The sequence below is a fragment of the Elaeis guineensis genome, chromosome 2, assembly GCF_000442705.2.
Source record: "Elaeis guineensis isolate ETL-2024a chromosome 2, EG11, whole genome shotgun sequence".
Taxonomy (NCBI): domain Eukaryota; kingdom Viridiplantae; phylum Streptophyta; class Magnoliopsida; order Arecales; family Arecaceae; genus Elaeis; species Elaeis guineensis.
Window position 1 is genome coordinate 111337703 of NC_025994.2, and position 69540 is coordinate 111407242.

Here is a 69540-nt window from a genome sequence, read left to right on the forward strand (position 1 = left end):
GTGAAGACTGGCGTAGGACCTCTATTTTCCATACCTTCATAAAATTTGACGATAAAATTTGTAAGGTGATCATTGATAGCGGTAGCTGTATCAACGCCATCTCCACCGACACGGTTAAGCGATTAGGATTAACTCCTGTAGATCATCCTAGTCCATACCGTGTGTCTTGGATTGATTCCTCCTCTATTCCTATCAAATTTAGATGCCGTGTGCCCATCCAGCTTCATTCCTATCAGGATCATATGTGGTGTGATGTCTTACCCATGGAAGTCGGAAGTATCATATTAGGTCGGCCTTGGCTATTCGACGATGATGTTACGATTTATGGCCGTACCAACTCCTGTAGCTTTACTCATCAGGGTAAGAAGATCACGATTAATCCTTCCCCACCTAAGGCTACTAATAGAAAGATAGGCGATGGACCAAAAGAAAATCTTAAGAAGAAAAGCCTCAATCTGATAGGTGCTAAAGAATTAGAGACGACCATGAGTGAAGGATCACCAGTTTGGATGCTTGTTGCTAGAGAAGTTCGTGAGGATTCTAAGGTGGATTATCCTAAGAAAGTAGCTAGCCTTCTTACTGAGCTTCATGGTGTCTTTCCTGAGGATCTTCCAGATTACTTACCGCCTATGAGAAATATTCAACATGCTATTGATTTAGTTCCTGAATCTACCCTACCCAACTTGCCCCACTATAGGTTGAACCCTAATGAGCATGCCGAGCTACAAAGACAAGTTGGAGAGCTGATAAAAAAAAAGATTTGTGAGGGAGAGTTTGAGTCCTTTTGAAGTAGTTCATGGATATCAACCTAGAAAACCAATAGACCTCATCCCACTACCCATGCATGCTAGGATTTTCGAATCTGCAGAGTCATTTGCACAGCATGTCAAGAGTCTGCATAAAGAGATCAGTAAAAAAATTAGTATGAGTAATAAAGTTTATAAACAGAATGTAGATTCTCATCGACGTGTTCAAGAGTTTGCAGAGGGAGACTATGTGATGGTTCGATTGAGGCTTGAACGGTTTTTCCTCGAAACCGTGAAGAAGTTACATGCCCGAGGAGCAGGTCCATTTAAGATCATAAAGAAAATCGGATCAAATACGTATGTTGTGGACCTACCTTCTGATTTTGGAATTAGCTCTACTTTTAACATTACAGCTCATGTTGCCTATAAAAAAAAACTAACTCGGATACCTAGTGAGCCATTTGAGCCTGAACCAACCTTTGAGAGCGAACCTATCCCTGAGTGTCCACCAGCCAAAATGTCAGCAAAACACGATCAGATTGAGAAAATTTTGGATGAGCAGATCCTTTCCATCCGGAGTCGAGGCTATCAGCGGTATCTGGTCAGATAGCGAGGTCGATCGGAGTCTGAAGATACTTGGATCACTCGAGAAGAGCTGCAATGCATTGATCCCGATCTACTTGAGCGTCACCAGAGCGGAATCGACCCACACTCGACAGGGTCGAGTTTTTCCCACCCCGAGAGAATTGGTGCGGACACCAGAGCCATCAAAAATCGGCAACATGATTTAAGTTCGATTTAGATTGAAGAAGCCTCATTAAATTGATTCTACTTCAGTTATTTATTTTCAGTCAATAAATTTTAATGCATTTGGCTTTGGGTCCATAGGGCCATACTTGGATTTGTCCACATCACCTTTGGAGCCACCACTCTCCACATGCCAAGAGAAGAAATATGCATGCCAGCATGTGTCGTGCTCATGCCAAGTTGTGTCAAGCATCAAGCACCCACATGGAGTTTCATTTCTTCCTTAGAATTCCTTAAGAGTTCTTGGCTACTTACTTATTTTGTTGAAGGCTGATTTCTTTCCTATGGTAGATTATAATGCTTTACTTTTTTGTGGAGGGTTGATTTCTTCCTTGTAAAGATAAGAGATTTCTAAACAAACAGGACCCTTAGAGTCCTATATAAATCCTTGTATCTTTCATGAAAAAGACAATGAATGATTTTACAAACTCCACAAATACTTGTGTCAATCGCTTCGAGAGGGAGAGGGTGTGAGACCCAAAATCGCCCCACAAGGGGAGGGTGTGAGGCCCACTTTCTATCCTATTCCTTCTACTTAAGATTCAGTATTCCTACGACTTTGATCGACTCCACCATCTACCCACGCAAGCCTATTCCGTCAAGAGAAGATCTGTCTCCTCCAGAATTTTCATCTGTCGTGCTGAGAGAAGGAGTGATTTCTTATTCTACAGATCATATGCTGTCAAAGACCTTCGTTCCTTAACAGTTGATCTTTGATTTTTTTTTAATCCGATGTTGGTAAAGACCTAGTTCTTTATCGATGGATCTGTTTGGTTAAAAGATTAAGAGTCCTAATCAGAGTAGTTTCTTAACTACCACGATCCGAATTCTTATCATCTTCTTAGATTTTCTCACGGATTTAATGTTTTATTTTCTCTCGTTCCATTCTTATTTCTTTTTTTGTATTTACTCATGAGCATGTTTAATTTCTGCTATCTGTTTATGAAATTTTCTATTGTTAATTGTTTACTGATCTCTCGAATGGCATTCATCTGTATCATTTAGATTGATCTCACTTTAGTCTCGTATCAATCAATCATGCCTCTTGAGCAGAGTATAGGCAACTATACTGTCTGTCCTGGGAATAATGAGCTCCTGGCCGGACGTGATTTGTTATTGATGAACAGAAGAGAGCTTGATTATTAGGATTGATTTTCTTTTTAGGATTGTCCCGCATCAAAGGATGATTGACATACTAGTCCGACATATTATTGAGAAAGATTTCGGTGTTAAAGTTGAAGCTATTGTGGCAACCGTTAATGATCAATTTCAATATACAGTGTCATACAGGAAAACATGGTGTGGAAAGCAGAAGGCATTGGTTGATATTTATGGAGAATGTGAGCCATCTTATGCTAAATTATCTTATTATATGGCTGCACTTCAACATGCAAATCTTGGTATAGTTGTTTCATGAAATTTTTTTCAAACTGTAAATTCTAATATTCGAATTTTAAATTATATTGTTTGGACTTTCAAACCATCCATCCAGGGTTTTAGGCACTGCCATCCTGTAATCAGCATTGATGGCACGCACTTGTATAGAAAGTTTAAAGGTAAAATATTAATTACAATAAAAATTGATGCAGAGAATGGGATATTTTCATTAGCATATGCAATTGTAGATGAGGAGACGACTGCAAGTTGGAGTTGGTTTCTTTTCCAGCTCAGAACACATATCGTTAAAGATAGAAATAGAATATGCTTAATTTCTGACAGACATCCAGGTATATTAAATGCCATCGTAGATGAGTCTATTGGATGGAGTCCGTCACGTGGCTATCATCGATACTGCTTAAGATATATCTGCAGTAATTTCAATACTCATTTTAAAAATATACAACTGAAAAGAACAGTATGGCAAGCAGGAAGCATTCATCAAGTTCGCAAGTTCAACTTTATCATGGGTAGGATCAGAATAGTGAATGAAGAGGCTTGAAGCTGATTGTCTGAGTCAGAAAAGGAGAAGTGAACGTTGGCACATGATGATGGCCTGCGCTATGGTGTCGTAACTACAAATTTGTCGGAGATTTTTAATAGTATTTTACGAGGAGCTAGAAATGTGCCAATTTCAGCTTGTGTTCAAGTGACATTTTACCGTCTTGTGAAATACTTTAATACGAGGCTTGCCCAAGCTTTAAGATATGTACAGAAGAATCCAAATAATCTTTTTACTCCTCATATTGCAATTAAGATTGCTGAAAATCAAGTTAAAGCTAACCAGCATCGAGTAACAACATTTAACCTTCAAAGAGGCATATATGAAGTGCTTATGAGGAGAGCAAGCGCAGGGTTATAAGATGGAGAAAATTTTCATACTGTTACTTTAACTGAAAAAAATATTCTTGTGAAAAGTGAAGCATGTGCAAATATCCATGTTCACACGTTTTAGCTGTATGCCAAGAAATTACTGTATATTTTAGTGGTTTTGTGGATGATGCATATACAATTACAGCATATATGAATGCTTGGAGTGGCGAGTTTAATCCATTACCACATGAAGATTATTGGATGCATACACATATGTTCAAATGTATTACTGATCATTATCGTTTGAGATCCAAGCAGAAAGGCAGACCAAAGTCAACAAGACTGCGAAATGAAATGAATGATATGCAAACAAGAAGTAAGAATCACTGTGGCATTTGTAAGGAACAGGGTCATGATCGTCGCCGCTGTCCTAGGATACTTCAACACACTTCAACTTCAAGCAGTGGAAGAAATTAAAGACTCCGAAGATGTATTTTCAATATTATTTTATATATTTATGTGGGATATTTTATGTATTTATGTGGGATTGTAATTTTAATATTGCTTTCTATCCGAAGATGAACTGTATTGTGTGTTTAAGTTGTATTATATGACAATATCATGTTTAAAATATATTTTTCATAAAATAAATGGCTATCATATTTTTTAAGCTCTAACACACTTGGGATATCATTACTTTAAATTTATTAGTGTGCTATGGCTTACGATCTGCGGTATCCAGGCCCTCGAAATATGAGTATTTTTACATTGCAGGAGCACCATCGGTCACAGACTATTTTAGATGACGGCATAAGCATTCCAATCCTACTCTTATTATTAATATTTTTTTAAAATCATATGCATCATCTAATTATTATATCTTATTGTAGGAGCCCAGATACCTTAGACTACGACGATCCGATACTGACTTTTGGAGGACAGAGCATATCCCACTTAGAGTGGTGGATTATTTGCGATATCTTGGATTCTATGGAGTGTATCGGATTGGTCGCATACAGATGGATGTTGGTCTTATTAATGTCTTGCTTGAGAGATGGCGTCCAGAGACACATACGTTTCATCTTCCATTCGGTGAGGCGACCATCACATTACAGGATTTCAGCATTCTTATCGGACTATCGGTTGATGGCGATCCAATTACCGGAGTTGATCCCACGCTTACCATTCCAGAGTGGCAGGCTTTATGCTTATGATTATTAGGGTTTGAGCCCGACATCTAGTTTTTCGATCATTCACGACTCAAGATAGAGTGTTTGGATGATCGTTATCAATATTTTCACATTGGGGATGACGCACCAGAGGAGATGGTGTAGCAGTATGTCAGGGGTCAGGTGCTGCAGTTGCTTGGTGGTGTTCTATTACCTGATACTTCATCGAATAAAATGAAGTTGATATTTTTGTCATTATTGGAGGATTTAGAGTTCGTTCGTAGGCTCAGTTGGGGCAGTGCAGTACTAGCTTGCCTGTACAGGATTATGTGTCGGGGTTCTTATACTAACCAGAGCGAGATTGATGGTTATCTTGTATTACTACAGATATGTGAATTAAAAATTTATATTTTTAATATTTTTAAAATTTAATATTGTAGCTTTGATTTGATATATCAAGTATGATTTTTTTTGAAATTTGCAGATTTGGACATGGGAGAGAATGCCGACTATTAGTCCATTACGGCAATAGTTGCTCGAGATGTCACTAGAATAGCATGATCCTGATATTTCATTCAGACTAGACGGACTATTGGGATATATGTATAAAAATATTACTTCGTTTACTTAAAATTTGGTACTGCTTTAAATCTAAAAAAAATTATTTAATATGAGTAGACTGTCAAGCAGATGGAACGTTGTATTCAACGTTCATCATGTATCGACGAGAGTGGCACGGGTTTATAGGTGCCAGCTGGATACATTAGTTGATACATATAGATGGATAAATTTTATTTATTTATAAATATTATTTTACAGTATTCATAATCTATTAAAATTTTAGCTTACTAATTTTTTTTATTTTAACTCTGTTAGTTTTTGTGGGAGCCATATACATATGAGATATTAGCTATATTACCGCAAATATGTATAGTTGGACATAACATATGGACTGCTAGGATGCCACTTATTTATTTTGATATGGTAGAGTGGCATCTTTCCGATCGTGTCCTGCAGCAGTTTGGTCAGATCAGGGCATCCCAGTGCAGTTTAATACTAGCTAGAGACTTCATCGTATTGATCGATGAGGGAGAGCTCGTATTGACTGACATATTAGACATGCAGAGTACATCGATATTTGGAATGCACGTCGAGATCACATTGTTCATGGTGATCCCATTTTGAGAGGTCGTTCATATATCGAGGACTACATGGCTTGATTTCTTAGCATTACAGTGCGAGTCATTGGACAGCCTCGGTATGCAGTTTTCAGATACGAGGGCGAGAGTTCTGCTGTACGTCTTTTGATAAGACTACGAAAATTATATTTTATATCAATATTTTTACTTCTAATAATTAAAATTAAAAAATAGTTTATGTTATTTATGTTATATTTTTATTTTATATTTTACAGTATATTACTAATTTTATTTTTATTATGTAGAGTGATTTTATGTCGGGTCTTGTGTTGGACGCTCGTCGTGCTTTATCTACGATTGATGAGGACGAACGGATTCGGATACTGTGTGAGATAGAGAGAACAAGTTTCGAAATATTGGTAGTGATTGGTGTTGACCTATATAGCTGTGCGCCTTGGTATAGAGCAGTCGATGCGCCAGATATGAGATATACACCATCACCATATGTTTCACATATGCCATCACCACATATTCCACAGATGTCATCACTAGATGCTGTACAGATGCCACCACATTTTGATCCACAGATGGCAGCGCCTTCTTCTTCCTACATCCCCCAGATGACATCATCGGATACCAGTTAGCCACACGAGTATGACACTTTCTTTTCAGGTCCATCTGTGTATCTAGATGAGAGGGTTGAGGGAGTCGCTCAGTCTATAGATGATCCGACAGCATCAGTTATTCCTGAGCAGCATGACCAGTAGACCTCCATTGATATAGGGGAGGAGCCATCACAGCAAATACAGGAGCAGGAGCAGCCGTTGAGGATCTTCCTTAGAAGGTCCAAGCGATCACGGGCACCACGACGTCCTTGTGGGACTTAGTATTTTTTAGATTTATACTTAGTATTTTTAAAATTTTTATTGTACCATTTTTTGTATACTTGATATTTTTATTCTTTTTTTATATTATTAATTATTAATTTTATTTTATATTATTTAATTTTAAGTGATCGGATATTATGCTTTATGGAGATGGATACACATACTCTCATGTGTCTCAGAACATTAGGAGAGAAAAAGTTACGCTAAAAGAGCTATAGAAATTATAACACAGATAATAATAATATGTCGGATAATTTAATTATATTTCTTAAAATATCTAAAAATAAGCTAAATCAGACAAGTCAGTGGGGAACCAACAAAGTTCAAGCCGATTTTTTGATAAATGAGATGAATCAGACCGCACTGGTACATCTCGATCTGGTACGGGCACGAACAGTTACGTACAGTGCGGTATGGACCGATATAGGTCGGTAAGGTTCTGGTACATTATGGTGCTTTTACCAACCGCTCTATGCAATGCGGTTTGGACTGCTATAAGTCGGTACGGAGATGATGCGGATTGATTTTTTATTTTTTTAAAATTTATTTGAATTAAAATTAAAATTAAAATTTTTATTTTTTATTTTTTAATTAAAATTTATTTTAATTAAATTTAAAATTTTTATTTTTTTAAAATTTAAAATTATAATTTTTATATTTTTATATTTTTTATTTTTAAAATTTAAAATTTATATTTTTTTTATTTTTTTGATATTTAAATTTATTTTTGAAAATATCATTTCAAGTGATCGGATATTATGTTTTGTGGACATGGATACATAGTGTCTCATGTGTCTCATCTGTCTCAGAATTATTTTTTTTAAATTTAAAATTATAATTAAAATTATAATTTTTTTCAATTTTTTATTTTTTTATTTTTTATAATTTTTTTTAATTTTTTTGAGGTACTTTTTTTGAGATATTTTGTTAACAAAATTAATTTGAAATAAGGAAAGTAATTTGAAACAGCGATTTTTTTTTAATTCAAATAAAAATTATAATTTTTTATAATTTAAAATTATAATTATAATTTTTTTATTTTATACTTTTTTTTATTTTTATGTTATTTTTTTATTTTTTATATATTTTTTCTTTTTTTGAGATATTTTTTAAAAAAATTAATTTGAAATAGAGAAAGTAATTTAAAATGATATTTTTTATTTGAATTAAAATTAAAATTTTTATTTTTTAAAAAATTTAAAAATATAATAATTATTTTTTTCTAATTTTTTTAATATTATTTTTTACTTTTTTAATTTTTTTGAGGTATTTTTTTTATTTTAGATTTTTTTTAAAAAAAATAATTTGAAATTGGAATACTAATTTGAAATGGTGATTTTTATTTGAATTAAAATTAAAATTTTTATTTTTTAAAAAAATTAAAATTAAAATTTTATTTTTTTCCAATTTTTCTCTTTTTTTATGATAATTTTTAATTTTTTATATTTTTTTAACTTATTTTTTTATATATTTTTTTAAAATTAATTTGAAATGGGGATACTAATTTGAAATGGTAATTTTTATTTAATTTTTTTTTTATTTTTTTAAAATTTAAAATTATAATTTCTATTTTTTATTTTTTAGACTCATTTTTTTAGATATTTTTTAAAAAAATTAATTTAAAATAGAGAAAGTAATTTGAAATGATGATTTTTATTTGAATCAAAATTAAAATTTTTATTTTTTTTATAAATTTAAAATTATAATTTTTAGTTTTTTTATTTATTTTTAGTTTTTTCTTTTTTTTGGAAGTAAATAATTTTTTTAAAAAATTATTTAGGTAATGGACTTGAAAAAAATATATCTAGTTTCAATGATGGTGCAAGTTTCATTATGTGGGACTATAATTGGCATATCATTGCAGCAAGGAAACACACATTTATTATTCTAATAATCAAGTTGAGAGCCGCATGAGAAAAAATGATATATGCTATTATAAATCTCAAATTAATGTGCATTCAGTTGGAAATTGATTCGCAAACCAGATATTTGGATTAATAGGTGGCCTTGGCTATGCCTTGGTATCCTTTCTTTTCTTTTAGATATTTGGTGTATTTCACTTTAGTTGGATCTATTCCAAGCCACCCTTTTTTTTTTAGGGGGAAATAGTTTGGCAGATTGGATTGTTTCATGTGTAACCTATTGCAGCCTTTCTCGATGGATAGTTGGTAGTTGGCTTGGAGCCGACTAGGAGCCGCGTCTGTTGGGAGATAGCGAAAATGCCAAAAGATGGTATGCCGTCATCGAACAAAATATACATAGTCAAGATCGAGACTGAGGATGGTGAGATTGATCGAAGAAAGATGGTGTTGGGCTTCGTTCGGTGTCAGAACGAAAAGGGCTGCAAAATAAGTTTCGTCGGAGATGGTTCCAATGAAAACCCTCTGACATTCAAATTAGTGAGGTGACTTGATAGAAGAGAGCGACAGAGTCTTTGAATTGCAAACAGTGTATGCATACCTAGAGGGGTCACCACTTATTTTTGTTTATAGAGGAAGCAAAATGAATAATAAGAGGACAGGTAATCATATCGATCATGTCTTATCGTACAGTGCCGCATGATATCGCATGGGCATCTTTAGATGTTGATGGCGAACATGCCTTCTATTCGACGCGCACAAGACGACAGACGCTATCATACATGGGGCATAATAAATGATCCTATGGGCATATTTAATAAATTCGTAGCATCCTATTATAGTACACAATTAGCCAGCCAAAATATAGCGTCTGAGTGATATGACCCTGATGTGGTCTATCGAGATGGCGTGATGGCTTTGTTTGGTGCTCAACTAGTCGATAGAGGCCCGTGTTATTGGAGTTGGCAAGATGAGACTGTCAAGAGATGGTATCCCATCGTTGATTGGTATAGTCAGCCGTATGCCGAATAGAAAGTGGATTACAGGTTGAGCGCTGTTAAGTGTAAGTGGTCGTGGATGGCACATTAACTTTAGTCGGCTTGATGTCGATTAGGAGTGAATTATTTTTAATTAGTTGGGTGTCATTGATAGAGACCATCGGGCGGATCGACTAGAACTCATCGATCTGAATTGAAAGAAGCCATGATGATTTAGTCGGTGCGGCTTCTTAAATCTAGTTGGTGCCTTTAGTCGGTCAGTCGACGAAGATCTACTTCAACATAACCCATTGCAGTGGTTGCCGTTTTTTGAATTCAATTGTTACTTGTACTATAAAGTTAGAGAGAGAGAGAGAGGTTGCATTTATGATATTTTCACACTTGAAGCATTTAAGTTACAATCACCATCTAGTTTATCCCTATCAAAAAAAAAGAAAGATTTCTTTTTGGCTTTGTAAGATGGACGTACATATCGATAGTATGCCGCAGAAAACTTCATTCCGTTGTTTTGTAACTGTTCCTTTTATGAATATATTGTCAGGTTACCCTGTTACAAAAAAAAAAAAAAAAAGTTTTTTTTTTCAAATTTTTATACTCATTAGAAATTATCTTTCATGTGTTTCAATAGGATTGCTAAAAAATGATGACATCTCTACCATTTTTCTAAGTATCACATATTTTTATGAAGCCCAATGACACTATATATTGGATGACAATATATGTGGCTAATCACATCGAATCTATTCTTTGATAGATATTTTTATTAAATTTTTTAATATTTTATTTTTTGATTTCTATCATGTATTTATTGTAGGTCGGTTTAATGAATCCAATTCACACACACATGCAAAAAATAAAAAATAAAAAATAAAAAATCAAGGTGACAATAAGTCTTTTTTTTAGGAATGGTTCAGAAATAGCTATATGTGAATGAGTCTTGAATTCGATTTCTTTGATGGAATCTTTAGAATGTATCAGAAGAAATCTCAGCTTTGATGATTAATAGTATCAGGACAGGATTGACCTAAAACAAAATCTCACATGGACAAGCCAATTGGCTATCTTGGATGTTCTACTACCGGTATTAGGGGTTGGCTACTATTGGAATATTAGATGCTCTCATTTTGGTTATATTATAGTTTAGCGGTCCAATGAAGTGTCCAACTCAGAGAAATTTTTTGTGCACCACCTTTCGATGCAGAAAATATGCACCATCCAATCACATTGGACCGTGTAGTGCATTTAATAATGCGATAGATATTTAATGTCGCTTAATTTTTTTTTTCAAAATTTTTTTGATAAAAATATATTTTTTCCCTATAGAATAAAGAAAGATCGATATATATTCATTTCTAATATCTTATATGATTTTCTATAAATATATATGACATCTTAAATAATATATATGATTTCTTGTGTCTTTATATGGTACCATATTGGTTATTATGATTTCATGATACCTTATATGGCTTTCTATGAATATATATGGCATCTTGAACAATATATATGACTCTTGTGAATATATATGATATTCTGAATAATATATATGGCTTTCTGGTGCCTTATATGATTTTTGGTAAATATATATAAAATTCTGAATAATATATATAACTTTCTACAAATATATATGACATCATAAACAATATATATAGCTTCCTAATACCTTATATGACTTTTTATTAATATATATAATATATTAAATAATATATATAATTTTTTATAAATATATAATATTTTGAATAATATATATGACTTTCTGATACCTTATATGACTTTCTGTTGGTTATAATAACTAACAAAATATCATATAAAGATACATAAAGTCATATATATTGTTCAAGATATCATATATTATAAAAAGTCATATATATTATTTAGAAAGTTATATACAACGTCAGAAAATCATGATAACCGATAAAGTATCGTATAAAGATATAAAAAATTATATATATTATTCAAGATATCATATATATATATATATATATATATATATATATATATATATATATATATATATATATATATTCATAAAAAATAATATAAAATATAAAAAAATAATAATATTATTTTTTTTATTTTATAAAATAAAAAATATTATTATAAAAAAATAATATTAAATATTTATTTTATTATTAATTATATTACGAGATTCAATCGGTTATCATAGTGTACTCTATCTCAAGAAAAATTATTGGCAGACCATCTAAATCCCACGGGCGTGGTTCAGACAATAATTTCTGATCATGTCGGATCCACCACGTCATTTTTGGACCAGATCAGTGAGCGACACGTATACACGTGGAGGGAAGAGAAACGCCGATTTCCTCCAAACCTCTTTCGTTTCTCTCCCGTATAAAAGCTATATAAAGCAATCACCCCCTTTTTCTTCGATCTTTTCCTCCTATATATCCATCTACGTTCCAGAGACGCACGCGAGGAAAATCGCAAAATAGGTCGTGCTCCGGACCAAATTCTAGCGAAGCTACTATATACCCTTCCAAGAATTTTCCTTTCTCCGCTTCCTTCTTTCTTCACCAGATTTCCTTTCTTGCTTCTTCCTCTACCTTCTCTCTCTAGCTCTCACCTTCTTCTCCTCTTCTTGATCCAAACTTCCTTAACCCTCCACAACTTTCTTCCACTAATTCCTTCGGCTTTTCTTGCCTCAGACATCTTGTTTCTTTATTTCTCTATTCTTTTTCCTCTTTTCATCTCTTCTTTTTATTCATAAACCAAAATACGGAAGCAATTTAAAGTTTCTTTGAATTACTCTAAACTCCATGCCCGACTGAACGAGTCCGACCAGTGGAAGCGGAGCTCGACCTCCGGAATAAACCAGCGAAGACCAAAACTATGGGGTGATTTTTTTTTTTTTTCCATCGGCGTTTTTCTCGCACCCATCGATGAAATCAGAGATATTTTTCCCTCTATGCTCATCGACCTGGTCCAAGAATGGCGCGGTGGACCTGGTTCAACCAATAATATTTCCTGGATCACCGCCCATGGAGATGCTTCATCTCGCGGCGGATTGGAGCGATCCTGATCCGGGTCCTGATTCCAGGGCGGTTTTGGTCTCCTTGTTCTCGGCCCCACAGTCAGTCCGTCGCCTGGCTCTGAGAGGACGAATGGCCCATCCGGTCTACATAAACCCTAGAGAGCAATGGTTTGGTAATCTCCCAGTTCCTTCGAAAAGGTTTCTTTTTGATCACTCAAACCATATCAATTCTCTTGTCCATTTACTTTCTTCTTTATTTACCATGAAACGCATATTTTTGCATAGTCCTCTGGAGTAAACGAAAAAGAAAACGCCATTTGAATTTGACCTACTCTGGTTTAGGAACTTGAATTAGCTTAGAAACACTCCTTCTTTACGTGATTTCTAACTCAAGGACACGGTTGTGTATCGTTTGTCGGTATCATCATATTGATAGAAGAATGTTATGTTTTGCAAATATAAATATTGAAGGTGAGAACAGAGATAACTGTATCATGCCATCGCGATAAGTAGAGTTTAACAAGGTGGTAAACCAAGATAGCTTTAGGGTTGCCGGAGATGGGAACATTGTGAGGCTGGACATGGACAAGATAGTGCTTTACCAACAAGCGAGCGCCTGTTAAAGTGAGGATCTGTCAACCCCTTGAACAGCCAATGCTATGATCCAACGAAATTTGGTTCTCAGTGTCCTGGAAAGAGGTAACAATCATGTTGTTTTGATTTTTTCAGGAGTGTACAGAGGGATCATTGCTGCAATGACTATTGATTGGGATATAAGGCCGAGGAATGGATGGTGTATGCGTAATACTGCTTAACAGAGTGGAAGTGTTGCACAAAATGTTGAGGAAGGATTGGAGATGTTTGCATAAAATGGTTGGTCCAGATTGCTAGAAATAAATGGCTAAATAAGATCCATAATGCTGACTCCTGTTATGCTGGATAAGGCCTGTTGCTTGTGGTTAAGCACCTATCCACATCGTCAATGAATTGATTTGAGGGAGTCTAAGAAGAAAACCGATAGAAGTTCATGAGTTTAAAGTGTCAGTCTATTTATCAAGTAACATAAATGACAGGAAAACTGTTTTTTTTCTAAATTTTCAGACTGGATGGGAGACTGTATCGAGCTGTGCTTCGTCTCATGTGCACCGTACATGCTGAGATGAACTGCTTTGAACTCCTTGGCCATCATGGCCCAATGCATCTCCACTCTCCGCACCTCTGTACACACGCCCCTAGAGCGACCTCTGCCTCTTGGTGTTCTCTTCAGCCAGTAAGATATTGGTGATTCATCTATCCTTTGTTCAGAAACTAATTGCTTGCCACAAACAGTCAGTTGAGTGATGCATCTGCAATTTCTAAGCATCTGACGGAAAAGTTGGTTCTTGATTGCTAAGGCAAGATTAATTTCCTGTTTCATCTACTCTCTTATTTTATTTATTTATGATAAAGTTCCTGTAGGCTTCAAATGGACAGCATTCTTTGTTTCATTAAAACGTGTTGTTTGACAGCTTATTGGAGTGAAAAGAAACCCAATCTTTTTTGCCTCTCAGGTGATCCTTATATGAACAATTAGCACTCATTAGCTTGAAACTATCACATCGGATGTGTATCTTGTAGTGCTAGAATGAATCATTGTTTTTGGTGCATATTATGTGCTTATCTAGTATTCTTAACATATGAAGATCAAAGGGATATTGTTTGTGCATGGTTTATTGGCAGCAACGATAGTATAGAAAGGACTATATCTTGTTATGTTTACCATTTTGTCTTTTGGTAATGAAGGATAAAAATGCTTTCTAAGGAATTGGAGGAGGCTGCATGAGTTAAATTGATAGGTGGCAATCTTGTGCCATTGAGATGTAAGAAGATTTTGATAAGGTGGCAGTAAGGCAGTTGATATTATTTTCTGAAGATACAACGTCAAGAACATAAAAGAGGAGTAAAGAGGAAAAAGGAGGGCTTTAGGAAAGCAGGAGATGGAAGTATCATGGGACCGGTATGGACAAGATTTTTTTCCCCAAAATGTGGAACAATCTCCACAAAATTATATGGCTGAGAGATTTATTAGGGAAAGGAGTGAATTAGTTCTCTCTGCTACAATTGTTGTAGGCTTAATTCCTCCTTAAAAAAATCATTTATCTTCGTTTACTGCATGTCTGTCCAAGGTGCACGGATAACCAAACTTAGTTTGGAGATTCTCTGCAAACAAGATTATAGTCATGGCATATTATCAAGTCTTGCAGAAACATATTGCCTATTCTAAAATATAAATCTTTCTATGATAACCAATCATGTTAAAGTGCAGATAAATCTTTACAACTATACCGTAAGGTTTTTCCTTTTTACCTCCTTTGGAAATTCAGTGTTCCTATAAAATAAGCAAAAAGTATAGCATACATGAGAGGGAAGGCAATAAGCATAACAGCCACCAGTCCTAAACGATCATGGTGGAACCCAAAATAATCTTTCAAGAAGGAAGCAAGTGGCTTTGTTTCTCCAAATACCATTATCTGCTTGTCTATATCTCCATATTGTGAAGTGAAGAGGCCATTCAGTGTCCAGGACATGGGGCTGCTGTAATATACCCATATCCACCACTTTGGAATTTGCTGCCAGGAAGTGAACATCGGTCAGTTTTATGTAACAAATATAAGTTGCTATAAAAATGAATTTATTCTATGAATTTAAGAATTCTGTATTACACAGCTGAATATCACATGGCTTTCTAATGCAGACATGTATATAAAAGCATGTCTTTAAATGCATGATGTCATTGGATCTTGAAGGGTTGCAAAGTTGAAAGACCATTGCATGCAATCCCAGTAGTCAATTTATAAATGAACAAAAGCATCTCTTTGCTTGTTGCCCTTGGGTTTGAGCCTTCTATCTTTTTGATTCTCTATCACAGTACCTAATACTGGCATGGAACATATGGATGGCAAAATATGATGCAAGTGTACTTCTGATTTGTCTGCATCAGAGGTATCATTCTATGTAATACACAATACCATTAGATGGAGCTATTATAGTTCTTATATAATGTCTATAGGTCATAAGGAAATAGGAGAGGCTAACTTACTGGACCTGGTGCTATGAATCCTGAGAAGAGATTTAGCAAGGTGTAGCAGAAAGATGACAACACAGTAGCCACTTGAACGTTTGGTGTCAATGAAACGAGCAACATTCCAAGGTATGTGTAGTAGAGCAATGTGCAGAACATGGTGTAAGCAAACCAGAAGAATTTGTATGCTGTGCAGTAATAGCCGATTGCTGGATATGCTATGATCATAAATAATACTACCTGAAGGAGTACATAAGGGATCTCAATGACCACCTGAAAGAAAATAATATAAAAAGGTTACTTGGTCCAAGTTCAGGAGAAAATTATCCTTCTATATAGATATGATAGGAGATGCTGATCTATGCACAAGTATGGCTGGTAAACCTGTGCAATTGAGTAGGCCCATGGAGGATAGATTCCTGCTGAAATTTCTCGGTACAGAACGATGCGCTCAGTTGCAACAAATGATAAAACTGACGAGCAGTTGTTTATGCCAGTGAAGACAGTGACGACATACATTGACGCAAGCATGATGAACAAATCTTGTTGATTGTTTCTTCAAAAAAAGAATTGATGGTAACATTAGTATCTTAAGGCATCTAGGCATTCCATTTAAACTGAAAATAGAGATACAGTTTTCTAAAATCAAAATTTCTAAGTATTCTGAAAACAAAGATGCATGTTTCTAAAATCAAAATTTCTAAATATTAAGTGTTGTGTATATAACAGTTCTAGTAGTTTCCTAAGCTTTGATATTGGCAAGGTAGATGCTAGGTTAACAGTGGCTTGTCCAAGTATCATCAACAAAAATGAACTATTTTTTTTTTAATCGTTATTGGGACCTGGATCATTACAGGATTCATGTCTTTAGTTTTATTGTTGCCTTCTCCCAGGTCTAAACTTTATGAAATAAAGTTGGCTAGGTGTCTAATCTCTTGGCCACTCTCATTTACGTCCCATTTGGGCTAATGGATTGGATATAAGGCTAATGGATACGAAAATATACAAGTTGTTTTATGTCATCCTCCATTTGGATGGTTCTCTTTGCTTGTCAATACCCAACAAAATGATTTGGTACAGTATTACTGAGTCCAAGCTTTTGGATACCCTGTTGATGTTTAAACTTGAGCATCTCGAAGTTCAAAAGCAGAAGTTGGTTGGCACTCAGTCGATTAATCCTTATTAATGAAAATTTAGGAACAATGTGCTACAGTTCATATATTCTTTGTGGGTCTAGTTAATCTGAATGATCAAGCCTTTCCCAATTCACGTTCTGAAAATGTCTTTCCAATCAAGGCAAAATGGGAGTTGGAGAATGCTATCATGTCTCAATATGATCCACTAGATAGCTTGACTTTTTTTACCCCTTTGGTCTCTTTTTTCCTAATTACCTATCTTCTTTGGCATCCTAATATGTTCATCAGACCTTAATAGTTGTTGCAAGAGACATGTTAGATATGTCTAGTGGATTGCCAATTTGCCAATCACCATAATTGATGTCATGGTTGATTCCTACGAGGGGAGGCTTTCATTTCCTTGTGATCGTGATCTGCCAAACTGACCCAAACCATCCGGTTTGGGATATATCAACCTGAATTGGTGTGGATTCAAGTTGGTAATTGGCCTGAACCAGTCTGAACCACCCAAAATTAAGCAGAATTGCCCAGTACTGCTCGGTTCAAGGTAGTTCTGGCCACGCTGGTTATAAGAGTGGAGAAGACCATACTCTTTTCTTCAAAAAGATAGCTTCCAATGGTGGGTTTTGTAAGTAAAAATCAGAAAAGAGGGATTCGTTGATTTTGAGATCAAATCCAAGTCTAATTAGGTATAATCCTCTCCCTCCTCTTCATTCCTTTTCTCTCTTTTTTTCATATCTAAAATAGGTGAAAAACTGATAAAAGCAGAAAATTCTGTAATGTGGCATGATTTCATGATATGTTGTGGAGTTAGGGGTCGAATTATGGATCTTAGGCATTATATTCGAGTGGCGACCATCCTCCACAGTCTTAGTTAGATTTTGGATCAGATATTGTTGCTGTGATTTTTCCTTAGGAGTAGGATGGTTATGCAGTATCAGACAAAGGATCTATATCAAAGTAGCTATCCAGGAGGCTTAGATTATTGGATGTTGGGTTGGACTGCATTGGAGTCATGTCCAAGATCTTGACTATGAACAATCTATACCTACAAGTGATTTAGATACTTTATGAGGGACTAGATGTTAGTATGTATTTTGTAATTCACATAAACTTGATATATGCATTTGCAAGCTCAAAAAAATCTGTTGCCTATATCTAATTATTACAAACCTATGTTTAAGTCCTACAGTTATATCCATTAGACAATCATACAGTCTCTAGAGACCAATATGAAATAAAATAATATTAAAACACACTTAAAATAATATTTTAAAGATCATAAACCTTAAAATAATCTCAAAAATCAAAAAATTGAGAAAACAAAAAAGGTAAAAAATAGTGAACCAATATCGAACTGGTATGGATTTGTGTAATGAGTGCTTGTACTGTTTGACTCAATACCATACCTTACTAGTACCTACCTGACTAGTACGGTCTCCGATACCAAGATTGTGGACCTTTTCTGCGATGTCTTGTTGTAATGGCTTTGATAGTGGCCATATCTTCATATATTGCTCTTTAACTAGATTATGAAAGATCTGATCTTTTAACCTCATTGCGAGGCTTGGACTGCTGGAAACTAGCAGCTTCCTTATTGTCCCCTTGCACATGTGCCTCTCCTTTTGACTAAGCATGTAGTAAGTCCATAAAATGGCTGCTTTTCAATGGGAGGCCCATTTATGTGGCCAGCTCCCCCACTTTATTTCCTTGTTAATTTGGGCCCTGTGAGAACTCATGATATTTGGTCACCCATAACGATCTTCGATCCCATTCTCTGAATTGATCATCCTGTTCATGTAGTGGCTCAGAATTGATGAGGTTTCTGATCTTTATTGAAGTGTTGATTAATGTTCCCTCAAATAGGATTTCTCCCATCAAGGTTCTCGAAGTATTGTTCCTTATGATTGGTGGATCCCTAGTGATGAAATCTCTGATCATGAACATGTCTTTACTTTTCCATCACATATATTGTATATGCGCCCCTACGATGCAATCATCTTGGATTTCTATTGTATTTCTTTGAGAGTATTGCTATTATTCTTGATATCAGTTCAACCACAATTGTTTATTCTTTTTTTTTTTGTTCCATTTTTTAAGGATAAGGGAGTATGAAACACACACAATTGTTGCATACAGACAAACATACCTGACTGATGCTCCAGGATGTTTGCTCTTGCATATAACCCCTTGCTTCTCCACTAGCAATAAAAATAAACATGCTAGCTAGTGGTTTGGAAAATAATAATAGAGCATTATTCTACTACCAAACTCCCCCACCTCAAAAAAAAAAAAAAGAAAAAAAAAGAAAAAAAAATTCTCATCATAATATTAACTAGAAAATCTTAATAAGTTGGAGATGCAGGTGTAGAACATGTTTTTTTTTCTGATTCTTTTTCTTGGAAACTGTGTTCACTATCTCAAAAAACTTAACATTGAGGTCTGATGCAATATTGTTTGGTAGAAATTATTCTTTTCTTGAACAAAAAGAAGACTTACTGTTGGTGTAGTTTTCTAGTTTTAACGTTTCATTACTTATTGCATACTTGACTTGTTGCAGCCAAGTACTGAAGTGAGGGCAGGGCCGAACCAAGGTCTCTTGTGTAAAACAAAAGAATTTACCCACTCGGTCAATCAGCATCCTCACTTGACACAGCAACTTTGAAGCTTTGATTAACTATAATGCATGTAGTCTTCTAAATACTCAAAGAGGACTAATATTCCAGGAAAAGATGCAATCTTTCAACATGTACCTTATCCCCTATTGTGATTTCTTACTGTATATATGATAATACTTGAGTGTACGTACAAACATATGAAGACATATATCACAGATTTGGTCTCATAAATACCCTGCATTATTTATTTTACTCTGAAATGTGCTTTTCACCTGGGAACTCTTTCCCATTACAGAGAACTATATTTGCTCTTCTACCATGGTTTTCATCTCGGTCTGCTGTCTGATTTGAATCTTATGTAGTTGTACATAAAGATAGCTTTAAGATTTTGTATTGCTATTGATCAGAATCAGGCTGCTGGGTCATGGTTATACCACATTCTGTTATTTGGTTAATAGTTATCAAAGCATAAAGCACCAAATACATCAAAGATGAGGACTTACATTGTCTTCCCGTGCTTCCAGAACAGTGCTGCTAATGCTATGGATGAGATGAGCATAACTATTACTCTCACCAAGTTATATGAAGGACTTCTCCAATAGGAAAGGTATTGTTTCCATAGGCAAGCCTTGAACTGCTCCCAACCTTTTTGTGGAAAACGTGTTGGGAAATTTAGATCTTTTGAATGTGGTAGTGGTGTGCTCAATTGTTTAACTAGCTCTTTATTGTCCCTGCAATATAGAAGACAAGTATCAAACCAACTGGTAAACTCATAATCTAGAATGGCAATGTTAATTTTCTTTAGCCAGATAAAATAGTGGAGAATCACCAACATCCTTATTATCATTTCCAAAATAAGTTGCAGAATGCGCCATGATAATTTGCTCATACTGAGTATATCATTGAGACACATATACATGATTTTTTGCATGTATTGATGCGTGCAATTTGGATGGTTATGAATGCATACATTAATATTTAATACTCACTTGAATAAAGATGACTCTCTGTAGATTTGTGCAAAATCCATTCCAAGTTGCATTTCCATTGATGTAGAGGTTACTTCCAACATCCATGTTGCTGGGTTGTAGTTTTCTTTAATCTGTGGTACCCCAGAAATACCCTGGCACATGCAAAAAGTAGGTTCTATTGAATAACAAGTATATTTACAGGAACAATGGACATATAGGAATAGGACATCTTTGGATGTTTTCAAATCAGCTAGGATTGTGTTTCGCTATGCCCTTTGGCTTATTTTATTTTGCGGCAAAGTGCTTACTATAGCCCCTCATTTAAAATGTCTCCTTCTTCCCATTTCGTCTTTACACCTACCCAGTGTAAAAGATTTTGGAGAGTCACTCCCTGGGTCTGTGGTCGATAAGATAAATTCCTGTTCACATTAAATGTCTTCTTGGTTCTGTGTTGATCTTCTCTTGCCAAACTTCCTATCTCCAACAACTTTGACATTGATTTATAGAGGGCAGATACAAGGTATCTCAGGGTTCAATGCATCATTCTTTAATATCAAAGCTCATCAAAAGTTGACGAGATAGGCTTGCCAATTAATGCTATTGTGAAGCCATATGATAAGTGGACCTTGGCTCATTTGCCTTAAGTAGTCAAATGTTAACATATCTTCTTTAATGCATTAACAAATGCCATCAACAGATGTTCTAGTTTGAATACCATCATTGATAAGCTTTGATCATCTTATTGTAACTTTCCAAGTACCTTCTTAAGATGTCTGGAAGTATGCATTTGGTTATGAACTCCCCACCCCCACCAACTCAAAACCAAACCTCCACCACCACCACCCCCCCCTGCCCCCCCCCAAAAAAAAAGGGAGATTCCTCATTTATTGTGTGATGAACTTGTTTCATGCTTCTTAACAAGTATTTAGGTTTAACAAGATATTGTAAGCACGGTATCCCTCAAGGATTAAAGTGCTGGAGGGTGTGCATCATATGATGCAGTATGTGCGATGCCAGTGCCTTACCAGCTTGCGGCATTGACTCAGCATGATCTGTACCATGTCTGTACTAGTCCAACATGTCACTGGGACATCATACCTCGGTCCATCTTATTACTTTTTATTTATTGGTCCTATTATGACTATATCCTAGCTTATCATTCTTCTCTGAGTCTACCATGCGTATGCTTATGGCTAATGCTGCATTTGCTCATGAGATTTATAACCACTTTCTTAAGCCAAAGCGATATGTAGTGACATGATACTCTGAGATAACTTTTAACAGCTTCATCCAACCTTGCCAAAAATCCAAGAAAATAAAAGGCATAATTTAGATGAGCAAAAAGGTAAATTCATCTCATGCCTGTTGTAGATAATAAAAAAAAATCAACCAGTACAATCTTCAATCTGTCCAAATAGTTTAATTGATAAATAATTAAGAATTGTGTATATAGAAGACTTGCCTCAAAATATTCAATAACTTTGCTTGAGAACTGTCCTAATGGTCCTGTATAGAGTAACCTTCCTCCCCTTTGCATTAAAATTAGCTGCAAGAAGATGGTATCATGTGTCTCAATAAAAATAAAAGTTAAATGGCATTGCAGGAACTTAAAAGAAATTTTTAACATGTATTTGTTTGGATAAAAATAAGCATTAATGTGTAAAATATTATTGTGTGGATTCTCTTGGGTTAATCTGAACATCTAGGACAATAAAGTGGAAAGAAAAAAAAAAAGACTTCTCTTTTGTTTCCTTCAATCAAGAGTTAGGGGTGGAAGGGGATAGGATTGACCAGTTTTTGATCTTGAACCAACCTGAAAATAACTTGGTCTAATCTGAACTAAAGTTATTTGTATCAAGCATGGATTAAAAATATGACCTGTTTAAGCTTGGATAGTTAGGTACCCACATTCCAACCCAGACCAGCCTGAAATCTTTTCACTATATATTTCTAATCCCCCCGAACTTTAGAAATTATTCATAAATTTAATGTTGGTAATCATTAGTTCGCATTGTTGTTGGTAATTTATTATATATGTAATTGTCAATCGCATCTTATGAAGAACAGATTATTGGTAGTCTATATGCAGCCTATTTATATTTTAGGCACAACATATTTATATATAATTAGGTATTCGAATTATTCATGTTTACCATAGTTTATATGTGTATTGTTCTTCATCTCATGTGACCCAAGAAACCCAGTGGATCACTATTTGTATTTTCTTCAACTCTTTTGACCAAAGAAAGTAGGAAACCCAATAGATCGATGATTTTTGGTAGGACAGCTCAACGATTCTGAACTCTCAGCTATGGGCATTGCTTTCAGAACCGGACCAGATGGGTCGGTTGAAGTGGAATTATCAATCTGCCAAATCTACAGTCTGGATGGACCTTCTTGAGGACCGATTCATTGATGTGTTGAGATTTTTCAGATTTTTTATGCAAATTATAATTAAAAAATTACTTTATTTATAACGAATTAGTAATTTATACTCATCATGATGGTATGATGGTTTATTTTGGTGGTTGAACCAGCAGCCCTTAAACTAGTCACTTCTATGATTTTCAACAAGGATGCAAGTTTTAAAATATTGCCTCTATGCACAGGTTTGGGCTGTCAGTTAAAAAGTGACTTTCTGCAAGCGTGTTATTGGATCATTTTTTGCTACATTTTTCTCTTATGACTTTTCAACTGCAGAAAAATCTTTGGAATAAACAAAAGAAATGGATTACCTCATCAAATGCCTCAAATATCTCAACGCTAGGTTGGTGGATGGTGCAAACCACTGTTCTTCCTGTTTCAGCAACATTTTTTACTGCACGCATAACAATAGCTGCTGCTCTGGCATCTAAACCTGTTGTGGGTTCATCCATAAATATAACAGATGGATTTGAAACAAGCTCCACTGCAACTGTTAGTCGCTTTCGTTGCTCAGTTGATAGACCATTGACCCCAGGCATGCCAACCAATGCATCTTTGATTTGATCAAGTTCAATTGTTTCAAGGACTTCATCTACAAATGTCTGAAGATGATGCACTTTTTATAAATTCCCTTTTAAAGTTTTCAGATATAAGGGTGTATAATCAAAGAACAGAATATAACGTACACGCCTTTTTTCTGGATCGATCTGAGATGGTAGACGCAGCCAAGCCGAATAAATCACAGACTCTTCCACAGTCATTTGTGGAGAATGTATGTCGGTCTGTTCGCAGTAACCTAATATCCTTGAGAAAGTTTCTTGTACTTTTGGGAACCCTCCAATTCTTATATCTCCTTCAACATGACCGGTAGTCTTCCTTCCAGCAAGAACATCTAAAAGAGTGGTTTTCCCTGCTCCACTGACCCCCATCAGTGCTGTAAGAATTCCAGGCCTGAATGCACCAGTGATATCATGCAGCAGTTGGAGCTTTTTATTTGCATATCCCTGTTCCATCATTATCTAGGACACCCATGCAAAAAACTACTCATTAACATTCTCATACAACTTTTGATTCCTCAGAAGTTTTTGGCCACATAATGTGACTGATTACTTGCACATGATCGATTACCTGTGTATCGACATAGTAATTCACATCCTGAAATGCCATTGCAAGCGGAGTAAAAGGTAAAACCATCCTTCCTGCAAGATTCACCATGAATTCTTTTTTCTACTTCATTCTTCTCTGGTTTTGGAACTTGACTAGCATTCTTTGTTATCCAACTTGCTAACCGACACGGGAGAAAATAGCCTTACCATTTCTTTTAGGTTTGGTTTCGCTTGTATGGGATACGGTAGTGGATCCATTCATCAGGTCTGTTGTGCTATGGGTGTCTCCTCCTCGCATCTGAGAAAGCTTTTCGCGAGAGATAATAGCACGAGAGACACCAATAGCTGGATCCATGAAGCTTGTTATCATTTTGATGAAGGTTTATCCAAAATACCAAGCTGGTCGAGGTGAACTTACGCCTCTTAAAGGTTAGGGCTAACATGAATGCAACATTGAACAGGAGAATGTATCCAGACAATGCTCCCACTGATATCCAATAAAAGTAGCTGCTGTAGTTCAGTCCGCGGCTTGTCAGGACTTGGTGCCCTATAGTCGTATTTGCTAACGTAATCTGCCAAGTAGATTTATGATAGCAAAAAAGATAGTTAGAATATGTAAGATATCCCTTCTGATTTGTTAGACATGATATTTTCCGATTCCCATGGATGTATTTACCATATATTGGTATAATAAATCCATTTTAGGCAAAAAAAAAAAAAAAAAAAGACAGTCAGAATATTGGACTACTTTGTCCTCTGGATGGGAACTGTATGTGGTTTTAAGTTGATGGAGTAATTCTGTTTCACCTTTTGCCATCTTGGTGCAAGAAATTCATTTACAACTAAGCCTATCTCCAGATATGTCATTGGAGAAATCCAGAATCCCCACTTCAACCAACCTGGCATAGAGGCTGCAAAAGCAAAGCTGTTAAGTATTTTGATTTTAATAGTTGGATTAAGCATTTGGATAACCAAGAACAGCCTTACGTTGAGGGAGAATGAAGCCTCCAAAGAGAAGTATCAGCAGTAAAGACACAGTAGCACTAACCGAAGAAGTCACTAGTTTCTGGAAAAACGAGGCAAGAAAACGGAATAGGGATAGAGACACCTGATGGACGAGAAATAGTAGAAGGAAGTGACGGAAGAACCTAAGACAGCATGAAGGAGTGACACCGAGTCAAAAGCTCTTGAGATACAAGAAAGGATGGAACACTGACATCTACTTGGAAGACTTATAAAATTCTTAGATAATACCTACCTTGCTACCTCAGGACTGTAGCCAATGACATAGTAAGTAAGAGATGTCCAGATAAGGGACTCTATAAATGAGATTGGAATCTTGAGGATAGAAGCTGGAATTGCGTATGCCCATGCAGGATAGAAGTTTGAGTCCCTTTGCCTGTAGAAAACTGGAAGTCTAGAAACGGTCATTGCCAACTCTGGGAGTCCATTTATCATAAGCAAGATCATTGCGCTATAGAGTGAACCCAGATAGTAATTAGCATGAATTATGTCAACCCCCATACGTGTACGCAGAAATACAGTCATCACAATGATTGCAACAATCGTAAGCTGCAACAGAGGTAATAAAACACATCATTTATCATTAGCTAAAGATGTCCAACATCATTAAAAAAGAAAAAAAGGAGTCTGGAATACAAGCTACCTTAGTTGTGTTGAACAGATAAACAAACGAATTCCTCTTCATCAGCAGCAACTCCCTTGCCATGCAAGCTTTAAATAGTTCCCATTTTGATAAAGAGTAAGTATTGAAGGATAAAGCATTTTTAAGCGATTGGGACCTGTCACAGGGCTTTGCTAGCTCCTTATTTAGATTCTGTCCGATGTGATGTGCTTTGAATTTTTCAGAGAATTGATCTGCGGAGACATAAGTGTACGGTCCGCGTGGATTGAACCAATACTGTTCTTGGTCCTTTCTGGACAAAACCTGAATAAAGTTTGAACAAGTTATGTGGAGCCAATTCTGAGGATATGTTGAAATAATTTGAGATCAGTTAGAATATAGAAATTGATGATTACTTCCTGTAGAAATTCAGCTGCTCCTTTTCTTTCAGGGCATCTAAACCCACAATCTTCAAAAAAGCTGAGAACATGGCTACGAGGTCCATGGTATACAACCTTCCCTTCTGCCATTAAGATGATGTCATCAAAGAGATCATAGGTCTCAGGTGCTGGCTGAAGAAGAGAAACCACTACAGTAGATTCCGTTAAGTGAGCCAAATGTTGGAGACAAGTAACAATTCGGAAGGTGGTGGAACTATCTAAACCAGTAGATATTTCATCCATAAAGAGAGCCTTTTTGGGTCCAACGATCATCTCTCCTAGTGGGTGCAATCAGAAGATGGAATCAACAGTCAGAAAGAAATCTGAGTACAGAGAATTTGATGATATAAGCCTTATATATTCGTAATATGAGTGCACGATGCTTTTAATAATAAGAATAATAACCAATGGAAACATGCAACCCAGATGCTTTCGGCCTTGCATGGTACCTGTAGTCAATCTTTTCTTCTGACCACCGGAGATGCCTCTTCTCATGGCATCTCCCACTATCATGTCAGCACAGATGTCCAGCCCCATGATCTGATAAGCCAGGACAGTTTTGATGAATCATCGTCAACAATGAGAACCGCAAAAGATTGTCTACGTACTAGTCTGACTCTGGTTCTTCCAAGAGAATTACCTTCAATATGTAGTCTGTTTGGAGATTTCTTTCTAATCCCTCCACAGAGGTTGCCTGCAATGGCAAATTCTATCCTCAGACAAGCATGACATGCATGAGAGATACTAAAACCTATCTTCCATGAACTTTTTACTTATTTCTGTACAGTCTTAGCTTCAAACTGTTGTATCACTATTACTTGTCTTGGAGGGCTGGTGGGATATCTTTGTTAGTTTAGAGCATGATGTTAGTTCGATTTGTCCTGCTCTGTCTCGCCACTAATTGTACATGGAGAATTCAGGAAGTCTGAATGTCACGGAGGAATCTTAGAGAGTTTGTTAATCAATAAACTAAAATTGTTCCAAAACAACATCAAGAAAAACATGAATGGGGTTAGTTTGGAACATCATAAAATGTTTGCATCAGCGGGGAGATTCACATTGTCTCTTTTGCTAAGGCGGCAAGTTCGCGCAAGCGTTAATATGACATCTTGATTTTATTGGCTAGATAACCTACTAGCAGATCAACTTAGTGTATCAGCAGGAGAAAAGCGAGAAAAGCAAGAAAAGCTACAATTTTACCTTCATGTATGTGTCTATGTCAGGTTCGGGAACAATTCCTGCCTGCTTTTCCCTTCTGCTCACTTCCTTCATAATTTCTTCACAACATATACTCATTTAACATTCATGATGACATGCTTGGATTTGTCCTAATCATAGTAGAAAGCATTGTAACGGACACTCGAGAAACTTACCTGCTCTGCATCCAACACCCTGAAACCGTGATGAAAAATCCAGAGTCTCCCTCACAGTCATTTCAGGCATATGCAGATCATATTGGCTTATATAAGCTGATGTTTTCTCAGGAACGAACTCCTCCAACTTGAAGCCATTGTACAAAACTTCTCCTGTTACCTGTGGAAAGAACTTGCTGTGGTCAAGGATTCTGCTGAAGGTGGTTGTAGAAACTGAACAGCAATAGCAAATCATAGTTTGCTGGTTGATTACATTATTTTTTTACGTTACATATAACAACATTCCAGTATTGGTGGTTTTTTAGAAAATTGATAGGAAGATATATGATGTGCAACCACACACACACAAAAAAAAACAAAAAAAAAAAAAAAAAAAGAAAGAAAGAAAGAAAAAGGGGAAAATCTTAAACATGGTAATGCCAGAGTTTATACTTTAGCTACACAAAGGAGTGCCCATCAGACCTAGCCTGCATGGTTTTTATTATATGGATTGCTAGAGTTGCAACTGAAAAATGGTTACAGCTGTGTGGTTTCTGTCATTGGAACTGGTTAAGCTAGTATCCATATATGTGTTTATTTAATGATAATTTTGATTGATTTGTCATAACAATAACTTCTAGTGTAGCTGCATAAGAAACTAGACTTCCGCGGGATTGAATTAGTAAATTTCAGAAGTAGATTAAGAATCAAGAGTGTTGCTGCAGGCAGACGTTTCTTTTAAAGGAAATAAAAAAAATAGACGACTGGAGTAGCATAAATTGAACAACAGGTACAGTTGTGTGGCGTGTCATGAAACTGGTTGAGCTACAATGTATAGTTTTTATTCTTTCTGTGTTGAAATCGATTAAGGCTGATGGTGGCTCGAGGAAAATTATGCGAATGTCATTAGTATGATCTTGCGAATATTTTTGAAGATGCATGACTGATGTCATCATATATGGTTTTTAATTAAGAGAGTAAACCAAATTATAAGAACCTGGAGAGATTTGTCTAGTTTCCCAGCCAGTGCTAGCAACAAAGTTGTTTTTCCACATCCTGGAGGTCCAAGTAAGAGAGTCATCCTGCAACCCACGCATGGCAAAACTTCACACATGACCAACCACAAGGAAATCTTCCGAATAAGTAATTCGACCATTAGTTCCATCTTTTTTTTAATACTGAAATGAGAATTAAGAGCCCCCCCCAGCTTTATTAAAAGAAGAGAGTATGTACGAAAGAACTCAGCATCAGAAGAGCTCAGACGAAAAAACAGGCCATGAAACCCAAAAAGAGTACACCAAAAATAAATATCATCTGCTATCCTTTTAAGAACCTTAAACGTAACGTAAAGCATATCTTTTCAAATATCAGTAGGTATATACTTTCCTGGAGGGTTTGATGATTCCGCTGATGTCTTTTAAAATGCTGATGGTAGCTTCTTGAGATTTTAAGCCTGATAGCTTGGCAAGACCCTGTTCCAAAGAAAGAGTATTACTCGTGCACCGAACAAACTCAATACCAATAAATTAAATAATCGACCTGGTGCCCGTTCCTTGCTTAAATTTCCTTTTTACAATTCAATGTTAGAATAAATTGGGACTATAGTTTTGCAGGTATAGTCGAATAGCTCATTCTTCCTTTATGGATCTCTACATTGTCATTTTTTTTTTCTCCTCTACTGAATCAAGCTTCTCCTTTTCTGGTGTGGGATGTATAATTTGTTTATTATATGGACCAAGTTTATATCACCTCATTATGGAATATATAATGTTACCAGCTACAGTCTGGGAAAAACATCAGATATTTCCTGGATATATTTGTTGATGCACAGCATTAAATTATCTCATGAAATTGAATTGATGGTATTACCCATCCTTTTTTTGAAAAAAAGAGAACAATATATGTGCATCCGAGTATCTTTTTCCATCAATAAGCATGCGTGGTTGCTAGCCTCACTTACCGAAAACATGCTCTTGGTGACATTCCATAAGGTGGGCAGGGGCTTCCCCGGAACTACTTCGCACTCCGCCTCCACACACAGATTCTTGTAACGCACAGCTATAGTTGGCAGCTCCACATTCACTCTGTAGCAACCATGGCCAATTCAACTAGCATACATCAAACAATTACGTGTGGCTATAATTTCTTTCATACACGTTTTATATAACATTACTTTGTTAATTAACCACACATCCACGTCGACGGTTGATGCAGACTTGTGTCCGTGACTTCACTGGTTCATGAGATTTCAATTAGACGTACAAATTAAGCACGTAGAAAAGGAAGGCTACCTGTCTATTCTCTCTCTTTGCCTCTGCATCAGCCGAAGGTTGTCTTTCTCAATGTTCTTGATGAGATCCTCGATGAACAAGCGCCGCTCCAGTGCTCCAAGCTTAGTGACGTCGATCACCTTCCTTTCCTTCGACCGTCCTTCTCCATCATCGTTACAGTAGTACTGGTGATCGAAGAGGGATGTTCTTACTCGTTCAAACGTCGGTAGCCTTTCGATAGCAGCCCATTCTAGGTCATGCTCATCCTTGTCGATATGCCGCATAGAATAGGTGAAACTCCTCTGGGAAAGATTGAGCTGAAATGATGACCTCGTGCTCCTCTCTATTTCTTCTATCTGGGAAAGACTGAGCTGAAATGATGACCTCGTGCTCCTCTCTATTTCTTCTATCTCACTACCCAAGGACTCGGCCTCGCTTCTGCCTGCCAACCGAGCCATCCTTGCCCAGTCTCCTTTCTCAGTCGTTGGAATGAAGCTTCTGAGCTTGCTGCTCTTCTCTGTGCGAAGCTCCAAATTAAGCTTTGTTCATCTCTCTTCACGGCTGTTAGTGTTTTTTATCTTCTTCTCTTTGCTGTCTTGAGTCTCCCGGAAAAAACTTGTACCGAGTCCCACCGGAGTTGAATCCTCCTCTTGTACATATGCTCTTCTCTACTAATAAAGCAGGTGGCAAACTTCTAGCCTCCTTTCAATAAATAAAAACATTAAAAAAAAAAAAAGAAAGAAAGACTCGGTGATACATAAATCCTTCTTTTTGAGTCTTCCATGGTATATGATGGCGTAAGGTGCTGCGTCACTGCAGATGCTTGGAAATTTTCATTACAATTCGGAATACAAAGTTGGTCGGAGATTCTGGAAGCATAGCAAGGAGACCATATTTTTATATTACTATTGATCTAATATTGACTCGGTGATGGTACCCACTGGCCAAGCCGCACAAGGGGAGGCGCCACATACGCGTTGCTCTCTTTTGGTGATTGACTTTGTCTGATTGGTTTTCGTGAGAGAAGTATCCTTGTTCCCGGATCGACGGTAGTGGATCTTTAAAATTGTCGAAAACTCTAAGAATATACACAAAAATATAAGGATAAAAATATTCTTTGAAACAAGTCATAGCAGCACCTCACCAACTTTGAATGTTTGCCAGGCATACCCCCTAAAATTTGAAAAGTTCTTAATTGCCCTATAAAGTTGCCAAACCATTCCAAACCAGTCCTGCGATTCACCTTCATTAAAGGAGTGCTGTCATATGACTGCCCTGTGGACATAAAATTATATTATGGTAAAAATATCTTTTATATCAATTGAGTATTTTACATAATTTTTTTAAAAAAAATAGATAATCAATCAAAAATAAATCATTCTGTAATAAATCACTTTTTCATGATCAACTATGTTAAAATTTTATTTTCATAAAATAACTTAATTTTCAAAAAATTATTTTTTGGGAAGAAAAGTTCTTCCCACGAATGAAACAAATCCTTGGTATGTGACTCAAAGTTAAAGATCACCAATTACATGGATCTCAAGGCGCTCCGAAAGCCTTCCTCTATCCGCTTGCATAGATCTCAAAGCATCCTTAGCATATAGTTTAGCAACACCAATTATGCAAAATTTGAAGTACTTCGAACCCCTTTCTTCAACTGTCTGCATAAATCTCAAAGCATCTTTAATATAAGATCCATAATCAAAGATCACCCACCATACATATTTCAAAGCACTCCAAACCTCTTCATTTATTCACTTGTACAGATCTCAAAGCATCCTTAGTATATGGTCTATAGTTAAAGATCACCAACCATCAAAGCACTCTAAAACTCTTCAATCATTCGCTTGCACAAATCTTAAAGCACACTTAGTGTGTTTTCAATGGTTAAGGATCATCAATTGCGTAGATTCAAAGCACTCTGAATTTCTTCATTCATCTATCTACATCGATCTTAAAGTACTTTTAGTATGCCGTTTATAGTTAAGGATCACTCATTGTACAAATCTCATAACATTCTAAATCTCTTCATTTATCCGCTTGCATAGATTTCAAAACACATATAGTATATAATCCATAGTTAAGAATCGCTAATAGTACAAATCAAAAAGTACTACAAACTCTTTTGACAAAACAAAAAAATATTTCGAATTAATTTATCATCCACTTATGTAGATTTCAAAACATCCTTAGTATATAGTCCATGATTAAGAATCACCTATTATATAGATCTTAAAATATTTTAAACTTCTTCATTCATCTACCTACATAGACCGTGAAGCACCTTTAATATGGCTTACAGTTAAGGATCACCTACTACATGGATCTCAAAATACTTGGAATATTTTCATCATCCATATGATCAAAAGATAATTAAACATGTCGCTGTAAACATGAGAGCATTTCAGTTATTTATGACAGCGAGCTAACACCGTTTACTAATTGGAAAGTTGGAGGGTTAGTTTGAAATCATGATATTCCTCGTGGAAACGTCCAAAGTTAGGGAAGATGTCGCTATAATTTTTTTCTTTATCCAAATTCTTTTATGATGGTTTACTGGTATAGAAGCTATACCCTCTGACATCCAAAGTTAAAGAAGATGTCGCTATAATTTTATCTTTATCCAAATCTTTTTATAGTGGTCCATGTAAGCCGCTTGGTTTGGGTTTTTTGATTTTCCATGTCTGTTCTCCGCACTCCATACATACATGCATTCATAAATAAATAAATAAATAATATATATATATATATATATATATATATATATATATATATATATGAATGCATGCATGTACATATGAAATTCTCTTTTTACCCCTGATCTGATCAAACACATGAAACTTAATACCTTGTCTATTGTTAAACAATAAGTTCAATCTCTAAACAATGCCGGAGCCACAGACAAGAAAGAAGGCAAGTATGTATATATATATATATATATATATATATGGATGCATGGATGCATGCATGTACATATGAAATTTTCTTTTTACCCCTGATCTGATCAAACACATGAAACTTAATACCTTGTCTATTGTTAAACAATAAGTTCAATCTCTAAACAATGCCGGAGCCACAGACAAGAAAGAAGGCAAAAAAACAAAAAAAAAAATCAACAACTGCTCTCCAACTTTCAACGAGTCTATCTAATCATCCCACATAAGCGACCATGACTGACTTCAATGGGCCTTGAAGCACCAACCTTTCTCGCGAAGCACTTCATCCAATGGTCACAACACAGAAACAACTAATGAATGGGGCCAGCACAAGTTGGAGGAAGGCCTAACAAGGGTTGAGCTAAATTAGATTGATCAGCATCAACATCATTAACTAAAATATACATCATCTAGAAGGTGAAGAAAATATAATATTACCAAGGAGCACAGCATAATTTCTACTAATACATCATCTCGATGCAAAGAATGACATCGATCGTGTTGAAATAATTGATAAGGAATATACATTGGAATCCATTTCTGTTGATTAAGACCTACGCATCTTAAATAAAGTAAATATTAATGGTTGGCTTTCTCTCAGACCTGATTGTATAAACATATATGCATCATTGGCTTCTACGTGTGGACAGAATTGGAAAAAGATTATCTGGTTAGAAAGCAAAACTACTTTCCTTTGTTGGCAGGGTAACCTTTATTTTTATTTTTTTTTTTGGGTACAATTTGGCAGGGTAACATCAGTCATTCCTGCTGTATCTGCTATGACATCGTAATGCCAGGAATTAATGCATGGCACAAAAGCTTCAAAAGTTATTTTTTTTAAAGAATTTCTCTTCCTTTTAGATTCCTCTTCAATTGATCCTCTGCATTCCTACCCAAAGAAATGAGTCCGCGGGGAAATTCATGTTTTATATTTCTTCTTAAAAAAAATCAAGTAAATATCAAATAACTCACAGCACTACGAAACCATTAGCAGTATCAGATGTTTTTATCGCGTCATGCGGACTATGACTATCTACTTAAAACCGGCCGATGTGGCAAATTTTCTTTGGTTTTCGGGGAAGAATTGAGCCTGGCTCTTAACATGTGGTGGTTGCCCCGTCCTTTTCGCCTTTTCCACGGTGTTGCACTTTGTGTAGAACTGGTTCCGATTTTTATCGGACATCTCAAGTTTTTGTGAAATACCGAGGCTTCGGTTGGGTTTGGTCTCTATCATTGGATGGAGTTGGGATCCACCAACCTAGGCGTGCCCTACGGGACGGATTTAGAATGTACAAAATATTTTAGGAGGTCCAGCGTCATGACTCATGCGGGGAATCGAATTCCATCGCTACAATTTAAAGAGAGAGAAATTAAAGAACGAGAGGAGCAACATGATTCATGAGGGGGGGAGCAGGTGACCTGCCAACTACAACATGATGGGATCCGGAATGTAAAAATTATTACTTAATTATCATATCTATTCTTTTATATAATTAATATAATTATTTAGAATTCTGTGGGTGTTGACCAGAGGATGTGGTAAACAAATAGAGAGAGAGAGAGAGAGAGTCCATGGAATCTCCCAAATCTAATTTATTTAAAAATTAAATTATGTAAAGGCTATATAACAAGGGGTAGTTTATAAACTTTAATACCAACCACATGTGCTAATTTTGTTTTGTCAACAGTCAGAGGTTCTAATTTTTCTACTTTGAATTTGGTAAAGTTTAATCGCAATATTCTGATTAATTTCTTTTTTATATTTTAAAATGTGTTTCTAATCCATTCTTAATGAAATTGGATTTTGTTTTGCTTTATATTTTAATTGATTCTGCACTGATTGCAGCAAGAATTCAAAGAGAGAAGAAAAAAAAGTCACGCTATGACTCAAATGATAGATCAGGTAAAGTAAGATAATAATTTTTTATTAAGAGATCTGATACATGCATCCATAGGGTTGTCTAATTAGCTAGTTAGGTGATAATTATGATGGTTTTACAAATTAGAAACCATTCGATTTTGATGAATTTTTCAATCCAAAAATAAATTTGAAACTGAACATATTCTATAATTAATACCTTTAATATCTTTTGTATTTAGTGTAAATCCAAATTAGAAATTTCTTGAGATGGCAGTGAAGATTGCTCTTATTTTAATGAGATAATCTATAAAACCTTTTCTGGTATTAATAAAATTATATACTTTCAATAAATAATTATAAATTATTATAGTAATTGAGCTTATTTTTTTTATATTTTTTCTTCTATTAGGCATAGTATGTTCATGGGTTGATGAAAGCAAAAGAGAGGATTGGATTATTCACCAAAATTCTTTTATATTGAAAAATTTATCAATTATGTTTTCTTTAATGTAGCTGGACTTATTTTTAACTTAGATTATTGTATTTGATGGATGCTTATATTGCTATTTTTTAATTATTGAGTTTGTTTTATGGCAGTGCTATTAGTTTTGCATATATTTATTAGTTGAGTTAGTATAAATTAAATTATAATTAAAAATTATGGATGATGTCTTAAATTTGGTTATTTATATATAAAAATTTGAAATGAATAAAAAATATTAAATGGATTTTACTTTTTCAGTTTCGGTTTTAAACTAGAAACTGATTGGATGCAAGCCATAAAAAGTTTAAAATTTATCGATTAGGTATAGATACAAAATGAAGATTCATAAGCTAATTGAAGTAGCATACATCAAGATTGTATCCGATGGTATTGTTTACTCCTTAATTTAAAACCCTCTGCTATATAATCTATATTCTAATCCTCACTTGAATAAGAAATGCTAGTGTTATTACTTAGCTTCTAAGACTTGAAATCATGGTTTTCTAGGATTTTAAGTTTTTCCGGTGGGCATTCTGTAAGAGCAAACAGTGTATTTGTTGGCGCAAAAAAAAAAAAAAAAAGGGAAGTTCTATTTGTTAATATCTTTGAAACTATAATAATAGCTGTTAAAAAAAATATGGTATTAAAATATTAGCATTGAAATTGCTATTTTGATTGAAGAGTTCATGCAAATATGATACTTATAAATTTGTTAATTTGAGTTTCAACTGAAGAATATATAGAGAATTGCTAAATCATTCAATATAAAGTTACCAAGGTATCTTTACCCAGTGAGAATATAAAACCTAACATCCATGCCGCATTTTTTTGTTTCTCAAAGGAAAAAACTAAAGTATATCATACTTGACTTGATTAATAAAAATATTAACAATATCAAAATAAAAATGCTTCGAACAATATCAAGACAAAAATAAACTAAGAGGGTCCTTGGTTCACGACTGAAATCTGAATCGGAATCAAAATGATAAAATCCTCCAAAGTGCTTGGTTCATAATCGGAATGAAAATTTGAATCCATAAAGGAGAGTAGGGATTAAGTTCTATATAAATTAAATCATTCCCAGTCCATCTCGGAATCGAAATTCGAATGAAACTTCTCCCAACCAAACGATTGGAATGGAAGTCATCTATTCCCATTCCGATTCCAAATCTCACTCCCTCCAACCAAGCACCCCCAAATATTAATGATAATGAGTTCATTTAAGGAAAAAGTAAAAGTTCTACCTTTTGATCAAGAATGAAAAGTAAATGTTGGTGGTATCTTTAACTTGATGAGAACACGAAACCTAATATCCATGTCACGATTTGCTCCCTATCTTGGAATTTTCTCCAAAAAAATTCAACCTGGAATTTTCTCTAAAAAGTTCATGTGGGAAGGTGGAGATGGGTTAGGTACATGGGTGAAAGGAGATAGAGAGGCGGAGAGTCAACGGAGGTAGAGGCTAGGTGGCATGCAAGTGAGGTAGATCTCTTCCCCCCCCCCCCCCCCCCGCCTGAGGTAGATCTCTTCCCCCCCACCACAAAAAAAAAAAAGGTTATTTCATTGATACAAAGATTAATAACAAAGAAATTGGATTCTTTAGTGTATATAAAGTAGTCTTCAGCGCTGGCTACGTATTTTTATCTACGTCAAATGGGGACCGATTATTACTCTCCATTACCGTTAAAGTTTTTTTTCCTTCTCTCACCTAACATGGCCAGGTAATGGAGAGAGCAACGTTTCAACTGGCGCTGTGTTGTTAAAAGAATAGCAGACGCCGAGGACGTGCCAAGGCTATAAAAGGGGTATTAAGCCGCCCAACCAATTTGGAGTAACAGCAAGGTCATACGGTACTACCCAGTCAACTAAAATCCAAGCAAAAAAGCCATGAGTGGATTGAGCAGGGACATGAACCCCTCCCTCGAAAGATCGGTAGGAAGGGCAGCGGTGCTGGGGATCGGCACTGCCAATCCACCGCATGTGGTGGAGCAGAGCACCTTTCCAGACTACTACTTCAAAATAACAAACAGCGAGCACATGGCTCACCTCAAAGAAAAATTTACACGGATTTGTAAGTAGAGCTAGCTCTTTTACTAATTTGGTTTCCATTGCTGGCAAACAATACGATAGCAATGTTAGATGTTCCATTGCCTGTTCTCTACTGATGAATACATATATGAGATGCAAAGGTGATATATATATATATATATATATATGGTACTGATCGATGCTCAAGTAGTCCAAGTTAAAATAAAACTGCATGCATGCACGTATATGTCCTAAAATCGATGCAGGTAATCGCTTATATATATAGTTCATCTAGTTAATTGGCATCCTTTTCTTGGAAAAAGATAGGATAGAAGTCTTATCCCAGGCCTATCCGGCTTGCAGTCTGGGCCTAGCCTATTCGGACACCAAAGGATTTTCGGTTCCATGTGTTCTTCGAGTTAACTTACCACCAGAATCCAAAATAACAACCCTGCATCGCGTGCGATTCGGACCATGCACGTGAAGGCATAAATGAGTCAATAACGATTCAAGAAAGGAATGATGAGTGAAGAGTACAAGTTAACCAGAAGCGAGTCAAGAAAAGAAAATTAAAAGACTAAAGAGGACGAAAAGCTTAAGCTACATGGGAAGGCGTCAACAATGTATATGAAGCTTTAACATTTCCTTGCAACTCTTCAGTCACTCGAAGAAACAAGCGCAGGCAACAGGTAAACCTTAATTATTCTTTGGGAATAATTAATTTCTTTTCCAAGAAACAAGTGCTATTGCCCCACTGTCTCGATCCTAATTTCACAAAATGTTTAAAACTGCATCACCAAAAATATCTTATGGGTTCGGTAAGAAATTTCAGCATCTAAATGGGCTTCAAGATGATCTATATTTTGTGTGTGTGTGTGTGTGTGTTTTAAAATTCGCATCCATCAACAATTATTTAAGCTAACCAAAATATCCAACCTCCCCCCGGCCCCACCCCTTTCTCTCTATCCCTCTCTCTCTTCCTACATGCATGCCAATGTGAAGAAATCTCGTCCGAGATAATGACAAGTTTGGCAGACTCTTACATCTTATACCTGAGAAATCAACGGTAATTTCTGTTGATTGAAAGGTCGTTTTTTTCCTACCATTTGATTGCAGTGACTATTAATATGTACTAGTTCTTGACTCTGCACTCGCTTATACCTAACCATGCCATGTGCTGAATATATACGAGTGTGTACAGGAAAAAGTTCACAAAAAACATGGAGAAGTACGTGCAGAACACTAGCGTAAGTGTATATATATGGGTCCAAATTTTAAATACTAAATATAAAGATTAAGTATAAAGTGGCAGTCAATTAAATGATGAAATATTAAAATTAATTCTTTGGAGGGAGGAAAAGAAAAAAAAGGAACTCTAACAAGAGAGTAACTGATCATCATAACTCGGAGGAACCACTACTAAATTCCTGTATGGAGGATGAAGTGTCCCCCTGCAGGCCAGAGCGGTTCTTCATGGTCGCTGTCCTAGCTGCTTCTTCCATTTCCATGTTAGTTCGGCATTTCACGGTCCAGTTTTGTATAGATATGGGAAGAAACAATGAGTCGATGATTTGTTTGTTAAGCTAAGATGAGAAGGTCTTCTGCTATTAATTCTTGTTCCAGGTGAGAAGTCGAAGATCGCAAAACGGTACACAGTGCTGACAGACGAATTCCTAGTAGCAAACCCTACCCTGACCTCCTTCAACGCTCCTTCATTAGATACCCGCCAGCAGCTGCTGGATGTTGAGGTCCCAAGACTGGGCGCCGAAGCCGCGACCAGAGCCATCAAAGACTGGGGCCGGCCCATGTCCGACCTCACCCACCTCATCTTCTGCAACAGCTACGGCGCCTCCATACCCGGAGCTGACTACGAGCTGGTCAAACTCCTCGGACTCCCGCTCTCCACCAGACGCGTTATGCTCTACCAGCAGTGCTGCTACGCCGGCGGCACCGTCATTCGCCTAGCCAAGGACCTGGCCGAGAACAACCGCGACGCCCGGGTCCTGGTCGTTTGCTGCGAGCTCAACACCGTAGGTATTCGGGGCCCGTGCCAGAGCCACCTCGAGGACCTCGTGAGCCAGGCCCTGTTCGGCGACGGCGCCGGTGCTCTCATCATTGGGGCGGATCCACGAGCCGGCGTCGAGCGGTCTATCTTTGAGATCGTCAGGACGTCGCAGAACATCATAGCGGGATCGGAGGGTGCGCTCGTTGCGAAGCTAAGGGAGGTGGGGCTCGTGGGAAGATTGAAGCCAGAGATCCCGATGCATTTATCGTGCAGCATCGAGAAGCTGGCGTCGGAGGCTTTGAACCCTGTGGGGATCGCTGATTGGAATGAGGCGTTCTGGGTGATGCATCCAGGTGGGAGGGCGATTCTGGACGAGCTAGAGAAAAAACTGGGACTGGGGGAGGAGAAGCTGGCGGCGACGAGGGAGGTGCTGAGAGATTATGGTAACATGTCGAGCACCAGCGTGCTATTTGTGATGGAGGTGATGAGGAGGCGGTCGGAGGAGCGAGGACTGGCTACGGCCGGAGAAGGGCTGGAGTGGGGCGTGCTCCTTGGGTTCGGGCCTGGCCTCACAATGGAGACCGTGGTCCTCCGCTGCCCTTAGCTCGAACCTTTCCGATTGGACTTTGTAGTGCAGCACCAGCCAATGAAGCTTTGGAGAAATTATCAGGTAGAGCTTAGTCTACGATAAATGTAGACTATAAGCCAATAAAAAACCTGCTGTAGCAATAATTTGAGGTAGTTAAACAGATGTGCTGACTTGAGTTGAGTTGAGTTGACTTGATTTTTAAAATATTTCTGCAGCATTTTTTTTCATTGGCTTAATGCATAATATTTATTATAGACTAAATCTATCTAATAATTTCTCCTGCATTTGTCATCTTAGCTAGTTTCGTTTGTGGAAGCAATTTAGGAAACTCCAAGATTTCACTCAGAAAAGTTGTTCAGTTGATCCAAGACTTCCGGTCATTCCTTGATGAAATATTAGCTAGCTTTGTGTTTGTCTAAGTTGTAGTGAAATATTATATATCAACGGTATTTATTTTGCGAGTAAAATATCTTGATGTGCTTTTTTTTTTTGGTAAAAAAACTGATCAATAGTATAAGCACTCTTCTTTATTTTCTTTTTCAATATGTCATGTATTTAACTTTCATATGCTCTTTCACTTATCTTTGCCATAAATCACATAAATAATTGGCTCCTACAGATTTTTTTTTTTTTGTTAAATTTTTTCCCTCTTTGGTGTTAGAGATTTAAGAATATGGGTCATGCTACATAAGATATTTTATCCTTACACCATGTCTTCTTCCACTTATCCCATCTATTGGATTATGCGGACACTTTATTCTACTTTATTAGATGGCTGGAACTTCTTGCTCCCTCAATGAATTAATGACTTTCTTACGATTTAAGAAAAGAAATAAAGTTCCCTTGCAATAGCAGTTTTTATAATTTGAAAGACAAATTTGAAGGCAAAAGATCGAAAAGTTGATTTGCTACCATATTATCTCTCCCCTCTTCTTCCCTTGCCGCATCAGACGGCCACAACAATTCGAGAATTCCAGATTGGAGTACCTCACCATGGGATTATGGATGTAGAATGTGGCTTTCTTGTACTGATTTAGAACACCGTTCAATTTGAATCCAACAATCAAATGAGGGGTTGAGGCGTCCAATCATGGCAAGGCTGACCCGAAGAAGATCCCAGCCGTAGGAATCGATCGAAATGGCCAATGAGGGGCCAAATGCGGATCTCAATTAGGCCCAGCTCGTATTAATCAATAAAAGCCGGGTCGATGATCCCTCCGTTCCAACCCAAAAAAATCCAGCCCAGCCCGATAGCAGAGGCATAAAACAATCCGGGTGATATACTGGACATAAATCCAACGGTCAGGATTCTTCTACCCAGGCCTGCTCCAGGGTTGACTCGCTCCACCTGATTCGACCTAAAACGTACTTTATCAAAGGACCCAACCAGACCTGCCCGAACCAACTTTTACACCTCTGATTAGTCAGTTCCAATGTGAACCAAAAAAACAAAATCACTGCTCAGAGAAAATCTTGTATCCTCAATTGTTGGCATTATGTACTCTGCAATACCCTCCTCCTTTCGTTGATTTTTTGCTGATTTTCTCTACCATGGCGACGTATTGCCAGACAACTGATTCTGGCATCTAAACAGGGCATAAGTCCATGATTTAACCCGATGCAAGCTAGCTAGACCGAAATAAAAATCCATCCTCATGATATTAGTCGGGTCAAAACTTTGACACGTATCCAAGTTTAAATTGTAGGTTGAGCAAACACTTGATGCAACAGAAAATGCTTCGGTTGTCGGCTCAATCGCCAGGTTAGTTCCTTGTGCTGCTATCAACCAAAACCCATGGAATGCACCAAACTTCGACAAACCGAACAGTGGCTCTAGGATTTCTACAGCTCTAGTAGCTCACCTCAACAATCTTCCTTGTTGGTTAAATGGGTATCCCTTCCCAAGGTTTGGTGAAGGTTGGTTTCGATGGTTCCTTCAGAGCAATTGCAGGTGCTGGTTTATTATTAGGGATCATCTTATCAGGACTATTCATGCAGGATCTAGAGTTTTTCCAAGCTACTACAGTTGCGCTTGCTGAACTAGGGGCTGCTCGGAAGGGGCTTACAACTGCTTTCTTTATTCTAAATCGCACAAGGAAAAATGGTGCTGCTGCAGATTCTTCGCATCCTCTTCAACATATTCGGATTATTGCGTCAAGGCTCTAGGCCTTGCATGCATTTAGAGAAGTCAATGCCCCAGCAGATCGGCTGGTTGGGAGGCATTTAAATTGTGACTTCACTGCAGATTCCGGTCTTTCTGCTGAAATTGCCAATGTTGCTCAATTTGATGCCATAGGTTGTTTCTATCCATGTTCACTCTTAATTCCCCCCGCAACTCCTATTGTACGCCCCCACCTCCCCCCTCCCTTCCCAAACAAAAAAGGAAAAAGAAAAAAGAAAACCAAATAAACAGATCAAAGCCCCTTAGAGTTCGTAAATAGCAGCCAATTCTACACCGAAAGGAGTACCAAAGCAAAGAGAGAATTCCAGGATAAAGTAAAGAAGGCTCAAAGCAACACAGAGGGAGGCACAACTGATGGGCTGTTGCAAGCCGTAGCCCATGCAAGTGTTCAACCACTTGATGGCACATGAAACTCTGGATCACTCTTTCCTGTGAGGACGGTCTGCTTTATTGAGCGGATTGCTTCCTTGGACAGATTGAGCTTTTGTGCTGGACTTTAACATAAGATGAAGATCATATCAAGCCACCAATTAAATATGGAGCTCAAGTTTTTGATGAAGGGCCAGAGCTTCACAGGAACTTGATTAAAGTAGTAAAAGAGACGTTGATAAAGCTTCTAGTTGTTGTCTGACCCGTGATAGGAGTTCGTCAAATGACTTACCAGGAGGAAAAGATATTCCAAGAAAGGTGTTCTTACTGATGCCCGAAGGAATCTAATGAGGAGTTAGCTAAAATAGTCAAGAACTAGATTCGTGTATTCCCATCTTTAATACTTGAAGGAATTGAATATTAAGTTATCTTCGCTAACATCTGCTCCAGCATCACGCTAGGTATGATAGCATATGTATACATCATACTTCTATGAGAACACGAAATGACTGTGAAATAATTGCACAAATCCAGTTTATGATTTACACTACGTTCGAATGCATCCTTGTATCTCACAAGAAAAATTATTGATATAGTTTCTCATCATTTATCCACCAGCTTCATATGAGACATGGAATGAAGCTGAAAAGTGAAAATCTACATGTACCTGTACCTCTCAAGACAAGTTTTTTTTTTTTTCCTTACTTGATGTAAACCTCTCAAGACAAGTTATCGAGGTAGTATTTGTCATCATTTATCTACCACTTTCACATGAGACAGATGGAATAGAGGCTTGAAACTCAAAGCCCCCTTTATTTCAGAAATGTACTTCAATCTCTTGCACATACTGAACAGGCAACTACACTCATATGTCCTATTCTCGAGCGAATTTCTCCCCAAATTCCTGAAATCACAAAAAATAAAGTTGTGATTCCCAGCTCTTAAACTTACATCAAATCATTCAACTCCACAAGCCATGTATAGTTAATTATCAAACAACCTAACAACCTTATATCTGATATATTCCAATTTTCATGCGATGATAGAAGAATTGCACGATATTCTATTATATGATGCCACTAGAAGAGCACCACAATTTAGTCCTCCACCATGACTAGTAAATGCTTTCCAACATACCCTAAATGCCCAAAACTCTCCCCTTAACCTGATCCACCGATTAAATTACCACCATCCCACACAAATGACTAAATGTAAAATGATGTGCATTATCTGTTGATCTCTACCAACTAAACATTGCTAGTGAATTCTAGTCCTTCAAACCAGCTATCCTATCAAATAGGTGAACTGCTAAATCCTATATTATTATGTGATAGGTATGCCACCATCAAGCCAGGTCCTTTGACCAAAATGCTATAAATAATTCTGCCTTCTCATGAGGGGTAAAAGAAGGACAATTTTAAGACAAAAGTTAAAGCTACACAAGAAAAAGGAGAAATGTTCATAACACACTACTTCCCAAATTGTAACTACATAATTCTATTTTCTAACCTTCTTGGAGAAGAGCCAGATGCATTCCTGCCCTTTGTCAGATGTCTAATAAATGAGGAATGGACGCATGGACTAAAACTAATGGAAGATGATGATGAAGCACCGCATGAACAGGAATTTCCTAGACATCATTCTTAGCATCTGATCTCTAACATCTGACTTCTTTTTCTTCATTTTTCCAACATCTTTAATGGAAACATGTCTCTCATGCACCAGGTTTAATCATAAGAACTTATTTTTTTCATCTTAGAGATCACAAGAATTTGGGAATATGTCTAGTGCCTCATAACTTTGAAATTCACAAGAACTTATTTTTTAATCTTAGAGATCACAAGAATTTGGGAATATGTCTAGTGCCTCAGAATTTTGAAATAACAAATAAGGATACATTCTCTGGTAAGTTTTCGGACTTCAAAATAGTTACTACAGAACTATTCTCCAAAATCCCTTACTGTCAAGTGTGAACTAGAATACTACTCCACATACCCCCAACATTCCTTTCTTGCTCTTTTCCTAAGCTGGATAAACTCTAATGATATAATGTCATGAGCAATCTCAGAGTGCCTACTCAGCATGTGCTTTATTCTCATCCAAGAATAGTTCACAAATATATCACTAATTATCAAGCAAAGTCATCGAAATAATTATTCAGAAAGAAAAAAAAAAATACCAACAGAACTGTGTTTTATTTGTGTTTGAGAATTCTATCCTTTTCCTCGCATCAAAAGAAATCATGGTATAGTTGAAGTAAAAAAGAGCAGAAACTTCACAGTGGCATATAATCAAATACCTGGTGAATTTGCGTCGATCCAAATCTCACTTCCTCTTCCAGAGGAGATACACATCGGTCTCCTCGTAGGCATAATCCGGGTGAAGATCCTCGTGGGGGACCTTCTCTATAACCGGAAACACCTGCTGACATCGCTCCCAGAACACTCGGTGGGCTTCGGGTGATCGGAGCTGGTACCCCAGCAAGACCACGCCGTCGGGCGCTAGGAGGGCATCCATGGCGGTGACGAGGTGGGCCGCGGAGTCCTCCATGTAGACGACGTCCGCGGCGACGACGAGATCGAAGGGGGGCTTAAGGGATTCGATCTGGGCGGGGTTGTTCCAGTAGAGCTGGGCGACCTTGGGGGTTTTGGGAAGGGCAGGGCGGTTGCGCTTGAGGTTGCGGCGGAGGGCGGGGAGGACGGGGGCGATGTCGGTGAGGACGACGTCGAGGCCGAGGGCGGCGAGGCCAAGGCCAGCGGGGCCGCAGCCGGAGCCGAGCTCGACGGCGCGCTTTCCGGCGAAGTGGAGGAGATGCGCGTAGGGGTTGGGGACAGAATCAGCGGTGGAAGAGGGGAGACGGGGAAGCCAGCGGTCGACGAATTTAACGAGGACGAGGGAGCAGGGCCAGACGGAGGTGCCGACGTGGATCGAGCCGTTGTCCTGCTCGAAGGAGAGGGCGGCGCCGCCCACCGGGAGCTCGATAACCGGCGAGTCGGAAAACTTCATCGTTTATTCGTCGCTGGTCGGGCCGGAGGTTCTCCCTTGATCTTTATTCTTTGGGCATCTCGGCTGGCCTGCCTTGCACGTACGCTTATAAATTGGGCTTAGATAGAGGAGAGGGAAGCCCACCAGCCCATCTTTTATGTCAAGTGGGAGGCCCAAAGAGCCTTCATTGTTAAAGAGAACCTGCCACATGACCTATGGATATTAACTCATGTAATCAAGTTTGTTATGGTTTGATGTTCTGATAAGAAGTAACGATAAAACTATTTTGTCTTTAGCACTGTAAGGCCGATTTAATATTTACAGGAAGGGAAGAAACAACAGTGTGAGGTTAAGAAATGGGGGCTTGGACTGTGCCAATGTTAAATTTAATGACAATATAGAAAATTTTGAGCATTATGCTATAATGTTGATATCATTTTTATAAAAAAAGATAAAGTTTAGGTGCAACAATGCTTTGACAGTATAAGGTATGCATGTTGCCGGATGTGGAGTGGCATGTATAGAATACATGTGCAATCATGTTGTATGCTGATCAGTGTGAGTTTGGAATCCTGGCAACCGATTTAGCTTACTAATTGCAATTGTAGTTTCTAATAATGCTTATGCATGCTAACACAATGCTAGCGCAGGGTTTCAGAAAACTGCACAAGTGTCATTTTAGTTTATGTTTAAGCAGATAATTAAGTAGTCTCCAATAGTTGAGCACTTCAAAACTATAAAATTCAGATCTTTTGGGGAATAAATTAGTATAAGTAAAGAAATTTATATTGGTGATGTGTTTTTGAATGAAGGTTCAAAAGAAAGAATTTAAGATGCTATTCTACACCATTAAAGCACACAGACACATTTTAGATCCGATGCATGGCGCAAAACTTTCTCTAGTTTTTCGTTTTCTAATTTCATTACAGAGATTAGATTGATCGATCCACAGCGTGCTTAAGCATGGTATTAAACCCCAACGTTTGTGTTGTAGTTGGTTCAAAAATAAAAGCTATCGTTTACTTTCGCTAATAGCCTTCCTCTTTTCATTGCAGAATCAGTGTAGACGTAGCCCTATGGTTCGCAGTCGGCAGAGTTTAAACAAGAAAAATTTTAAAAAAATGACAAAAGGAACTGAAAAGGAAATATATACGATGGAGAAGCAGTAAATGTTCGACTGAACGTTTAACAAAAGCGAAGGTGGCATGTCGTTCCCCACTCCCACAAATGCTGGGTTTGGGCTTGTTTTCTCCATAGCATGGGTTGCAGACCATAAGTTCCATGTTTCCACAGTAACAGAGCAGTGATCAAAGGAGGAAAGAAGGTGAGTACACCAACTATAAAGAGAGAACATAAACATTGATGCATTAACGGATACCTAATGTGCTTGCCACTTGACAGTACTAGCTCATTTTTGGCCAGCCTTGGTGGGTTATTGCTATCACATCAGCTGCTGCATGCAGAAGATCTTAACAGGCGCTTTTCCTTTGGACAGTCAACAAAGTTGCAAGACATGCTCCACTAGATCTAAAAGCTGTAATGGGATGGAAAGAGACCAACATGTTTGCAATAAACTCATTATGGGATATATCGGGCTCATGCATATATATTATGGCTCTTCCATGAAAAAGCCTACAATCATATTTATGGTGGACACTCCATAGATCACTAAGCTTACGTATACCTAGTGAAGCATAGAACTGAAGGGTATGGTTTTATTGAAACAAAAGAACCAGCTTTTTAATGACCACTTTAAAATACTAAAATTCAATTGGAACAGACAAGCAAGATTGCCATGAAATAAAGCTAAAAGGAAGGGTGCTCTTTGCTTACCCCCCCTCTTCCCCACCCCACCCCCCCATTACCACCCTTTTTTTCCTTTTTCCTTCTTTTCTCCACAAAGGAGCATCCTAAAAGGAGTGCCTTTCAAGGTCCATATGAATATGCGAGGATCTCTTTCCAGTGCTGATCAAACTTAGTGCTTAATAAAACTGCGCTCTCCTTAACTCCTTCAACCACTCATACCCGCTTTTCTTCCCTGCAAAGTTTTCTCATAATATAATCTCTCCATATCTCCACTTCCATCTCCTTTTTCCTCAACTCATCCACTTTCTTTCAGTGGATAAGTACGTGAGTCGTAAACGCTAATTAATAGGCTCAAATCCATCCATTAACTGACGATGGGCAGATAGTCTGTACCCCAACGCCCAAGAAATCCCTAGTAGCTCCTCCTCCACCATCTTTTTGAGCCAGCTGATGCCTTGTGGAGTACATATTATTGTATGGATTGGCAGTGCTCTCTAGACTACCTGCCATGTTAGCGGCTACGCCTGGATGGCTTGGATTGAGCAATCCATTGTATTCGCTGCCATCTTGGACATGAGTGTTGTGGCGCTTCATCTCTACGCCACCAAAAAATGATGGACTAGAGGAAGTCACGCCAATTTGAGCAGCTTTTTGTAGCAATGCAGTTGCAGACATGCCTGATGCTGGCATGGAGTGCTGCTGATGATGCCGAGTGCTAAACCAGGAAGGGACACTTACAAGGTCGGCTTCCTTCAAACTAGTAGGTATTAGTGACGAGGTGCTTGTAATTAGCTCCCCAGAGCTTGAAGAGGCCAGATCGTTACCATATATCCAACTTAATTGGCGGTTGAGTTGGTGGCCGCCATTCGAGCATGAAGCAAAGGGATCACCGTGCAGGGTTTCAATACTCACCGGTCCAGTTTGATGCATACTTGAGAGACTGCTATCAGTGCTCAACACCTCGCCATGGTGGATCCAGAGTGGAAGTCCAGGCGTAGCATGATCGCCTACTTGACCTTCGGCGGCCGCCGGATTGAACATAGCAGGGAAATGCTGCACCATGTTAGATCTCATCAAGCCACTGGTGAATTGATAATTGGCATTGCTGTTCGATGTCAAGCTACTGATGTTAGATGCCGCAGAGACTCGTGCGGTCTCTTCGGCTAAGGCATCACAGAAGGCCCTGTGGGTTATGAAGCTGTCCCTCCTGTTTTTAATTAGTGAATCAGTCACAAACACTTCATTAGAATCTTACAGATAAGAAGACAAGGAGGAGGAGATACAAAGATGATGGATAACAGCTATCGTAATTGATGTGGATCAATTAATTCTTACTTTTTTTCCTGTTGTGATGCTAAATGCAGGAGGATTCAAGAGTCACAGAAAGAACCTTAATTTTGTGTCACCACGACAAGTTAGCTAACTAGTTACCAAAAGCATACATCATCATATACCTTCCTTCCGGTGGTTTCGATATTGGGTAATTAAAGCAGATGGCTATAAGAAGAGTGATGAACATACCTAGAGAAGATGGTGCCACAGTCACAACGGTACTCTCTCGTGCCACAAGTCTTGGAGTGGGCCTTCCAATCGGACTGCACCGCATACCGCTTGGAGCACTTGTCGCACTTCCACTTCTTCTCGCCGTGCTTGCGGCAGAAGTGCTTCTTTATGCCAGTGAGGTCGCCGAGTGCCCTTGATGGATGGTGATGGATGCAGGTCTTCTCTGGGCACACGTACACCCTCTTCCTTGGCTCTTTGGTGCTTCTCTGCCTCAGCTTCCATGGAAGGTTGTGGCCACGGCGGTGGAGCTGCAGATTTTGATCTCTCTGAAAGCCTTTGCCACATATCTCGCACACAAACCGGTTTGTAGCCAAGAGGGTCTTTGGAGACAAGGCGATGACTTCTGCTTGAGGATCTGCTCATCAAAACCAAAAAGGTCATGACCAATAAGAGCTAGCTACAGATAGAAGAGAAGAAGCTGTACGCGGAGGAACTTAAGGATGGGAATAAAGAACAGTTCCATTGCCTGGATTTCCTGGTTGATTTCTCTTCTTCTTGATGATCGGAGGATTGGATTCCTGAGTTGGGTTTGGTGGAAAGGATTTTGAGATTGCTTCTCCTGCCATTCTTCTCTCTTTCCTCTCCGTCCTTCACAATAGAACACCACCTTTTCTAGGTAAGGGTATCAAACCACAGGGAAATCCTTGGTGATATTTTATTATTAAAAAATCACGGGTGAAGTTTACTTGCCACATAAAATAATTAGTGAAAGGTAGATGGATCAATATAGATAATCGGACCCAGAAATTAATGGCTTAAGCTTTTAAGTTGAATTGGATTCCAACTTCTATATCGATATCTTCCTCTGATTTGCTTTAAACTCCCACGTTTCTTTGTTAATAAGAAAAGAAATATCGCGCTCTCGCTTTCTGCGGGGGTTCCAAGGGAGGGCTTCTGGGGACGACCGGAATAGCATTATAGTTGTAAGAAGAGGGCGGTGAAAAGTGCAGGCTATCTGAAATTTTAGTTTTATTAGCTAGAAGGAAACAAAAGAAATTTAGCTCTCTCTCTCTCTCTCACCCCCCGCCCAACTCTATCTCTATCTTTCTTTCTCGAAGGAGGTCTCAAGGAAGGGCTTCTGGGATGAATAGAATAGTATTGGTCGTAAGGAGAGTTGGTGAAAAGCTGAAGGCTGGATGAAGATTATAGTTTTATTAGCTAGGGAAAAGGGGCGGGAACAAAGGTGCATGATGACACATATGATGAGGTCGGAGCAAAAGTGTACGTCTAGGTGCCCTTCCAATTTGAAATGATTATCCAATAATTTGTTTTGCTGGCCTTTTGTGTAATCTTGATTTGTTGATCCAACCCAAATTTTGGAGTTGTTTTCTTACGAAGTTGCTAATAGAAGTCCTCTCAAACATTGCTGTGGGAAATGAGAGTAAGATTGTCAGGAATATTTCGAGCCTAAGGCCATCCAAAAATAAAAAAATGGCATTCCGTAAGGAGCAATGCTCCTGTGAGCTTATGACAACAAATTACAGCGCAAAATGTTAGTTTCCATCGAGAATGATATTGTTAACAAGTGAATGATCACTACATCTTTTCCCAACATTTCTTTTTCTCTTTTTGAAACTTTCCAATCTACCGGGCTCCATATATTTGCTTTGGATCGAACCTATATATTTATCAATATCATCATTTCTTAACATGATCACCAGCACTCCCCATCAAAAACAAGAAAAAAAATATATTTTTCAAACTCATAGAAACCATATTCTTCTTTGAGCTGATTAACAAATCATTGCCAAAAGAAATGTCTTCCTCCAAAAACATTACAAAAATGTGAGTTGATATTTATTTAGTAGAGTGATGATCAGCTAAATGAGTTCTCTTACCGGCATCTCACGAAGGATAAGGATTCCCTATAGCATGTCATTTTCATGGGAGGCTACTAGTTGCCGATTGTTTGTATAATTCAAAGTAATACTACAATAAAATTCACAAGGGTCTCAATTGTGACTCAACCAAAACTATAATATAAATAAGACTACTTCCTCAAACGTTCAATGCCATCTAAGTTTCTTAAGCATTAAAGACTATTGAAATGATCTGCATGCCCGTATCTCTCATTTCACCAGATTTTATGATTGTAAATATTTTTGTATATCAAATAATTACTGCAAGGATCATTTCTTTCAAAGTTCATAATGATGAATGCCTTACATCGTATACACCAATTAATGTGGCCGTCCATCATGCCAATCAGCTCATCGTATACACCAATTAATGGTGCACAGCCTTAATTTGTATGATGGTGCACACTGCCATGTGAGGTATAATTTGTACCACCATTGAATGAATAAATATACACCTAATATTGGACTATAGGACCACGATACCACATGGCTAAAACCTTTAACTGGCATGTGAATCCTTGGAAATCTCTTATTAACTCAAAACCCAATATTGGGAGACCCAAGGCATGGGATTAAGGGACATATTGCGTGTCAGATACTTTTTTTTCTTAGAAAATAGAGAGGGCTCAATTAACGGTTGATTAGTTTAAGACCGGAGAGGACGGAGGGAGCCATTCTTTGATTCCACGCTAGAAGGCATGTACGTGCTTCCAGCGTGGGGGGCTGTCAAATCCGAGGCTACACGACGCTGGATAAGACAAAGGGAGAACAATTATCTACAAATGCCATGCACATCTCCTTGACCAAGATCTAGGAATCCATCAGCTGTCTCCTAATTTCTGGTCTTATTTTTTCTTCCAGTAGCATTAATTAATTTTCAATTAAGTCACACCCATGCTCCTTGTGGCAAATGGAAATCACTTACTAAGCTATATAGCTTGGCTACCCAAGTCTCGTTGTAAATAAAATATTGACACGCGTGAAGGAGTACGATCCGGCATCAGACTATGCAAGAATGGTGAGAAACTGAGCATGCACGTTGGGTACGGAGACCATTCCCAAGGTCTATAAAACTTTCTTAGCTCTATTTGCTCGTTAGGAAATTGTTAGGAATGCTGAAATAATGCATTGATTTGAAACTTGTTTTATACATTTCAATGCGCAGCAAAAATTTCATGCAGAACAAACTTTACCCGGGTGGCGTTCCTCTTCATTTTGAAGAGATCTAAAGTTTGGATATTGGTGTATGTTGAGGTATAGTCCCATATCTGATTAGCTCAGAGGCTCTACTAGTTCTTATATAATGATGGGCTATTTGTATGGAAGATTAAGTTTTGTAGTTGGGTTTTAACATGGTATCCACTCTCTACTCACTACGCATTGACCTTTAATCCCTTCTTTTGGCTCTATAAAGGGACACAGAAATCATATATAGTTCTTATTTTATTTCATATCTCTTTAAATATTTGTTATAAAAATAGCTGTCAATTTTATAGAAGGTGGGAATTTCTATATTTATGTGTTTTAAAAATTTTAAAATTACTAGAGCATTCTTTAAAAAAAATACGTTGTGCCGTCCCATGAAACTAGAATTGGCTAGAAAATTACTCAATCAATATATCGCTCCTTCCCCTTTTGGCCACCCTTTTTTTTAAAAAAAAAAAGAGAATAAATTACTAAATCAAAACTTTAATGGACTTCACAAATGAGTAAAGCTAGTTTAAGTTTCGAGAAATATCTATGTTTATGGTGAAATCAGTATATATTAGACCTGGTTGTATATGTGTTAGCTCTTGTACTCAGGGAAATGAGGAGTTAGAATACGAGGAACTTGCCCTCATACTTATATATTGGAATCCATGTTGATCCAAAAGCTTAAGTTGTTGAATTTAGAGCCCAAATGGTATATAAACCACTTTACTAATTTTCCTTTACCATCTAATATGAAAAAGATATTTTCACGCTTCGAATTCCAATTGTTCGTATTCAAATATTTTGAATGATTATATGTTGGGTTTTGCTACTTTGGCACCGTTAATGCATGGATCCTCTCCCGTGCACGAACGACATCATAAGGTGCTATATAACTGTACATGGCTGCAGTTAAAAGAAATAGACAATCATCAAAAAAAATAATCCATGAGTGCATACCATATATATATATATATATATATGGTATATATTATTCGGTGATTGTCCGTCTTTTGAGCCAAAGTAATCTAAAATGCACGGTATCCTGCCGTGCGGCATGCTAAGAACCATAGCGGCAGTCGGTTGGCATCTCATTGCCTTCTCCTTTTTTTCTTATTTTTTTGATCCATTGATCTGGCCACATGTCTTCACCCGTTGGCTCCTTCCAGCAGTCTTCTTCTTCTTCTTTTTCTTCTTCTTCTTCTTCTTCTTTCTTTCTTTCTCTTTTTTTTTTTTTTATCAAACGTCCCAGTAACCCCTTTTTTTTTTTTCTTTTTTGATAACAGTCCTGTTGGTGTATTAAATCGATCTCGAAACACATAGCATCATTATATGAGATCAAAAAGATATCAATCTTAAAGTATCAGATTCCAACATACCAATTTATCTGTAAAGTGGATTCAACTCGGTATTTTATCAGTCTGAATAGAAAACGCCCTTGTACTCTCCGGACGACGTCTCTACTGACAAAAATATTCAGATCGGGTATATGCCGATCTGAACCTCGATTTTTTCTATTCTAGAATGTTACGTTCACCCCGATCTTCTACTGAGGTGATCTATTATTGTAACAAACTTGGCTATTCTGCAAACGCCCACAGTGAACAGTGATTTCCTCAACCAGACCATACCCGACCACGATCTAAAGTCCAACTCATATACACAGCTGTGTGCCAACTCATCTACAAATAACTTTCTAACCACCTAACAGACTCTTCAAATAACCTAACAGATTTTTTTAACAGCCTAACAAACTGTGGAACGGCCTCATCATCCCCCCTATAAATATAGGGTCAAGGATCCTCCATCGGTAAGTTTGCTCTCTGAAACTAGGAAAAACTCTGCTAGTAGGAAATTAAGCCAGATTTTTGATTCCTACTTAGTTCTCCTCCAGTTTCATCAAATTTCTCTTTCTCTTTCACTCTTTTTCATATCTGTTCTCTAGGCTCGAACTGACTTAAATATCGAAGAATCAAAAATTGGAGGATCTCCATATGATTTTTTGACTGATTGAAAGAGTTTTCATCAGATCGCAAGGATTACTCCAATTCAATCTTACTCAAATCGATTCACTCTACTTTAAATTTTGAATTCTAAAGCTACAGTTTTTGTAGCCTTCGCCGAACTAAAACCCTCTCCACAAAGCCCGCTCTAGCAATTCTTCTGCTCCCAGCTCCGACACTTTTTAAGGGAGAAGAAAAATATTTTTAGTATGATAGGATCTTTTAATTACTTAGATAAAAAAAAACCAACATTTGAAATAGATATTTTATGGCCATTCTATTGAAAAACAGAAAAAATAAAAGAGAAGGTGAAGACGAGGATTCAGAGGAAGAAGGAATACTTCCCTAGGACCAAAAGGGCCCTTTTTATTAATTTTCATGGGCTCTATTTAGGAATTATACAAATATATTTTCCTCTAATTAGACGATTGTATTCCTAATTAGAGGGATTCAATTTAGGAATTATACAAATATATTTCCCTCTAATTAGACGATTGCATTCCTAATCAGAGAGATTCAATTTAGAAATTATACAAACATATTTTCCTCTAATTAGATGATTGCATTCCTAATCAGAGGGATCTACAGCTCATTTCAACACTCTCCCTCAAGATGGGTTATAGATATCATAAAGACCCATCTTATCACGAATAAATAAAAAAGAAGGCACACTAAGATCTTTGGTCAAAATGTCTGCTAGTTGACTAGCAGATCGCACATAAGACATACAAATGATTCTGGCATCAAGCTTTTTCTTGATAAAATATCGATCGATCTCGATGTGCTTCGTCCGATCATGCTGTACTGGATTATTAGCAATATTGATTGCTGCCTTGTTGTCACAATATAGCATAAGGGGCGATGACTGATAAAGACCTAGATCCAATAACAAGATCCGTAATTATAAAATTTCACACATGCCATGTGCCATAGCTCGATACTCTGCTTCAGCAGTAGATCGAGCAACTACATTCTATTTCTTACTTCGCCAAGTGACAAGATTACCTCCAACAAAAATACAGTAACCTGAGGTAGAGCGACGGTCATCAAGTGATCCAGCCCAATCAGTATCTGTATAACACTCCACCCATAGGTTGCCATGATAAGAATAAAGTAAACCACGATCAGGACAGCTTTTGAGGTAACAAAGTATCCGTGTCATAGCATCCATATGAATTGAACGTGGATCATGCATAAACTGACTTACCACACTAACAGCGAACGTAATATCAGGCCGTGTATGAGATAGATAAATCAAACGTCTTACCAATCGTTGATAACGTTCTCGATCAATAGGGACATCGGTATCGGCTACTAGTCGATGATTTTGTTCAATAGGAGTAGCAATAGGTCGACATCCTAACATACCGATTTCTGTAAGAAGATCTAGAATATATTTTCTTTGGGAGAGAAAATTTTTTTTTGAAGAACGAGCAACTTCTATCCCAAGAAAATATCGAAGATGTCTAAGATCCTTCACCTCAAATGCCTGTGCCAGCTGAGCCTTCAAATGAGCTATCTCCTCAGAATCATCTCCTGTGACCACAATATCATCAACATAGATAATCAAAACAGCAATCTTATATCCTTGTTGTGCCGAAAGAAGAGTGTGTGATCTGCATTGCTCTGTTTATACTCCATCTGAATTATTGCTCGTCGGAAGCGATCGAACCAAGCACGAGGTGACTGCTTCAGACCATAAAGAGAGCGTCGTAACTGGCATACTTTGCCCACTGTTTGAGCGGTAGCAAATCCTGGAGGAATATCCATATATACCTCCTCCTGAAGTTCTCCATGAAGAAAAGAATTCTTTACATCGAGCTGGAATAGATCCCATCCAAAGTTAGCAGCACATGATATAAGGGTTCTAACAGAGTTCATTTTTGCAACATGCGTAAAAGTTTCATCATAGTCGATGCCATAAGTTTGTGTATATTCTTTTGCTACCAAACGAACTTTGTACCGTTTAACAGTATCCTCAGGTGTCTGCTTAACTGTAAAAATCTATTTGCATCCCACAGTTTGTTTACCAGCTGGTAAAGATACAAATTTCCATGTATTATTTTTTTCTAGTGCTTGCATTTTCTCAAGCATAGCGGCTTTCCACTTGGGGTCTTCCTTAACAACCTTCCAGTTCTTGGGTATGGAGACAGAAGACAAAGAAGCTATAAAACTCTGATAAGATGGAGAGAGAGACTCATAGGATACAAAGTTAGTGATGTCATGTTTGTACCCCACTCCATCCTTAAGTCGAGCAGGAATACCAGCATGACGAGTAGGTTTACGTAAAGTAATAGGAACATTTAGATCATCATTATCTAATGTAAAATGAATGGGAGGTACAGGAGAATTATCATTCATCGTAGAAGATGAAACCGTCAAGACAGGAGAGGAAGATCTGGAGACTGGAGAATGCATAATAGGCTCTGAGAGAGGAGATGAATCAGATGAAACTGAAGTAGCAGGCTGTGTAGCAGGCTGTGAGAGAGTCTCAGATGCAGTTTTAGATACTTCTTCTTGAGTGTCAGAACTAGCATTAATAGAAATAAACTCTCCCTGAGTATCAGATCCACCATTTGTAATAAACCCTCTCTGAGTATAATATCCACCATTTGTACCAACATCCACAGTAATAGGACTCCCTCCAGAGAACTCCTCCTCTCGACCAGTTTCAGAGATGACGGGAGAGGAAGAAGACACAGAAGATATATAGAATGGCTCAGACTCCTGAAATATTACATCCATGCTGATAAACAACTTTCGCTCATTCGGACACCAACATTTGTACCTTTTTTGAGTAGAGGAATAACCAACAAAAATGCACTTGAGGGTACGAGCGTCAAGCTTGCCAACCGAAGGTCGATGATCCCGAATAAAACAAACACAGCCAAATACCTTGGGGGGAATTATGAAAGAATTAGTTCCTTGCAGGCATTCAAGAGGTGTCTTATAGTCCAAAGTTCGAAGTGGCATTCGGTTAATTAGATACGCTGCAGTTAACACTGCCTCTCCCCATAAGAACTTAGGAACATTCATTGAAAATATCAAATATCTTGTCACTTCAAGTAGGTGTCTATTCTTTCTTTCAGCAACTCCATTTTGAGCCGATGTGTCAACACAAGTCGTTTGATGTATAATACTATTATTATGTGTATACTCCTCAAATTCTTTATTAAGATACTCTGTCCCATTATCAGAGCGAAAAATCTTAAGAGTTGCTCCATATTGAATATCAATCATTTTATAAAAATCTCTAACTGACTGAAACACTTCATTCTTATTTTTCAATAGATAAACCCAAGTGCAACGACTAAAACAATCAATAAAAGTAACGAACCACCGATGATCAGAAATAGCGGTGGTCCCACAGGATCCCTATACATCAGAATGAACTACCTCAAATATTACTTTACTACGCAGGCCTGAGCCTGGATAAGCACTTCTAGTGTGTTTAGTTAGTTCACAGGCATCACATACAAGCTTCTCTTTATTATATGATTCAAAAATAGTTGGAAACATACGAGCTAAGAGAGTAAATAGAAGATGACCAAGCCTGCGGTGCTGGAGTAACAGGTCTTCCTTTTGTGAGGATGAAACTGTCAAACTGATTTCTGAGTAGCCTCTGGATACTCCTCCCTCCAAATAGTAGAGCTCATTATGCATTATGCCAGTCCCAAATTTTCTTCCTGTCTGTGGCTCTTGAAAGACACAATGTGTTTTGAAAAAAGTTACGGCACAATCAAGATCATCTTAATAGCACTAATGGATAGAAGATTGATAGAAAATCTAGGAACATGTAGAACAGATGATAAGGGTAATTCGAAAATACATTTGATAGATCCTTTCCCAGAAATAGAAGTAAAGGAGCCATCAGCAAAACGAACTTTATCACGACCAGAACAGAGAATATAAGATACAAAATCTCTAAAGGATCCAGTCATATGATTGGATGCTCCAGAGTCAACTACCCATGGAGAAAAATTACTACAGTTAAGAGCATGAATTTGATCATCGCTACCTATTTGGACAAAATTACCCTGATAGAGAGAACTGATTGGTTGGTTTGAAGAATCTTCTATGGAAGTGCTGCTTTCAAAAATATTTACATCAGATCTGAATTTTTTCAAAAGTTGCATTTCTTCGACTAATAAATCTCCCATAGAAGAAAAATGAGCCTAATTATACTGACCTCGGCCTCTACTAGAACGACTACCTCCACGACCATGGCCTCTAGTTGGACGACCATGCAGCTCATAGCAGTAAGCTTTGATGTGGCCCGGCTTATGACAGTGGTCACAAATCTTAACCCCGTGAGGTCGAGGCTGAGTTTCTTGAGTAGAATTGATAGGAGAAGAGCTTCCAAGAGTAGTTGGCTGTAGCACAAGTGCAGATCGTATAGTTGTGTTCGTAGAAGAAGACATAGTGGCTAATCGAATTTTTTCACTAAGAACCAAGGAAATAGCTTCATCAAGAGTTGGCCATTCCTGTGTACTAAGAATAGAAGAGCGTCGATACTCAAACTTTGGGTTTAGTCCATCCAAAAAATCCACAAGGCACTGACGCTCTATCCATTTGCAGAACACATCAACATCATCAGGATGAGTAGGGGTAAAGGGACTATAAAAATCAAAATCATTCCACAACCTTTTTAATTCTCCAACATACTCTGTTACAGATCGGAAACTTTGAGTAAGTCCCTGAAGCTCTCGTTGGATCTTATGGGCATGCATATTATTACCTTTATAGGAATAAGTTGTGGCTACAGCCTGCCATAACTCATAAGCATTCGTCAGTGCCTCAACCATATGAGCAACACTTGGTACCATAGAGGCAAGGAGCCATGCTACCACTCGAGAATTATTAGAGTTCCACTGTCTAACAGCTATCACATCTCCTTCTGACCTTTTTGCAGTACCACTTATAAACCCCTCAAGATTGTGAGACTCTAAAATTAGACGAACATGTCGCGTCCAACTTAAGTAGGTACCCGGCCCATCCAATTTGACCAGATTAGTTTCTAGGGTGATCTTTGAAAACTCACTACTCGCGATACGAGATTTCATCATCCTAACCATTAACTTTTCTAAATCCTCCATGGTTAAAGGATTTTTATCACCCATTGTCAAAACAAAATACTTAAATGATCAAGTAAACAAGAACAATCTTGAGGAAGAAAAAGGTATTTGAATTTTTCTCACCAACGATCTGAGATAAACTCAGATGATAAATAAAAAATATCAAATATCTGCTTACATGAAAGGCACCTCGATAATATTCAGAAACTCCAAAAAAGACGCTCCATTGTTGCTCCAGAACAAGATCCAGCACCTAATAAGAAATGAGAAGGGCGTCAGCGGCTTCCGTTCTCAATCCCGTGGTTCACGGATGGATACGGCAGTGGCGTCGACGGCAGTAGCAACATTGGTGGCATCGATGGCAACGGCGGTAACAGCGACGGCAGCGACAGCGATGGAAACAGCGATGGAAACAGCGATGGCGATGGCAGGGTGTGGGAGATGCCGGATCTGGGGAAGATTTGAAAAGATCTGAAGAGGTGCGGACGGTCGGCAGTTGAAGAAGTTTAGGGATTGAGATGAGGCGGAATAGAGCGTATTCATGGAACAGAGTATTCTGATACCATATTGAAAAATAGAAAAAATAGAAGAGAAGGTGAAGACGAGGATTCAGAGGAAGAAGGAATACTTCTTTAGGACCAAAAGGGTCCTTTTTATTAATTTTCATGGGCTCTATTTAGGAATTATACAAATATATTTTCCTCTAATTAGACGATTGCATTCCTAATTAGAGGGATTCAATTTAGAAATTATACAAATATATTTTCCTCTAATTAGACGATTGCATTCCTAATCAGAGGGATTCAATTTAAAAATTATACAAACATATTTCCCTCTAATTAGATGATTGCATTCCTAATCAGAGGGATCTACAGCTTATTTCAACACATTCGTTCATCTATCTTAGCTCTCCATTTAAAAAACACATCGGAGGATCAAAAATCGGAGGATCTCCATACGATTTTTTGACTGATTTTGCAGATTGAAAAAGTTTTCATCAGATCGCAAGGATTACTCTAATTCAATCTTACTCAAATCGATTCACTCTACTTTAAATTTTGAATTCTGAAGCTACAGTTTTTGTAGCTTTCGCCGAACTAAAACCCTCTCCACAAAGCCCGCTCTAGCAATTCTTCTGCTCCCAGCTCCGACACTTTTTAAGGGAGAAGAAAAATATTTTTAGTATGATAGGATCTTTTAATTACTTAGATAAAAAAAAAATCAACATTTGAAACAGATATTTTATGGCCATTTGTTCATCTATCTTAGCTCTCCATTTAAAAACGAATGGGACACATTATGTACTCATACAATAGGGAAGAAGGACCATAGCAAAATACTTTTTCCATGTAATCAAAGTAGGCTCCATAGAGGATTAAAATATTGGTGGGAGACTTAATTTTCTTAATGTCCTTATAAGATTCAGGCACAATCATAAACATATTAAAAGAAGAGATGCAACTTTTTATTTTTTTTAGAAGGAAAACTAAAGACTCGTTTGGTTGATGGCAAGTGGAGGGGGGGAGGTCCATTATTTGGTTGGAGTTTTAAGAAGAGAGAGAATGAAAAAAAAAATTCATAAAAAATTACTTTTCATATTTTATGAGAATAGAAATTCATGAGGGAGATAGATGTTGGCACTTTATATGGGATGGAAAGTGTTTTTTTTCAAAATATCCCTTTAGACCAACAGCTAAGATTTTATAAAATATCAATGGATGGTTAGGATAAAATATTGAATAGTGATATAATATTATATTAATATTATCTTAATATCTATATGAATATAATATTAATATTATTATATTTATTATATTTTAATATTATTTTAATATTTATACTAATATAATATTTTTATTTTTATTAATATAATATTTTTATTAATATAATATTTATATTAATATGTTATTATATTTTAATATTATATTTATATCTATATTAATAAATTTATTATATTAAAATATTAATATTATATTAATATATATTAGTATTATATTAACATAATATATTATTATATTTTAATATTATATTTATATTAATGTACATATTATATTAATATTTATATAAAGTTTAGGAAAAAGGATATGGTCTTATATCTATTAAGGATATAATAGATATTTTATATATTTTTTTCAAAAAAATGGATGCTCAATCAAACATAAACTATTCTGCAATAAGTCACTTTCTCATCATCAACCAAACATGCTAAAATTCTATTCCCAAGAAGTTACTTCCTGGAAAAAAAAAATCTTCCTGCGAATCAAAATTTTCTGAAAAGTTATTTCTTGAGAAGAAAAATTTTTCCGCGAACCAAACAAATTCTAAACATACGTGAATCAAAGATTGAGCCAAATCTCCACATTAACTCCAAGAATGAAGCAAAAATTCTTCCCAAACTCTGCCATCTCTTCTAAAGTATTAATAAGCACTAAATAAACAAGAAGTTGGAGACCTCACGGTTGCCACATATTTTTTCTATCCAACTTTTTCTTTTTCTTTTTTTTTTTTTTTTTTTTTTGAGAAATCTTTTCCTTTCTAACTCTGTTTGTGTATCTACTTTGCTGTGGGGCTCTTTAATCATACGTGTGTTTTTTTGGATCGTAGCTAATCAACTTTGTTAGCCCTCGGAATATTCTCTCCTTCCCCTAGGCCCTAGGCTCCAATACCCACATGTTTCCCGACATCAGATTCCCTTCCAAGCCCTGCTCATCGTGCAAGGTCCGTTGCTCCCGAATCTTTGTCTCATGGGCGTTACAGAGTATACAGGTCTCAAAACATGAGGGCTTGGGAAAAAGAAAGCTTTGTCACCAAGAATATGTTTTTTTTCACTTGTTTTGGGTTGGGAGGTGGAGCAGATGTTGGCTATTTTAACTGTTAATTTTGGGAAGGGAACCGAGAGGAGAGGAGCCCAAAAATTTCTTTAATCTTTTTAAAAACAAGGCATGAACGTATCCCTCTCAAAACATCCACTCTCTTAAAGGAACCCTTTATTCCCTTTCTTGCTGTTTTTTTTTTTTTTTTTGGCCATAGGCTAACGTGGCTCTAGCACCAGATCCAGTCTGCAATGTACCAATAACTAAAGATGCAATCCAATTTATCATATTATTTATCTTTCGAAAGATGTATCGAAAAGACATCGCGATAGAATGATGAAAGAATCTAAAAAAAAATATATATATGGATTACATGCTATTCAAATTGTAGATGTTATTTTGATTTTTGCCATATACCTATCGAAATTTAGAAAAAAATTATTAATATCTATCTTTAATTAAGAAAATATGCATCATTCATTATTCATCGAAGTCATCTCAGCTCAAAGTGAGTGCCATAAACATTGTGATGGTGCACTTAGGTAGATTTAAAATTCCTTCATAAAAAAAGATTGAGAGAAGATTTAGCAAAAGAGCTAGTTAAATGGTCTTGGTCCATCGGATTTTCTTTAAATGATCACCATCTTACGTCGTTTGTGGATTAAGACTATCCTTAAACCATTTTATTAAACTATATAATTAAAAGCTTACCATAGAAACTATATAATTAAAAGCAGATCAATTTTCTGATTTTTAATTCCTAAAAGTAACCCTTATCAGATTAATTGATCCATTAAAGGTTTAAAATATCTCTTCTACCAAAAAATAAAGATTTAAAATATTCTATAATTATAAGATCTCATTAGAGTTTCTCTCCTACAAAATCTGAAAAATATAGTGGATCAGTATAGAAGAATGAATTCTGATGTTGCCAGACATTGAGAATAATAATACAACTCTAGGTTGTTTTTTTAAAAGATATAAATCATGCTAGGTTTCACTAGAAAGAGAGATTCTGACGTTACTCAGCTTTTAAGAACAAGAAAGGAAGAGTCGAAAGGGTGTAGGAAAAGACCTACCCATACTATTTTTCAAACCAATTACGTTAGAGATACGGACCAACGGATGAAAATATAGGTGAGATAGGAGCAAGTTAATTATAAATTAATTTTTTAGTCTTTTTATATAATTCTGATGTTAATTAAAAATTCTAGATTTAAAATGTACAGCTAGCATATCCAACTACACGAATATTGAGAACTTATGTCAAGTAAAAGGATCTCTGTCGGTTAATTATGTTATTGGCCTCGGCAGGCACTGCTAATAGCTTTCATAACATGTGCAAGTACTTAATATGTTTGTGCTGATTATTTTACGGCCTTATCACTACCACTGGCATATGCATGCATTCATATAATAATTCGCTGCATCCTTTTCCTATCATAATTTTGCTTTTCTATGAAAAGCCTGTCACACTAAGACTATTTGATACCCAAGTGATTACCTGGCATGAGATTTCAAATCCGCAAACCCTTGAGACAGACGAGGACAGCATCCCATGATACTTGTATTATTTGTTATAGCATGCATGAACCTACTAAGTGATAACATATAGGAATTGAAAAATATTAAGAATTAGGATATTATCCTCGTGTATAAATTTGGAATCGTTTAGAATATTTCGGTTTTCAATGCTTGTTAGGCTGAAGACTAGGGCTTGTAGAAACAAAACTATAAACGTAAACAGGACTGCTCTCCAACTCGGACCGATCTATCTTAGATAATTCCTACATTTCTAAAATGATGGCTAACTAAGTAACTATTTTAAGTTCAAAGCATGAAAAAAATGGACTAGTTAGTACATCACAATCAATATATTATATAAAAATAAAGATATGATGGCTGAGAATCTATCATATGTCATTGTTTGAAAATATAATCTCAATAAAATTCCAACTGAAAAAAAAAAAAGATTTTATCCTCCCTTTAAATCCGATCATTTAAAATTTGACTCCTTAATTTAAAATTTAAAATTTAAAATTTTTTTCTACCAACTCATCAACCAATATTAAAATTTAAAAATAGATCAGATCGGATATATATAAATAATACAAAATTATTATAATTTTATAAAAAGATACATTAAAATTATATTGAATTATATATCGGTATCAGATTTAAATTTATTTTATTTTATTTTATTTTAGAATCCAAATCGGATGCAGATCTGATGAGGTGCGGAGACGAGGGTGTTATGAAGATATTAAGAGAGATTTTATAAGAACTGTTGGATCTGAAATAGATGAGGGTTCACTCATTGGCAAATGGACCACCCCTTGAGATGGCTGTTGAGCATGGAGAAACCTCCGACATAATCTTCCAGCGACCAATCTCGATCGGGTCAGTGTTCTTTCTCTCAATACTTCTGTCCCATGTTTTTTGCTTCTTTACTATTACGAATTTCATCTTCAATGATTTGATTTCTCTAGCTCATAGGTGTTATGGTTAGGATTTTAATAGTGAATCTATAATTTCATCTTTAATCCTCTTCCTTTAAATCTCTATTTTTTTAGGGACAAGTATGCCCGAGTTTTACAAGTTTTATTTTTTTTATTTCTTTCCTCCTCTACATATGTGGCAGAGATCGAGGTAGAGTGCAGGTGGGTTTGTGGGTCCGCAGGATTACGGACAAGGCCTGAGATGGCAATCGATCACTAGAGTATCGATCTCCAACCCCTTCTCTAGCTCCTTCTTACGGGTAATACTTACACTATCTATTTTTTCTAAAAATATAATCTCAAAAAAAATTTCGCTAAAAAAAAAGAACTTTATCCTTTCAATTTAAAATTCTCCTCTACCAACCCATCAACCAACATTTAAAATTTAAAATTTTTTCATAACAATCATATTTTGAAATTTAAAATTATTTTTTCGAAATCATAAATCTGATCCCTTGGCGATACTCGGGAATCACACAAAAATTTCACCACCAATGTCAGTGATCCTTTGACAAAATTGCAGTATCGATGATAGCCCAAAGAATTTATCGTATCATGGATATTTCTACTGTTGGTGAACCACAGAAAATTAAAGTTAGAATAATAAGATTATAGGAGATTCTATTCTGTTCCAATTCGAAAAAGAAAGAATGCATCCTCGAAATAGTGCTTTTGGATGAATTGGTAAGCAACCACTAAGATTTTAGTATTGTTAAATCAGTGTTTTTAATGAACTATTGTGAATGTTGCTTGGGTTAACACACCTGGTCTCTCTCTCTTTCTCTTATCTTTTCTATCCGACCTGATGCATTTCTATATTTTACTTAAATACATAGAAGCTTCTGCTTACTTCATTATGATCAATTTAAGATGTTAAGATGTAAAATGAAACTTGAATGTTTTCTTCTAATCAGTTTCTTGCATTAGAGATTTTCTGCATATATACCTTCACACCAACACCCTCCCCACACTGCCTGACCTTCTCTTAATAATATATTATAGTGTTTAAGTTTCTCATCTTTGATTCAGATCATATATTGTACTTGCTTATGTGTTCCATGCACGCCATGTTTCTAATTAGCATTATGTGGATGCCAATAATACATCATAGTAATCATTGCTATAAGCTTGAGTGCTGCGGTGTGTCTCATGCTAGCTATGCTTTTTGAGTCCTTCTACCCTAATATTCATTTTCACTATAATTTATGATGATATAAGATGTGACACTTGACCAGCATATGGGTCATTAACCAAATCATGCAAGTCCCTCGGTTCTTAATTTCTACAATTCATTTTATTTTGAAGGGTATCAACGGAGCACAAAAAAAGAACTGATTTAGGATTAATGGGTCAATTAGAAATACTGATAATTTTATACTCATTCTGTTCACGCTGAAAATCTGGATCAAGAGGGATACAGTAAACTATAAGTATTGATGAAGGTTTAATGATCTGGTCATTGTCTTATTGGCACTATTAGATTTTAGGTAATTTTGAAGTTCTATTGATCAATAGAGCTGTGGCACTAACTCACATCCTACGAATAGTAGATACTATTTAAGATGTTATATGAAACTTGAGTATTTTTTTCTAATTAATTTCTTGTATTAGAGATTTTCTGCATGAGACACACCAACCCCCCCCCCCTACATATACTGCCGACCTTCCCTCTAATAATATGTTATAGTGTTTAAGTTCCTCATCTTTGATTCAGGTCATATATTATACTTGCTTATATGTTCCATGCATGTTATGTTTCTAATTAGCATTACGTGGATGCCAATGATACATCACAGTAATTATTGCTATGAGCTTGAGTGCTGTGAGTGTGTCTCATGCTAACTGTGCCTTTTTGAGTCCTATCCTGATATTTATTTTCATTGTGAGTTTATGATGATACAAGATGTGACACTTAGCCAGCATATTAGTCATTAATCAAATCATGTATGTCCCCCATTTCTTAATTTTCTGCAATTCATTTTGAAGAGTACCAACTGAGCCCAATAAAAGAACTGATTTAGGAATAATTGATCAATTAGAAATGCTGGTAATTTTGTACGATCATTCTGCTCATGCTAAAAATCTGGATCATGAGGGACATAGTAAACTATAAGTATTGATGAAGCTTTAATGATCTGATCATTGTCTCATTGGTACTATTAGATTTTGGATAAATTTGAAGTTCTGTTGATCAATGAAGCTGTGGTACTAACTCATATCCTAAGAATAATGGATACTATTTAAGATATTCTATGAAACTTGAGCATTTTCTTCTAATCAGTGTCTTGCATTAGAGGTTTTCTGCATGCTTTTACATCTTAAAATTATTTTAGGCCTTTTTTTCTGAACAGGATAAAAATAAGAATGGTGTGATTCCTCTTAAGGAACTTACTCCTATCAAGAAACTCAATGTTAAAATATTTAATAAAGATTTGACTGTTGAATTATCCTTTAATTGCATCAAATAGAAAAAGTTCATTAAGCAAGAAAAGGATTGAGGTGCAATATGAAGGATTTTGTTATTAGAGTATCTTTATTTTTTCTTTTGAGAATTATAAAATGATGATATTTTCTATCGAAGGAATCTACCTTCTTTTGTTTTTATTTCTTTCAGATGTTTGCTTAATTACTTACTCTTTTGCAGTGATGTTCATTGGATCTTTCATTTTTGCTATACAATAGCTATCCGACATAAACATTGTTTTCATTCTTTATTGGATCTTTCCTTTTTACTTAGTTGCTCATTAAGAAGTAAATGGTAGATACTGAACCTAAAAATACCTATTTGTCTTTACTATTAGAGATTTAAAATAATAAAAAATGCTTTCCAAAATATAGAAATATCTTGGTATTTTCTAACATTGGATACATGGATCTTCTTTTTTCATCCTTTAATTTTTCTTTATTTTCTTTTCTTGTATGAGTTTAATTTTATTATTTGTTATTAATTTTCTCATCTTTAACTATATTTTATCTTTATTTATGTAATTTAATAAATATATTATTTTTTTATTATCATTTATAATTTTTTATTCTAATTTTTGTGCATCGCATGAGTGCAGGACTAGTGTTTGCTAAAAAGAAGAGGAGAGAGGGAATGAAAAAGGAAATGCTGGGTGAGAAACAAAAAAAGAAGCAAAAAAAAAATGAGGAGGATTAAAAAATAAGAATCTACTTCAACTTAGTTGTGGAAGGATCGATACAGCTTACGTCAACTAAAGGAGGACGGGATAGTCGTTGCTCTTCTTTGAATATAGAGGACTTGTTTGGTTCGCGAAAAAAAAATTTCTTCTTAAGAAGTATCTTTCTAGATAATAACTTTCTAAAAAGTTATTTTCTAATAGTAAGATTTTGACATATTTGTTTGACCATAAGAAAATAATTTATTATAGAATAGCTTATGTTTGGTTGAGCATTTATTTTTCTGAAAAAATTATATAAAATATCTATTATATCCTTAGTAGATGTAAGACCATACTTTTTTGCTCTTAAACTTTATATAAATATAAATATTAATATCAATATATTATAATATAACATTAGATCATAATAATTTATTATATTAATATAATATTAATATATATTAATATTTAATATAATAAATTTATTAATATAGATATAAATATAATATTATATTAATATAAATATTATATTAATATAAATATTAAAATAATATTAAAATATAATAGATATTATAATATTAATTTTAATTTTAATATTATATTTATATAAATATTAAGATAATAATAATATAATATTATGTCACTATTTAGTATTTCATTTTAACCATCTATTGATATTTTGTAAAATCTTAACCATAGATCTTATAAGAATATTTTGGAAAAAAAAAAGTACGATCATTTTTCATTCCATGAGAAGTACCAAAATTCACCTCCTGCATGAATTTCTACTTTCCATAAAATGGAAGAAGTGACTTTTCATGAAAAAAGTCTTTTCCACTCTCTCTCCTGTTAAAACTCCAACCAAATAAGAGGTCATCTCTTCACTTCTTAAGGACTACTTCTTCCTCCCTCCACTTCCATTCAATCAAACTAGTTTAGGGAGATTAGAAAACTTTACGTGCTGTGGAAACTTTTAATGCATTCAAAATATAATATATATGTTTGATTGGTGTATCATGACCATTATGCACTCAGGGGTCTGCAGCTAGAAGCTAAAGGAGGAAAACATGAACTTAATGCTTATGTTACATTTGTTGCTTCTGCACCTTATGTTTTTATAGGATAATGCCGACATAGGTTGTTATTTCCACTGAAAAATGATCCAAGTAATAGCCATCTACTTCTGCTCTTCTTGGGATAACATTGAGCAGGCTGTCTCTAAGAGGATGCTTCATTCACCAACATGCATATATGCCACCATTAGGTATGAAAGGTTCAATCTTGGGACTGGAACAAGCATCACAAGAAATCTACCAGAAGCCAGAAATGGAGGCATCAGTCGATGTCTGAATTGGAAGTGGTTCTTCATCGACCATTTACTGGCATCAACTTATTCTGTGACCTAGATGCAAATCAAGCTTGGACCAACCAATACATTATTTCTGATGATAGATTGAGACGTAGAATCAAGTTCTATGCCCAGTTAACAACAATGACGATGCTTCGAAATAATTATATATCATGATGAATCATGATATCTACATTAAGAAAGTGTTTAATTGCTTTTGAGTCAGGTTTCAATGATGCCCATTCTATGAATATATGATATTTTATTATATAATGGAAATGACTATAATTATTTAGCATTCCATCAGCAAAAGATGATAATTATTTGCCAAGCTAAACGCCCAGAAATTAAAGAATGGCTGTCGCAGTAGTTGTTGTTGTCCATTATAACAGACATAATGGACGGTACCAAGAAAACCTCATTAGTTGATTATGTCATTATTTGCCAAATCAAAAATTATTCTTTTCTAGCTTGGATAGATAGTGAACAGGAAAGAATAAATCTCCAGAACTGCGCTACCAGCCATACTATTATTATTTATGACAGCCATTGTTTTAGAAACTGCTTGGTTTTGCAACTCATTTTCTCTTAGTCCGTGTATAGGGATGCTTAACTTCATTCTGGCTGGCCTAATACGAGTCAGCTTTCCATGGGCAATTAACACCTTTCGGGCTATCTGCCAGCTAAACTTGGGCTTATAGTTGGCCCAACTCTTGGCCTCTTGACAGTTTACCAAGGGGTTCTTTTTTTACAAAAAAAAAAAAAAAGAAAGTGCATCAAAAAATATATATAATTGCAACATATCAATAAAAATAAATAAATTATAAAATTTTTTTTTGAGATTAGAGTTAAATTATACTAACTTATAACCTATACAATGCATGGAATTTTTTTTTTTTGGCTGATCCTTCCCTTTTCGACCCCTTCACGCTCTGCCGCCCCCTCGCCCTCCCCCTCTCTAGCCATGAACC

The 69540-nt window shown here is 36.4% G+C and overlaps 5 protein-coding genes across 17 annotated transcripts; 2 read left to right on the top strand and 3 right to left on the bottom strand.

Moving 5' to 3' along the window:
- Window positions 1–12253: 12253 nt before the first annotated feature.
- LOC140855809 (uncharacterized) lies at window positions 12254–23883 on the top strand. Of its 10 annotated transcripts, XR_012139117.1 has the most exons (5): window positions 12254–13045; window positions 13949–14241; window positions 20187–20269; window positions 23334–23400; window positions 23521–23878. XR_012139117.1 is itself a non-coding variant. In XM_073252710.1 (3 exons), exons 1-3 carry the CDS (start codon window positions 12756–12758, stop codon window positions 19707–19709), a joined length of 564 nt encoding a protein of 187 aa, XP_073108811.1. In that variant the 5' UTR covers window positions 12254–12755; the 3' UTR covers window positions 19710–20269. The 10 variants fall into 10 exon arrangements, 1 of the variants encoding a protein (XP_073108811.1); XR_012139118.1 differs by having other exon boundaries at window positions 13949–14128; window positions 23334–23883; XR_012139119.1 differs by having other exon boundaries at window positions 13949–14117; window positions 23334–23883.
- On the bottom strand, window positions 15183–31102 carry LOC105044620 (pleiotropic drug resistance protein 3-like). Its single transcript, XM_073252711.1, has 24 exons — window positions 29871–31102; window positions 29540–29663; window positions 28969–29051; window positions 28577–28664; window positions 27601–27760; window positions 27428–27504; window positions 26868–26921; window positions 26677–26767; window positions 26204–26505; window positions 25830–26111; window positions 25422–25735; window positions 25151–25311; window positions 24971–25074; window positions 24582–24735; window positions 24371–24508; window positions 24186–24256; window positions 23744–24076; window positions 23369–23659; window positions 22096–22179; window positions 20652–20785; window positions 20166–20393; window positions 16293–16464; window positions 15927–16181; window positions 15183–15456 (listed from the first exon to the last, which is right to left on the bottom strand). Exons 1-24 carry the CDS (start codon window positions 30305–30307, stop codon window positions 15190–15192), a joined length of 4404 nt encoding a protein of 1467 aa, XP_073108812.1. The 5' UTR covers window positions 30308–31102; the 3' UTR covers window positions 15183–15189.
- A 1788-nt stretch (window positions 31103–32890) lies between these two features.
- On the bottom strand, window positions 32891–45379 carry LOC105043356 (uncharacterized). 4 transcript variants are annotated; one of them, XM_019854110.3, is made up of 2 exons: window positions 44606–45379; window positions 32891–33134 (listed from the first exon to the last, which is right to left on the bottom strand). In XM_019854110.3, the coding sequence occupies exon 1, from the start codon at window positions 45310–45312 to the stop codon at window positions 44632–44634; it is 681 nt and encodes a 226-aa protein (XP_019709669.1). In that variant the 5' UTR covers window positions 45313–45379; the 3' UTR covers window positions 32891–33134; window positions 44606–44631. The 4 variants fall into 4 exon arrangements, with proteins under 4 accessions (XP_019709669.1, XP_029121024.1, XP_073108810.1 ...); XM_029265191.2 differs by lacking the exon at window positions 32891–33134 and adding an exon at window positions 38476–39883; XM_073252709.1 differs by lacking the exon at window positions 32891–33134 and adding an exon at window positions 42260–42426.
- Window positions 37021–39770, top strand: LOC105044627 (chalcone synthase 3-like). Its single transcript, XM_010922591.3, has 2 exons — window positions 37021–37204; window positions 38785–39770. The coding sequence occupies exons 1-2, from the start codon at window positions 37021–37023 to the stop codon at window positions 39768–39770; spliced, it is 1170 nt and encodes a 389-aa protein (XP_010920893.1).
- A 1782-nt stretch (window positions 45380–47161) lies between the features above and the next one.
- Window positions 47162–49264, bottom strand: LOC105043349 (zinc finger protein MAGPIE-like). Its single transcript, XM_010920866.4, has 3 exons — window positions 49127–49264; window positions 48619–49015; window positions 47162–48304 (listed from the first exon to the last, which is right to left on the bottom strand). The coding sequence occupies exons 1-3, from the start codon at window positions 49224–49226 to the stop codon at window positions 47449–47451; spliced, it is 1353 nt and encodes a 450-aa protein (XP_010919168.1). The 5' UTR covers window positions 49227–49264; the 3' UTR covers window positions 47162–47448.
- Window positions 49265–69540: the final 20276 nt, after the last annotated feature.

What these genes read in the sequence shown, in the direction of transcription:
- LOC140855809 (XM_073252710.1), top strand. Translation starts at nt 12,756, where the DNA reads ATGAAATCAGAGATATTTTTCCCTCTATGCTCATCGACCTGGTCCAAG. An exon ending in CTCCCAGTTCCTTCGAAAAG is followed by an intron (nt 13,046 to 13,948) that starts GTTTCTTTTTGA and finishes CTAAATTTTCAG; the next exon opens with ACTGGATGGGAGACTGTATC. An exon ending in CTTGGTGTTCTCTTCAGCCA is followed by an intron (nt 14,118 to 19,604) that starts GTAAGATATTGG and finishes GACTTGTTGCAG; the next exon opens with CCAAGTACTGAAGTGAGGGC.
- LOC105044620 (XM_073252711.1), bottom strand. Translation starts at nt 30,307, where the DNA reads ATGGCTCGGTTGGCAGGCAGAAGCGAGGCCGAGTCCTTGGGTAGTGAG. An exon ending in TCGATCCAGAAAAAAGGCGT is followed by an intron (nt 23,660 to 23,743) that starts GTACGTTATATT and finishes CATCATCTTCAG; the next exon opens with ACATTTGTAGATGAAGTCCT. An exon ending in GGGCCTACTCAATTGCACAG is followed by an intron (nt 16,182 to 16,292) that starts GTTTACCAGCCA and finishes ATTTTCTTTCAG; the next exon opens with GTGGTCATTGAGATCCCTTA.
- LOC105044627 (XM_010922591.3), top strand. Translation starts at nt 37,021, where the DNA reads ATGAGTGGATTGAGCAGGGACATGAACCCCTCCCTCGAAAGATCGGTA. An exon ending in AGAAAAATTTACACGGATTT is followed by an intron (nt 37,205 to 38,784) that starts GTAAGTAGAGCT and finishes TTCTTGTTCCAG; the next exon opens with GTGAGAAGTCGAAGATCGCA.
- LOC105043356 (XM_019854110.3), bottom strand. Translation starts at nt 45,312, where the DNA reads ATGAAGTTTTCCGACTCGCCGGTTATCGAGCTCCCGGTGGGCGGCGCC.
- LOC105043349 (XM_010920866.4), bottom strand. Translation starts at nt 49,226, where the DNA reads ATGGCAGGAGAAGCAATCTCAAAATCCTTTCCACCAAACCCAACTCAG. An exon ending in AAATCAACCAGGAAATCCAG is followed by an intron (nt 49,016 to 49,126) that starts GCAATGGAACTG and finishes TTTGATGAGCAG; the next exon opens with ATCCTCAAGCAGAAGTCATC. An exon ending in TGTGGCACCATCTTCTCTAG is followed by an intron (nt 48,305 to 48,618) that starts GTATGTTCATCA and finishes AATTAAAAACAG; the next exon opens with GAGGGACAGCTTCATAACCC.